Source organism: Gadus morhua, chromosome 13 (assembly GCF_902167405.1).
Source record: "Gadus morhua chromosome 13, gadMor3.0, whole genome shotgun sequence".
Lineage (NCBI taxonomy): Eukaryota > Metazoa > Chordata > Actinopteri > Gadiformes > Gadidae > Gadus > Gadus morhua.
Genome location: NC_044060.1, coordinates 22,265,979 through 22,338,067, shown reverse-complemented (window position 1 = coordinate 22,338,067; position 72,089 = coordinate 22,265,979). Strand labels below are relative to the sequence as shown.

Here is a 72,089-nt window from a genome sequence, read left to right as displayed (position 1 = left end):
AGTTCCCTGTCGAGCAATATCATGACAGATGACAAAATACTTAAGAGTGAAATTAAACTCCATAACTGTACCCTGAACAGCAGTGTCATCAACATGCAATTGCAAGCTGTTCTTGTGTTAGTTAGGCACTTATTGTTAATTTTTCTTTATTTTTCTTAGTTTCTATAACGACTGTTCTCCAGAGGTTTGTGCGAAAAACAGTCAATGGGAGCTTGCCACTGTGTTACGATCTCAACGAATTCATGCTTCTTAAACTACTGCACAATCCCAACAGAGGTCACTACTGAGTCATTTAAATTCATATAATCTGTCTGTCTGTCTGTCTGTCTGTCTGTCTGTCTAGCGTGATATATATAAATCTATCTATCGTGATATATATAAATCAATATCCATCTATCGTGATATATAAATTGATATCTATATCTATCTATCGTGATATACATAAATCGATATCAATCCATCTATATATCGTGATATATATAAATCGACACCTATCTATCTATCTATCTATCTATCTATCTATCTATCTATCTATCTATCTATCGCGATGTATGAATCAATATCTGTCTATCGTGATATATATAAATCGATATATATATATAGTTATATATATATAGTTATTTATATAGTAATATATGTTATATACATATATTGTTTTCATGTATTTAGCTATTTGTTTCTGAAAGTTTATCTTTATTGCATTTATCATCCAGAAATTACTTACAGCAGATATGTCTCCACTCTGTAGAGCTCTCTATCAATGGTCAACTGGAGTCATATCCCAGTGTTGGCTTCAAAAGGATTGTTATCCACAACCAAAACCAACGTATTGACATCAACCAGCGTCATATACGCGTGAACGATGGACAGAATGCAACAAAGATCCGATGGGAGCCGAACATTATTGATATCCAAAGGTGACCAACACACACTTCATAATCCACTGAGAGTTTGGTCTTATTTCAAAGCTTTTTTATGTCCAAATTAGATAAATATGTGTGACAGAAGGTACTTCTTTTATAGGGGAAAACTGATTCAGAGCCACAACAAGACCACCATAATGATCGAAGACTCGCTCTTGATCATAATGCGTCATGAAAAGAAGGGTAAAAGCCTTCTCTGGCCAATCTTCAGTCAGGTCTCCAACGACCCAGTCGAAGGGCTTCTAGGTAACTCGAATAAGCTCTTTCTGCTTTGAGACATGGAGTACTTGTTTAAAACATAGGTGTATTTGCTATGTCATTGTATCTTTTAAAACCAAACAGACCAATCATTTGAATGGTTTGTGGTTGCCTTTCAGCTGTCAAACCATTGGTCTACGAGAGCGTGTCTGCTCCGTCCGGGACAGTCACGGTCAGCGGCAAAACGTTCACGGTTTCAGAGTAAGATTGTTGATCTTTCTATTGGCTCTCCCACACACAAATATTACCATATGGCATTTCCCTCTCGTGATGTGATTGTGATTAGGCTTACTTACACTGAAATCCAAATAATTACCTTTTCGACAGGGGCGACATTTTCGACTACAGTGTGACATCTGCGCCGAGAATAAAGTGTTGGTTAACATCTGCAGAGAATGCCTTGGAGGGACGTCTGTTCGATTTTCTTGTCAGCGATTTATAAATGAATAAATTAGAAATGATCTGCAATGCAATTCCTTATTGCACTGTTGCGTTCCTCAGCTTCAGAGGCATTGTCATGTCAACTGTTGGATAAGTAATAAGAGCAGACAAACATTTGTTCAAGTAATTAATAAAATGAACATGAATGAACATTGTTTGAGCGTATTGTTTCACAATCTATACTGACTACATACTGTATGGGATCTTCAATTGCTCTTTGTGTTTGGATTACAAGTTGTATAGTGGACATTCATCAATGTTATCATAATGTATCCGTGTTGAATTGAGAAGGGAATCAAAAGTGCCCCTATGGAACATGACAAAATGCATATTTGGAAGAGTTAAGGTTGAAATCTCTGCTGCAAATTGCATGTGATTACTTATAGGCCTAAGTCAAACCTGTCCAACGGGTCAAACTTTAAACTTTATAAAATGACCCTGATGAGTGCCTCACATGCGGAACGCCGGGTAACCCTCACATGCATGTTGAGCAAGTATGTTGTATGGATGATGACGTGTATTCTGATGAAACGTAAATTTGATCTTCTGTGGTATGGTTGTTTCGGGTTAGGTCTGACTCTAAGATGCTTTTACACTGCAAAATATGCCCCTCTTATGCACGCCTTTTTCCCGGCATGGTTCACTTGGTTACAATGCCCGAGGTAAATTGCCAGTTTGAGCTAGAACCCCAATTTATCCTCCCGAACCCTACACACATTGGCGGTTTCATTCTGATGTAATTGAGATTAGACGGCTCGGCGGTTCCAGGGGCGGGACTTGGGTAGAGGTGTTGCTGCGTTGTCTAGACAGAGACAATGCAGCGATATCAACGTGTTATAAGTTGAGATTAGAGATGTCCGATATTATCGGCCCACCGATATTATCGGCCCGATATTAGCATAAAAATGGAATATCTGTCAATATCGGCATCGGATTTTTTTTGCCTTAAAACCGATTATTATTATTTTTTTATAGCTCAAATAAATGTTTTAAAAATTGTGCAGTACAGTGCACATTGTAATTGACTCATATTTGTGCATTTATTCAATTAAGGTTATTGAGTTTTAGTTAAAGAAACATACTGCTATGTTGCACATAGTTGTTCAGGTACAATGTTTTATCATTTGTGAAGTCAAGTTTGCCCTATTTGTTGTGGGCATTGTCAAGATTATCTCAGGGAGAGTGTAATCCAAACTGTTGTCTGAGACCATTAAAAAAATAAAAATAAACATGGCACTTTTCCCTTAAATTAAGTTGAAGTATTTTTCTTATTTTGCACAGACAATGTTAACATTTGGAAAGCCTTGTTGCATTCAAGAATGCATCCAGTGGGCATCACAATAACATTAAGCATGTTGTGTTAATTCCACAACAGGAGATATGTAATGTTACCTAAATTAGGTTTGAGGAAAAATAACCCAAATATCGACATCGGTATCGGCTGATATCGGAATCGAAAATTGAGAGTTGGACAATATCGCATATCGGATATCGGCAAAAAAGCCAATATCGGACATCCCTAGTTGAGATACAGTGAAATCCCCGAGCTAGTGATCATGTGAGAGAAGGTGATGAAGTCGCATTAAACAAGGACGGGGGAAGGTGGTGCAATATACGAGAAAGACGCAGAGGAACTTTCCTTTTGAGGCTTTTGTCGGGATAAAAAACAAGTTGTCAGCAAAATTAAGAATTGGTTGGCGTTTTTGCAATTGTAAATGTTTCATCGCGTTTGTAGCCTACACTTAGATTTATACTCATTGGCGGGATGATAAATAAGTCATGCCTACAGGGTCTGACTTAATACGGATCGACCGATACAATTTGATTTGGTGCACATAGCAGACACTAGTCAGAACTGACGTATAAAAATGTTTGCTTTAATATCGGGTGGTCTAATATGGGCATTTGCATAAATTCCAATACATACACACTGAGACACACTCGCTCAAACATACTCTGTATGCCAGTGGCGGTTTTAGGCATGGGCGAACCGGGGCCCCCTATTTGTGGGGGGCGGCAAATTACGTGGGGGACGCCTCTAGCAGTCCAAAAAAAATGACTTAACGATTTTCTATAACGTACCATAACATTCTGTACAGGATTGGCATATTGGCGCCCCCTCTGGCTGGAAACCCCCACTGAAGTCAGTAGGACCCCCCCCCCCCCCCCCCCCTTTCGGAGGAAGTGTTGCCCGGGGCGTAACTGGACGTAGAACGAGAGAGAGAGAGAGAGAGAGAGAGAGAGAGAGAGAGAGAGAGAGAGAGGGACTAATCTTTGAGTGAATAGGCTACCAACAGGTATTGTGAAACCAATCCTATTGAGAAAGTTGCCTCAGCCTGAAGAAGTGTAATCCTGTCTACGCAGAAGTAGAAGAGTAAAGTTTTGGTTCCTTTTCTGATCCACCCACATGACACTACAAACACAGTAAGTAGCCTAGCCAAGCTTATTTTAAGTTAACGTGATGAGTAATTTCAAATGCAATGAGGTGAAGGCTCGTAGACATGGTTTAAGTGATCGTTTAACTATGATTAACTGTTTGAATAGGTTTATTTAAACAAGCCACTCACGTTATAGGCTACATCGCACTTTATTTCGTTAATAGTCCCGATAGTTGCGCAAAATAGAAAAAGGTATAAATGAAGGGAGCTCACTGGCTGTGAACGGGAAGGTCAGGAGTTAAACTCTAGAAATGAAACTCGGGCGGGATAGGATCAACTGGAGAAATGCAGATTGAGATCAGTTTGAGAATATAAACACGGTTCCATTATTATAGATTCTAGTGATCAAGTTATAGATTATTATTTTAGTAGTCTTTCGGTATTTTTAGATCTATGATCACGTATTGAATGAGCATAGAACACGTATTTGCGATGATCTCGCAACTACAACCCAATGAAAACATGCCATCTCCTCCTCTGAAGGTGATCGCAGCATGAATCCCGCCCCCGGGGTTCTTGGGAGCGGTTACCGCGACGCACGGTGAGAAGACTTATGCGGTTTCACCAAAATATCGGCTTCGTGTGGACGGGGGCCTTAGAAGGCGAACACACGTTCACCAAGACGGGGAGACAGCGCCGGGTGACTTACGCCACTATCTTCCAATGGATCGTGGATGCCTGGGCTGATATATCAGTCTCAACTGTGATCCAAGCTTTCACGAAGGCAGGAATAATCACTGAACAGCAGCGACACTGACTCGGATAATGACAAGAGGGAGCCGGGCATGTTGGGTGCCGTACTCGCCCAATTGTTCAATTCGGACATTGAAGAAGAAGAATTCGAGGGATTTGTGGACGGGGAATGAACTGAAAAAGTGAGCTTCACGTGTTATACGTAACTGAAAAATGTTGAGTCATGCACTAACGTTTGAATTAGTGGTATCAGACTGTGTTTCTTTTACGTGTTTACAACTGAACAAGGCTGGGAGATATTGTTAATATGCACATTAACGTTTGAACATCGTTACCATGGGAGTGAACGGAGTTGTCAGAACGCTTAATAAGGTTTGACTTTATCTGACTGTTTTGTTGACATTCCCTTTAGCACAGCTCCATCTAGTCGATGCATAACGCAACCCCAGTCAAACGTTTGACTGCAGTATCTTCTATTCTATGCGCCTTATAATCCGGTGCGCCCTATATATGAAAACAGTTTTAAAATTGGCCATTCATTGAAGGTGCGCCTTATAATCCGGTGCGCCTTATAGTGCGGAAAATACGGTAGTCCTTGTTTCTGTTTCTTTCGAAATGGTGAACTTTTGCATGGTGCCATCTTCTATGTGAGATCCAGTACCCTCCGCCATTGTAATCAGTTTTATCAACAGCCTCTGTTAGCTTAGCTTCAGACGCCGTGCATGTTAGTTTCTGCTGGTGAAGTCCCACCCACTTGCACTGCTCTAATAGGTCTATAGCGTTGTGTTAGCTAGAGGTGTCGGAGCTGAGAACTGAGAACTGAGACCAGAGCTTTCACAGCATTCCTCTGACAGACCACAGCCATTCAGCCTTTATACAAAATAACAGGAAAATGTTAGTTAATCTTTTTTATTATTGACTAATGTTATCAATTTTATTTATGTAGAACTTATGTCGAGTCGTTTGGTTGAAGGTGAAAAGTGCTCTGTGAATGTTTTGGATATTATTACTCTTCTATTTGTAGTTTACTGTAAATTGGCTTGTTAAACATGTGCACCTACAGAAATGTTTTGGAGTTTTTAAATACTGGCAGCAGCTTCAGAAGGCCCACATCTGAAGCAGAGTATTTTTTTTAGGTCAAATACATCCTCTTCTGATGACTGTAAGATGAAGACCAGCGCTGAAAAATGAGCGGGAGAGAGAGATTCTCTGGAGAGACTTCCTGATGTCAGGGACTGATGGATCTTCTCCACAAGAGAACGGCATTTTAGCTCATTTAGACAGTGGAAGAGATTGATGCTACTCTCTGGAGAGAGATCTCCTCTCATCTTCTCCCTGATGTAACGGACTGTTCCATGATTGGTCCTTGAACTACTTCCTTTCTTCCTTTCTACAAGGAGACCTCGTAGGAGTTTCTGATTGGTCTCTAGAGAGAGGCCCAGGAGGAAGCGGAGGAATAAGTCCAGGTGTCCATTCTCACTCTGTAAGGCCTTGTCCACCAACCACAGTACTCTTGTAGAGGAGGAGTTCATCTTCCATGGAGGTTGGTTCTTCTGAGAGCAGATTGACACCAGTGTCGATGAAAGACAGAAAGACATGAAGGGCAGCCCGAAACTCCTGGATGCTCAGATGGACAAAGCAGAACACCTTGTCCTGGTACAGCCCACACTCCTCTTTAAAGATCTGGGTGAACACTCCTGAGTACACTGAGGCTGCTTTGATATCAATGCCGCACTCTGCCAGGTCTTCCTCGTAAAAGATCAGGTTGCCTATCTTCAGCTGGTTAAAAGCCAGTTTTCCCAGAGAAACAATAATCTCTCGGCTCTCTGAACTCCATTGTTGTTCTGTTTCAGTTCTGCCATGATATTTCATGTCCCCCTGAATGGACTGTACCCGCAGGAAGTGGCTGTACATCTGAGTCAGGGTCTTCGGCATCTCTTTTCCTGTGAAGTTCTTCAGAACATTTGCACCGATCCAACAGAAAATTGGGATGTGACACATGATGTGGAGGCTTCGTGATGTCTTGACATGGTCGATGATTGTGTTCGCTAGCTTCTCGTCTACTGAAAATCTCTTCCTGAAGTACTCCTCCTTCTGTGCTTTGGTGAACCCTCTTACCTCTGTCACCCTGTCAACACACTCAGCTGGGATTTGGTTGGCTGCCGCAGGGCGTGTGGTGATCCAGATGCAAGCGGAGGGAAGTAGGTCGCCCCTGATGAGGTTTGTCAGCAGGACGTCAACAGAGGCGGACTTTGTGACATCAGTCCAAGTTTGGTTGTTCTGAAAGTCCAGAGGAAGTCGACACTCATCGACAAGGGCGTCAGTTTAGAAGTGGTGGGGACAATAACCATAAGCTTGAGTGTGGTTTGAAAAGTGCTAACCTTATGTAAGCTATTCGTCCATTCAACGCTGCATTACAATATGCTCTACAGTGTATAGTCAGGTGTTGAAAATCCTATTCGAACAATAAGTTGAAAACACAGTTTGTGTTTCGGCTTGTTTTGCAATACGCCGTTGGAAACACCAGGGTATTGGCTCGGGATATGTAATACTAATACACACAGGACAAAGAACAGTGTTTGTCACAACTTCAGCAAGGCTGTAGTTTTTCATTTGTCTGTTCCCTGTTTTGCCACACTAACACATGTCATTTCAGACTCTGCCACTCCCCCCTGCTCTGCATTACCTGCTGTTCCCATTCACCTGCCTGCCACCCTGATCTCTCCTAATTAACCAACCACCGTCACCTGTGCTCCCCCTATATCAGTCCTCTCCTCCCAAACATTCCCTGCCAGATTGTCTAGTGTGTTAACCTAGCTCTCCCACGTCTTCTGATCCTGATCCTGATCCTGAACCTGCCTGTGTATCGACCTGCCCTTTTGGACTTTGGACCTTCCTTTTGCCTGCTCCTACCAGATTGACCTGCCTGCTTGGACTTTGGACCTTCCCTGTTGCGGTGCCCCTAGGAATAAACACTATTTCTTCCCCTGAACTGTTTCCTGTGTCGTGCTATTGGGTTCTCGTCTGCCATTTGGTGAAACCTGACAGTACAATCTAGCCAAAAAAGAAACCAGCCGACATGGAGTAGGTGTATCAGGAAATAACAGCTCAAGCTGCTGCTCTACACCAGCATGAGAAGCAATTCACCGCTATGGAGGTGGCTTCCCGGGAGGCTTCTGCACGCCACAACCAACATTTGGAGACTCTGAGCGGTCAGCTCCGGCAGCTCATGCAGGCCTGTCGACCGCCAGCGGTTTCGCCTCCCACTGCCCCTGGTCCGGAACCCCGCCTAAATGCTCTGGAGCGCTTTTCTGGAGCTCCAGGTACCTGCCGCTCTTTCCTGACTTTGTGCAGGTTGACTTTTGAACTTCAGCCTCTCGCATATCCCACTGAGAGGTCAAGAGTGGCTTTCATGATCACCCAGCTTACGGGGCCGGCTCGGGACCGGGGCACCGCCGAGTGGGAGAAGCAGTCGGTTTTCTGTTCTTCTGTGACGGCCTTCTCTGAGGGTATTCGGACCATGCTACCCCTGGCCGAGAGGCTGTTCGTGGACTGATAATCCTGGTTCAGGGGAGCCGGAGAGTGACTGATTATTCCATTGAGTTCCGGACAGATGCTGCAGAGTGACTGGAACGCTTCCTCTCTGACTGACGCTTTTTACAACGGCCTTTCTGATGATATCAAGGATGAACTGGCGGCTCGGGACCCTTCGACAGATTTAGATGCGCTCGTTGCCACGGCCATCCGCATCGATGGACGTCTCCAGGAAAGGGGATGAGAGAGAGCACTAACCAGTACTCCCCGGAGCTTTCCACGTCCTCCAGCGTCACCTCCCGTCGGTGCCCCTAGAGACCCGGATGAGCCCATGCAACTTGGCCGGACCAGGCTGTCAGCTGCTGAACGACAGCGGCGCCAAAGGGAGAACTGCTGCATGTACTGCGGGCAGGGAGGTCATTACGTGTCTTCCTGTCCAGTAAAAGACTGGGCTCACCAGGAATCCAGAGGGCGCTGGTGAGCCGTATTCTGAACTCTGAAACGCTCTCTCGTGCACTACTTCACGCCCAGCTCAACTGTAATGGACAATCACACACCGTCTCTGTCCTCATTGACTCCGGGGCCGACACCAACCTTTTGGATCGTGGTCTTGCCATGCAGCTGGGTATTAACCAGGAACCCTTGGTCAAGCCTATCGAAGCTAGTGCTCTGGGTGGGCGCCTCCTCTGCACAGTTACCCACTGCACTGTTCCTCTTCGTCTGGGCATTTCAGGTAACCACACTGAGTCAATTACCTTTCACCTGATAGATGCTGCTCAGCAGCCAGTCATCCTGGGGTTTCCCTGGTTAGTAAAACATAACCCACATATTGACTGGAGGACTGGTTCCATTCTACAATGGAGTGAACATTGCCATGCGGTCTGTCTGAAATCTGCTTTGTTACCTGCCTTCAACACCTCTTCCTCTAATGAGCTCTCAGATCTCTCAGGCGTACCATCCGAGTACTTGGACTTAAAGGAGGTGTTTAACAAGGTACGGGCCACCTCGCTTCCCCCACACCACCCATATGATTGTGCCATTGACCTCCTCCCTGGCTCATCACCACCAAGGGGGAGACTCTTCTCTCTGGCAGCCCCTGAAACCAAGGTCATGGACGAATACATTAACAACCCACTGGCAGCAGGCATCATCCGTCCCTCTTCATCTCCTGCGGGAGCTGGATTTTTCTTTGTGGATAAGAAGGACAAATCCCTCCGACCCTGCATCGATTACCGCGGTCTGAATGATGTCACCATTAAGGACAGGTACCCCCTCCCACTCATCTCTTCTGCATTTGAACTGCTGCAAGGGTCTTCTGTGTTTACCAAGCTTGATCTCAGGAATGCCTATCACCTTGTTCGCATACGGGAGGGGGATGAGTGGAAAACGGCGTTCAACACCCCTAGAGGCCACTATGAGTACCTGGTTATGCCTTTCGGACTTACCAATGCTCCAGCAATATTCCAAGCCTTAGTGAATGATGTGCTCCGGGATTTTCTCAACGTGTTTGTGTTCGTATATATTGATGATATCTTAATCTTCTCAAAGTCTGAACAGGAACATGTGCAGCATGTCCGTAGTGTTCTCCAGAGACTCCTTGAGAACCAACTGTTTGTGAAGGTGGAGAAGTCTGAGTTCCATGCCACTGAGGTGTCGTTCCTGGGATACATCATTTCAGTCGGACGTATTCACATGGATCCTGCCAAGGTTAAAGCAGTGGCGGATTGGCCGGTTCACACCTCTCGGAAGAAGCTTCAACAGTTCCTGGGGTTTGCCAATTTCTACCGTAGGTTTATCCGCAACTATAGATCTGTGGCAGCACCCCTGACAGCCCTCACCTCCCAGAAGGTAGCCTTCCAATGGTCCCCTGCTGCAGAAGAAAGGTTCAGTGAGTTAAAGTCACGGTTCTCTTCTGCTCCCATTCTCATCCTTCCGGATCTAGACTGCCAGTTTGTTGTGGAAGTGGATGCGTCAGACTCCGGGGTGGGGGCAGTCCTGTCTCAGCGGTCAGCAGAGGACCAAAAGTTACATCCGTGTGCCTTTTTCTCCCGCAAATTGTCCGCAGCAGAAAGAAATTACGACGTCGGAAACCGGGAGTTATTGGCTGTCAAGCTGGCTCTCGAGGAGTGGAGGCACTGGTTGGAGGGGGCAAAACATCAATTTGTTGTATGGACAGACCACAAGAACCTTGAGTACATCCAGTCGGCCAAACGGTTGAACTCCCGTCAGGCCAGATGGGCGTTGTTCTTTAATCGCTTTGACTTCACCCTGTCTTATCGCCCAGGTACAAGGAATGTCAAACCAGACTCCCTGTCCCGTCAGTTCCAGTCCGACAACAGTCCCACACAACATGAGAGGATCCTCCCCACTAAGGTGGTCATCGGCGCAGTTACCTGGGATATTGTGGACAAGGTAAAACGGTCTCAGGCCGGCCAACCGATCCCCAGTGCTTGCCCTGATAATCGCCTGTATGTGCCTGTGAGTCTCCGCTCTCAGGTCCTCCAGTGGGGACACTCTTCTCGCCTTGCCTGTCACCCGGGGGTTAGGCGCACCCTAGCTCTGCTGAAGCAACGTTTCTGGTGGACTTCCATCGAAGAGGACACCAAGGAGTTTATCGCTGCTTGCCAGATTTGCTCTCAGCACAAGACTGCTCGCCATGCCCCTTCTGGTCTTCTTCAGCCACTGCCTATTCCTCATCGTCCATGGTCCCACATTTCACTCGACTTTGTCACCGGACTTCCTCCCTCAGAGGGTAATACCACCATTCTGACGATTGTGGACAGATTTTCTAAAGTCAAAAGGCTGAGGCAAACGCGTTCACGAGGATTTGTGGCACGATGACAGCCAATCAGCGTTCAACAGCGTGGCCACTGAGTGACATGTGTAACGTAACAGTCAATCAGCGTTCAACCGTCAAACTCAGTGCAGTGCAGTCCGGGGTGAACTGCAGCATGGAGGAGAAAGTGATTGTTGCCGTTTGCGACTCTCGGAGCTCTATATATAAAAGTATATAATATAATATAATTGTATATATAATATCACGGCCAAAAGCTCTGTGCGCCTCCGGATGGCCGTAGCGCGGGGAGCTCATAGGGATTGGGCTTCTCGGGAGTCGGGGTTTGTTTACCGGCGTTGCTATGGGTTCCGGTCTTGTGTGTTCCAACGGTTTATTCAACCCAGCATCAGATACAGACTTAGGTTGAATAATCTATAGTGGACCCGGTGGTCGATGACTTGTTCCTTGGCTGTCGAAACCCTCTACTCGTTGAACCAAAGGGTTGGGGCGAGTATTATACAAAAAGGGGATATATGAATAACAAGAGAACAGACGCACTCTCAGCACTGATAAGGTATCTGGCCCTGGCTATGTCCCGGAGGACCCGGTCGGTTCAACCTTGTTGAGATATAACAATGGCAGAATGTTGGGGATAACACCTTGTATCAGTATGAGAGGCCCTTGCCTGTTCCTAGACTAGAAATGTGAACAAAAGAGACTAAAAATACACCAACATTCTACACACATACACACACACACACACACACACACACACACACACACACACACACACACACACACACACACACACACACACACACACACACACACACACACACAATGCATTTTGCTGCTAAAACAACAACTTGGGCTGCTTCTAGGACATTTTGGGTGGATTTTGAACTGTATGTGGGCAGGACGTTGAACATGTGTTTTTACAGTATAGAGTGCCTGGTGAGGGATGACGAATGTTGGCCAACCCGGAAGTGAGCGTCGTCCTGGGTTTCCCTTGACAAAAAGCCAACGGGTTTTTCCATTGGATTTTGGATTATTGCAGCATCTTTGAAGCACCTCCACAAAAACTGAAAATAAATAAATAAATAAAAATAACTGTGCTCCAAAGAACGAAATGTAAACCAATGCATTCTGAATGGGAGTGTTTCTCCGATTTTTCCATGCTACACAGAACGAAATGTAAACCCATGCAAATAAAGACTTCATGGTCATAATAATTTAAATATCATTATTCTCCTCAGTGTGTAGGGTGGTATTCTATTTTTTTCAACGGGGCTGCATCCAGTCACTTGACCGTCATGGTTGCTATGGTGGTTGCTATCGACCCCTCTAATCCTTCAACCCAGTCGCCAAGAAAAAACGTTGACGGTGTACGTTTCCATGAACACTGGATACGTAGCATTTCAACGTAAAATAGCGTGTTATACCTACAGTATCCACGCGTGCCGCTGTGGAGGCGGGTTTAGGGGTTTGGGTTTCACGGGTTTCGCGGCAAATTGTGGACACGATTGTTGAGGGGGGGGGGAGGTAGAATGTTGTTTAACCGGGGAGGGGGGGGGGGGGGAGACACGTTTGTTGAGGGGGGGGGGGGAACTTTAGTTTAGGGGGGGGGGGGGCGGAGACACGTTTGTTGAGGGGGGGGGGGGGGGGGGGGGGGGGACACATTTGCAGGGGGGGGGAACACGTTTGTCGAGGGGGGGGGACACGTTTGTTGAGGGGGGGACACGCTCGACAACGAGAGTTGTTTTTTATTGAACGCTCGACAACGAGAGTTGGTTTTTATTGAACGAGACTTCAACACGGAACACCTGCACGAAACGATGGTCACGTCACTCTCGGTGACGGTGTCGACAACAATGAACACACGAACAATGAACATGTTAAGCCTGCCACACACATAAAGATTTTATAAATCTCAACCGATTTTTTATCTGTGGAGACCCCACACATTAACATTAACATTAACAGTTTTGATCGTATTGTGTGTGGTGTCCTGCGATATTCCAAACACAGCACACCACACACATAAAGATTTGTCTTCAGACGCACTAGAATCTTGTCCCTCAAGCAAGAAATCTCGCGTGAACAAACGTGATCTGACGTAGTACTCTGACTGACCTGTGGGGGCAGTCACACCAAAAATAGTCATTGAACTAACTACAAGAAGAAGTGAAGAAGAGCGAGTGTAAACCGGTGTAAACTCATGGAGGACCAGCTGGATACCAACTGCATGATGGTGGTTTTGGGATTAATCCTAACTGAAAAATCCCAAAGCAAATATTGTACAAACACTCGTGTGTTTGCCAATGTTCGACAAGTTTATCCTCCATATCGGAGGTCCATCTAACTTTAACTTTCTTCGCCATATTGGTGGTATTCAGGGATATCGTAGCCATGGAGATAGCTCGTTATAATTCCGTGTTCAGTCAGCTCGCTCTTTATTGGTTAAATTCAATATTACGTCACGTTGGAGACTCCCGATTGTCGGCTTCCCCCCCACACAAGACGATTTGACACCACAACGTTCTCCGCCGATAATCGTAAATATTGAACATGTTTAATACTTACGATTATCGGCGCCGACTGATTTCGGAGCCGATTGTCGGCCGAATTTCACTCTTAACACACCACACACTACAAGAGAATCTTATAAAATAATCTTAAGAGCTTAAGATAATCGGGCGATGTCTGTCCGTGATCGGAAGGGGGAAAATCGGGGCAAAATCAGCCCGATTATCTTTATGTGTGTGGCAGGCTTTAATAGAACAACACACAACCACATAACATCCCGAACCCATTAAACCCACTTAATCCTAACAACAAAACAAGTTAACAAAAGCCCCTTTTGTCAACTGACAACCCCAATTCCCAGAAACCCCCGCGGCTCCGGAACACGGCGTCCACAGCCGTGGTCGCCACAATATACAGGTGCTGGTCATATTATTAGAATATCATGAAAAAGTTGATTTATTTCATTAATTCCATTTAGAAAGTCAAACCTGTAGAATGTATACATTCATTCCAAACAGACTGATACATTATAAGTGTTTTTTGCCAAAAAGAAGATGATTATAGCTGACAACCAATGAAAACCCTAAATTCAACATCTCAGAAAATTAGAATATGGTGAAAAGGTCAGATATTGAAGACACCTGGTGCCACACTCTAATTAGCTAACTAACTCAAAACACCTGGAAAAGCCTTTAAATGGTCACTCGTTTTGATTCTGTATGACACACAATCATGGGGAAGACTGCTGACTTGACAACTGTCCAAAAGATGACCATTGATACTTTAAAGAAGGAGGGCAAGACACAAAAGGTCATTGCCAAAGAGGTTGGATGTTCCCAGAGCTCTGTGTCCAAGCACATTAATAGAGAGGCGAAGGGAAGAAAAAGATGTGGTAGAAAAGAGTGTACAAGCAAGAGGGATAAACGCGCCCTGGAGAGGATTGTCAAACAAAACCGATTAAAAAATGTGGGGGAGATCCACAAAGAGTGGACTGTAGCTGGAGTCAGTGCTTCAAGAAGCACCACACACCGACGTATGCAAGATATGGGCTTCAGCTGTCGCATTCCTCGTGTAAAGCCACTCTTGAATAAGAGACAACGTCAAAAGCGTCTCGCCTGGGCTCAAGACAAAAAGGACTGGACTGCTGCTGAGTGGTCCAAAGTTATGTTTTCAGATGAAAGTAAATTTTGTATCTCCTTTGGAAATCAAGGTCCCAGAGTCTGGAGGAAGACAGGAGAGGCACAGAATCCACGTTGCCTGAAGTCCAGTGTAAAATTTCCACAGTCAGTAATGGTCTGGGGTGCCATGTCATCTGCTGCTGTTGGTCCACTGTGTTTCCTGAGGTCCAGGGTCAATGCAGCAGTCTACCAGGAAGTTTTAGAACACTTTATGCTGCCTGCCGCGGACCAACTTTATGGAGGTGACGATTTCATTTTCCAACATGACTTGAAACCTGCACACAGTGCCAAATCTACCAGTACCTGGTTTAAGGACCATGGTATCCCTCTTCTTGATTGGCCTGCAAACTCACCTGACCTTAACCCCATAGAAAACCTATGGGGTATTGTGAAGCGGAAGATGCGAGATGCCAGACCCAACAATGCTGAAGAGCTGAAGGCCACTATTAAAGCAACCTGGGCTCTCATAACACCTGAGGAGTGCAACAGACTGGTCGACTCCATGCCACGCCGTATTGCTGCAGCAATTCAGGCAAAAGGAGCTGCAACTAAGTATTGATTGCCATACATGCTGAAACTTTCCATGTTAATACTTTTCAGTTGGCCCACATTTCTAAAAAATCATTTTTTGTACTAGTCGTAACTAATATTCTAATTTTCTGAGATACTGAATTTGGGATTTTCAGTAATTGTCAGCACTAATCATCCAAATTAAAAGAAATAAACATTTCAAATATATCACTCTGTGTGTAATGAATTGATATAATATGTAAGTTTCACGTTCTGAATATAATTACTGAAATAAATCAACTTTTTCATGATATTCTAATAATATCATATTTGGGATGCTTCTAGGACATTTTGGGTGGATTTTGAACGGTATGTGGGCAGCACGTTTTTTGCAGGACCTGGCAACCCTGCGCTGTTGCCCGAGGTGCTGAAATGCTCCGGAACAGATCTGGATCCACCATCCCCCCCCCCCCCCCCCCCCCCCTAAATAAATACTATGGCAGAATAAAGAATAAATTCATGCATTATCATTAAACTTGAACATTTGTTTTTACAGTACAGTGGTGGAGGGATGACGCATGTTGGCCAACCCGGAAGTTAGCGTCGCCCTGGGTTCCCTTGACAAAAAGCCTACGGGTTTTTTCATTGGATTTTGGATTATTGCAGAAAAATTAGCATATTTGAAGCACCTCCTCAAAAACTGAAAATAAAAAAATTAATAAAAAGAACCGTGCTCCAAATAACGAAATGTAAACCAATGCATTCTGAATGGGAGTGTTTCTCCGATTTTTCCATGCTACACAGAACGAAATGTAAACCCATGCAAATAAAGACTTCATGGTCATAATAATTTAAATATCATTAATCTCCTGAGTGGTGGTATTCTATTTCTTTCAACGGGGCTGCATCCAGTCACTTGACCGTCATGGTTGCTATGGTGGTTGCTATCGACCGCCCCCTCTAATCCTTACATGGCTCTAAAAACCACGCGGCAAAGGAGCTGCCGTATATTGTGTTGTTTTTGTCGTAAACTGGGGTCCGACGGGTAAAAAATAGACAGATATTCCGAGGTATCCTTAAAAGGCAGCTTGGATGTTTTTATTTTCTGCAGTTTAGACTTCTTCTATAACCTATTTTTGAAAGCAAAACACCAAGCTCATTGATTTAACGAGGCAGGGTTATTTGAAACAATTTAATAAATAAATATTTGTGAGAGGTCCTTCCTTCTCCTGAGTTTGCTTCCTATTTATGTCTAGTGTACAACCCTACTGTCCACAAGCATCACCCCCTCCCCCCCTCCCTATATGGATTTGGAGAATTGTTGCCACGTCCCAGTGGTGGAGGTATCATATATATGAAAGAGGATATTCAATTATACTACAATGATCAATTAGGAGGCCGAAACCCTAAAGGAAGTGATGCAATAGGAGTCGACAACATTTAAGTAAGCTGGGGTCTCTTATATATCAAAGGGGGTCTCAAAGTGCCGGCTCCTTTTGACCCCAGACTTCAAAAACGTGGCCACAGGCCAGCTGTGTCTACACACCTTAAGCCACAAATGTACACCTCCATCCCACAAAAAATGGGGACTAGAAACTAACCTCTGTCTTATGTACATTTACTGTACTGTTGGAGGTCACGCCCCTTTTCCGGCCTTTTCGAGATAGCTAGGGAGGCTAAAATGTTTACACACATTTCCCGGGGCCCCGAGAACGACATATCCGAGATTTGGAGTTCTAGCCCTTAGAGAAAAAAAGTTTTCCCAAATGGACTGTCATTTGGACAAAGCCCCTCAGAAGTGTTACCTGCAAGACCTAATGCTTCAGAATGTGGTGGAAAAACTTTTTTGAGATAGGAACGTCCTACCGCCCTGAAATTTGAATACCTTATTCTAAGGCCTAACTGGGACCCCCGCACCGAAATTTGGCCCAGTCGGACCCCGAGGGCAGGAAGGGGGGGCCTGGACTTTCATAATCCTCGCTCGGTGACTGTAAAGGATGTTTGGTCGGATGTTATGACGAAGAATCATAATGTGAATGGGAATATTCTATAAATGTCTTGATATCATCTTTCGTCTGACCACTTCTGCTGCAGCCGCTTAAAGCCTCACTCCGAGAACCTTAAAATATGAATCAATCCATTAGAAGTATGAAAATATCTTCCCGGTGGCGTAACGGGGCAAACAAGGTGTCCTTTGACATCTACGTTTCGAGGCGATTGCAACAGTGCCACACATGATCATATAGAGCTGTCGATTTTGGAGGCCTTTATCAATAATGACCAGCTATAGATTTGCTTCCCAATGGAGATTTTTGACAAATTACATGTTATTTAGCATCTACACGTTAAGCTGAGTCCAATGAGATCAAGCTCGCCCTCTTGCTACACCGAGATCATGTCCTAGACCTAGGTGTACCATGTAAAATACATGTTACCATTTGCTAAAGTGTCATGCTGGATGTCATTGGACTCAGCTCAACGTGTAGATGATAAATAACATGTCATTTGTCGCAAATTTCTATCGGGAAGCAAATCAATAGCTGCTCATTATTGATTAAGGCCTCCAATTTCGACAGCTAATTACTACCATTAAACATGTTCGAATATGCTCATCTGTGGCACCGTTGCAATCGCCTGGAAGCGTAGATGTTGAAGGACACCTTGTTCGCCCTCTTACGCCACCGGGAAGATATTTACATGCTTCTGATTGACTAATGAATTGATTCAGCTATTCCCCCAGAAGTCTGGGGTCAAAAGGTCAAAAGGAGCCGGCACCACGCCGCTTATGAGACAAAAGTTAATGTGTATTTCTCTCATAACTTTTTGTCATTATTAATGAGAGGCTTGATTCTCAGATATGCATGTTGGATGGCTAGGGTGTAGGTCTGGGAAGAACTTCAGGCCAAAATCTTGCAAGCGAGCTGCTGGGTGCAGGTGCAACGAGATGGAGCACTTGCTGAGTCATTTCCTGTAGGGCTGGAGCCCCAGGTTGAAGCGTATGCGTCCTTTGAGACCCCCTTTGATATATAAGAGACCTCAAAGTACAGCTTACTTAAATGTTGTCGACCCAGTCACCTACTGCATCACTTCCTTTAGGGCTTCGGCCTCCTAATTGATCATTGTAGTATAATTGAATGCCCTCTTTCATATATATGATACCTCCACCACTGGGACGTGGCAACAATTCTCCAAATCCATATGGGGAGGGGGGGGTGATGCTTGTGGACAGTAGGGTTGTACACTAGACATAAATAGGAAGCAAACTCAGGAGAAGGAATGACCTCCCATAAATATTTATTTAATAAATTGTTTCAAATAACCCTGCCTCGTTAAATCAATGAGCTTGGTGTTTTGCTTTCAAAAATAGGTTATAGAAGAAGTCTAAACTGCAGAAAATAAAAACATCCAAGCTGCCTTTTAAGGATACCTTGGAATATCTGTCTATTTTTTAACCATCGGACCCTAGTTTACGACAAAAACAACACAATTGACGGCAGCTCCTTTGCCGCGTGGTTTTTAGAGCCATGTAAGGATTAGAGGGGCTGGTCGATAGCAACCACCAAAGCAACCATGACGGTCAAGTGACTGGATGCAGCCCCGTTGAAAAAAAATAGAATACCACCCTACACAGTCTTTATTTGCAGAAAATAAAAACATCCAAGCTGCCTTTTAAGGATACCTCGGAATATCTGTCTATTTTTTCAAGTCGGACCCCAGTTTACGACAAAAACAACACAATATACGGCAGCTCCTTTGCAACCAACATAGCAACCATGACGGTCAAGTGACTGGATGCAGCCCCGTTGAAAAAAATAGAATACCACCCTACACAGTCTTTATTTGCATGGGTTTACATTTCGTTCTGTGTAGCATGGAAAAATCGGAGAAACACTCTCATTCAGAATGCATTGATTTACATTTCGTTCTTTGGAGCACAGTTATTTTTATTTATTTATTTATTTTCAGTTTTTGTGGAGGTGCTTCAAAGATGCTGGATAATTGCAAAGATGCAATAATCCAAAATCCAATGGAAAAACCCGTTGGCTTTTTGTCAAGGGAAACCCAGGGCGACGCACACTTCCGGGTTGGCCAACATACGCACGTTCAAGTTTAATGATAATGCATGAATCTATTCATGCTATTCATGACAATTATTTTGGCCATGGTGGATCCAGATCTGTTCCGGAGCATTTCTGCACCTCGGGCAACAGCGCAGGGTTGCCAGCTCCTGCCTGCAAAAAACGTCCTGCCCACATACCGTTCAAAATCCATCCAAAATGTCCTAGAAGCAGCCCAAGTTGTTGTTTTAGCAGCAAATTGCATTGTGTGTGTGTGTGTGTGTGTGTGTGTGTGTGTGTTTGTCTGTGTGTGTGTGTGTGTGTGTGTGTGTGTGTGTGTGTGTGTGTGTCTGTGTGTCTGTGTGTGTGTGTGTGTGTGTGTGTGTGTGCGTGCGTGCGTGCGTGTATGTGTGCTTAACACGCTATTTTATGTTGAAATGCAACGTAATCCAGTGTTCACGAAAACTTACACTGTCAACGTATGCTTTTGGCGACTGGGTCAGCTCTCAGATAAACGTGTTTCTAACAAGATGATATTGTAGCAGCGTCACAGGGTTTGGGAGGAAGTGGCGGGCCTTCTGAGAGGGGGTTCCGGGGGTTTCCTTCCGCGCGGGAGTTCTTGGTTGTTGTAGTTTTCCGGTGGAGCTGTGCCTGCCTGTCCGATTGTGGAATCCAATAAACCTGCTATCAAGCTTACTTCGCTCAATACCTCGCCTGTGGTTATTACAATATCATTAAAAGTTACATAAAGTAACGGTTTAATAACACAAACGCAGGAAACACGTGAGCTGCTAGTTTAGCGAAAGCAGCGTCCCTAGCAACCTGACGTTGTTGAAACATGCGAGCGAGCCGATTAAATCTTCCTAATAACTATAAAACTAAAGATCAGACACAATCACTGACTGAAGATTATGCAAGTAAAAAGTATATTTCTCGCTAGAAATGTTATTAGAAACACGTTTAACGGTGAATCGGTCCTAAAATATTGCATTTCCCATTCAGATAATAAAGATGAATAAAGATCATACACATTCACTGACTGAAGATTATGCAAGGAAAATGTACATTTCTCGCTAGAAATGTCATTAGAAACACGTTTAATGGTGTATCTGTCCTAAAATATTGCATTTCCCATTCAGATAATAACGATTAATATGGCTACGTAACAATTTCACCAAATGCTAGGAGAACGTATCGCCCCCTGTTGGTGCTATTCCCCCATTCATTTCGAATGGAGAAGGACGCGTGTTCAGGGTGACGCTTTGGTCAGGCAAAGCGTGATCCTGAACACGCCTTGCGATGTGGACAGACGTATCTATTTTACGCCTTGGCGTGATACCGGGTTGGTTTATTAGGTAGGTCTATCTAATAAATGATGTCTTTGTGCGCGCCTATCGCATGATTTTAGACTTGACGATTTCGGTTGAGTATGTGGGGATTTTTTCAGTCGCAATTGGTTTGCACATTTTTAAAAGTGGTGGGGACAAAATTCGTATTTCAAATAGTGGGGGGGACATGTCCCCTCCGTCCCCCTCGTAATCTACGCCTATGCTCATCGAGACCATCCAAGATGAAGACAACTTGGTACTGGTCGTATCTGCAGTTACCTGCTTCTTTGGTTTCAATGTGCGAAATCAAGCCGGTAAATTACATCGGTGAGTGTAAACGCGCGGACCATGCCGAGAAAAAGGCGGATATAAGACAGGCATGTTTGGTAAAAACGACTGAATAAGTCCCAACTTTAGAGAAAAAAGGGCCTTAAATCACGTGTTTTTGCCATTCTTGTCACACTATGTGAACGTTCTACTCTGCTGCAAACACAGGTGGCGTTATATTAATAACAAGGTACACAGACGTCACGACTAAGTGTCACGACAGAGCCGTGACCCACCCTACTCTGCCTCTCATTGGCTAGTACTCAGTGAGGATTGGAATGACCCCCCCCCCCCCCCCCCCCCCCCAAGACATATTATTTTGCAGATCTTCAGAATTCACGGGAATGTCTTATTTGTGGTAAAAAAAACTATGAATTTCCCCAAATGGTAATGAGTTTGCACCCCTGTAATATGCTCTGAAATGTTTGAAGCACAGGACACGCAACATGTCAAATGATGCACAGGAGAGGGTTGAGGTGGACAATAACAGGTTTCATGAATATTTGCTGATGTTCAATTCAGGCCCGGTATAGCGAGGAGGAGATAGGACAGCGAGAGCTCAAAGATGCTTCAGCAATAGCAGCCGCTGCGGCAGCCCTAGCTGCGGCAGCGTCTGGCTCCTACTAGTGGTGTGTATGTAGCTGTTGTTTGTCAATGGAGATCAAGATTGTAAACTATGTTGCCACGATCTCCGCAGCGCCCGGTTTATTTCCGATGCAGAAAAAATCTAAATACCTTACTGTTATATTACACAATGGTTCGATTTCTTCCTTGATAATGTGGCGAGTTTTCCCTTCCCTATTGGAGGGCTAAGAGGGTGTGACATATAATGTGGCATGTGAACCTTTTCAGATTGCGCACATGATTAAAGGGCTATGCAAACCAAATCGACTGGAATATCAAATTGCTTTTTTTCGTTCAGGGCTGCTGTTGTTGTTGGGGTAGGGGGTTTCCTTACCCGGTAGGTCATGGTTGATTGCTTGGGCAGGGAGGGTCATACCATCAAATACAAATGTGTTCCCTAGTGGCTACTAACACATTTTAAATTCAACAAAAGTGAAGGGATGAACCCTAAATATCTGCATTAAAAAGTGTCCATCCAAAATAAAAAAAATAAAAATTCACTTTTTTTTGTTTTTTATAAAATTATCTTACAGACATTTTAAAACAAGAGTCTCTTACCACTCCTCAGTGTGTCAGCCAGTTCCTCCTGGTTCATCTCCATCAGGCAGTGCTTTGTGATGTCTACCACTCCCTCTATGGCGCGCCTCCTCTGCTCCTTGTTCTTACCATCCACCTCCTCCTCCTCCCACTGACTGTCTGAGTATTGTGGGTAATCTGGTAAGAGAACCCTCCAGAGCTTCTTCAGCTCCTTTTCCAGGAAAGCGTGTGCGTTCTCCTCAGCCCTCTAGAACAGAATAAACATCAACGAGAACTTTACTCTGAACTAACTGAGGACATCAAAAGCATTTGTCAAGGATTCATGTCTTGCTGGTCTAACGAAGGAAGCTTAGAGACTATAAGCACCACAAGAAATGCTTTTTGATGTTAATGTATGGCTTAAGTCAAATCTATTGCTTACATTAAAGCTGAATTTACAGTTCTGTGTACAGCATTTCTCAGATGATCCAGATTTGAAATGAAGACATATCTCTCACAACCTGGATCTTTGCAGAGCTGCCTGCATTTATATGTCCAGGTAAGGTTTACACATGTGGGCAGTGTAGTGTCCCAAATGTCCTTGAACCGAAAATGAAGTCAGTAAACTGAACAGACTACCACCAGGCCGAGTCTGCTCCATTGAAAATGGGTTGAAGCAACAATATGTCCATGGGAAAAAGACAAAATCATTCCGATGTACGGTTATTGTACTGTTGAAAAGGGAATTCAACCAGGGTTGGGTTAACGCGGTACAGTAAAACATTATTTAAAGAGTACTGGAGTAATCCAAAACGTTTGTTATAGCGCTCAAACTGCAAGTCCACACCGATATAAGGGGCCAAATGGTAACTATAAGGGCGGCCGTGGGTGGACTGTCCACACATTTCTCAAATGGTGCACCATAGAGGCTAATGCCCTCAGCGCTGGGCCGAATGTGTCCGCCTGCTTACCATCATCAGATTTTGTAAGTTAAATTATAACCACTTTGGCTATGTTTACCACCTTAATATATTTAACCCCTCATTGTAAAGATACTAACATTGACTACCTAATGGTGAAGTAACTAGAGCTCCTCTCACAGTAAAATCGGCAGAGTCAATATAACACTTAAAAGAGTTAATTTTAACACTACCTCAGTGAACATATGGTCCCTATCTACAGAGTGTTAAATGTACACTGAACACAGAGTAACATTTTCAGAGTTAATTTTACTCTGGTAGGAGTTAATATTTTACACTACACTACACTGAGAAGTGTTAATCAAGTTTTACACTATGTAAGAAGTAACACCCGTAGTGTTCACATTTAACATTAAAGAGTGAAAGAGTGAAATTACTCCAAAGAGTGTTGATTTTTAACCAACTCCTACCAGTGTTACATATCTACTCTCCCAGTGATACAACACAAAACTTTATCTACAGGGGGGAAAAAACACACACACAATTGTATCCATACCTTAATACATATTTATTCCAAGTAAACATGAACAAATCTCATGTAAAATCATGGAAATGTAAAATCACACACACATCACAGTCTACATTATACTTTTCTTTTTAGTTGAACTGCATAATATTGTATTGACATTTCTCACAGCCGTGAAAATGTCTTTGTAGTGCATTTATAACGCTACACACTGAATAATTTTTGAACATCAAGAGCAAACTTTGCCATCACCTGGAAACAATCAACCAAGTCCAACCAAAATCTTTCAAATAGGTCACTGAATGAGATATGTGAGTATAGTGTATGTGTACAGTTTTTGTTTTTCACAACAAATACAGACAAATGGAGGTCTGCAAAACACTCCTTTACAAAAACCTTCACTGTTAGTGGCAAAGATCTTGGTTGGAATCTATCAGTATGGTGACAGAAATGTATCTAATGTTGAATAACAATAAATAACTTTTGCTTTAATAAAACAACCCACCCTCAGGAAACAATGACAAGTCAATGAGTGAGAGGAAATACAAAGTCAAAACCAAAAACTCTGGTTAAGGCTGCATCATATGGCAATATGGTACTACAAACAGGGAAACATCTGTTGAACCATATGCCATTTGAACATCCATTGGTTTAAAATAGAGCAACTCTTGAACATTGAACACCTTAGGTGCCTGGGATGGCTTGTACAAGACCTTAAACGCATGGAAATGTTCGTCAAAACAAATAGTTTCCACACTGGAGCCAATAAGTACAACTTGCTCATCTTTCACTACAATAGTGCTGATCTTAGAAAATACTGGCAACTCCTCATTAATCTCAAGACACACTACTAAACCAGGGCGATATGAACCATAGTGCTTTACCCTTTTCACCAAAAGAACATTGGCACATGTGTCTACATTTAGTTTGGCAGCAATTTCAGGACCTTCTTGCAAATCTGAAATCTGTAACATCTTTCCTGGACCAATAGTTACTCTGCTGAGGCTGAAAGATTCCCAGTGCAAGGCCATGTATTTCTGGTGTTTTCTGGCCAAAGTCTTGGTGATATTTTTGAAACTTTTGAGTTGAGTTTTGAAAAAGTTATGCTTTGCCTCATAACGCACCACATGTGCAGGAGTGGTCCTATATTTCTTATACATCGAGGGTAATGAATCATGAAATGATGTTTCGGCAAGAGATTTCTAGTAGGAAACAGGTGTTTAAAAAGCTGATGATGGTCAATAATGATGTGCTTCAGAAAGATGGTCATACCAGTTGTAAGGATGGGAGAAAACACAATATTCACTATCTGCAGCAACAACATTAACAGATGCCAGTACTCATTGTCTCTCTGCACTAGATCACCAAATATCAACGGCATGTTTCGCAGTAAACACCAGGTCTGAATGGCGTTCAGGCCCAAATCGTTGCTGCCATCAAGTAACTTGACTGCAGGGGGGCGATTTCTCCTTTCAGTGTACCCATAGTTGACTGTATTCTACTGGCCAGTTCTTTGGCAGTTACAAAGTTTTCCTTTAAATACACCAATACGAGTTTCACTTCTAACTGTGCAACACCCTCTAAAATGTCATGCATGATGTCTACGGAAAAATTATCAGCTGTGTTGAAATACTGCAGAGTGTTTAACAAACATGAACGCTTCACACCATATACATGAGGTAGCTGTGGATTTGTTTGTGCAGTATGACAATGTTCGGCAAGCATGTCTTTAGTCCGTAATATCACTCTTTGGTCATCTTCACAGAACACACTTTGAATGTCACTCTTCTCAATGATACAAAAACGACAGCAATTTCGGGCACTGAACGATTCCACAAACCCAAACAGTCCATGAATACCAAGATTATCGCCGGTAACCTGCACAATACTACCATGAACTGCATCTTCAAGCAAGGGAACTTTGATCCCATCAGTTTCAAGCACTTTCAAGTCATTTATGATTGGCTGAAGGATGGTGTCAAAACCATAGGTCTTAATGTCCTGGGCATGAAAAAGTGCACACAAATGTATGTTGATTAAGCATGAATTTAACTTAGGCGGAAAATTTCTTAGTGTAAAATATATACCCCCCAATTTATGTATACCCTTTTTGGACCCTAATGGATTAGCAGTCTCAAACTCATCAAAAAATAACTGAATTTGCAATGCATTCTTTTTTTGAGAAAAAAGAGGATGTCTCTTCACACGGAACCCATCATTTATGTCAAAATACACACCGTCCTTGGAAGTGTGGCCTGACATAAACATATCACTGAGGTTTGGATTTCTGAGAATAGATTGCAATGTTTCTAGAATTGGAACATAGGCAAATTTGGCAGTTACAACTACTTGATCATAAGTTCCGGTGCTTCTGTTTCTTCTATTTTCAAATCTGACACCAAGTACTTTTTCAACAGGTTCAACAGTTTTCCATTTCTGTTCAAAATATGCACTACGTTTTGATTCAGTGTTTAATGCAGTAAAAGGGTTTTCAAGTGTTTTAAAAGTTTGTTGAATTTTAGCTTTCACATCTGTATCCTGAGAAGATAAACTATTCAAAACTGCATCTTTAGTTTGACTCTGTACCTCCATTATGACCTCTTCCATGGATAATACAAAATTGTTTAAAGTGGACTGGCCTACACCAGCAACTTGAAGCTGCGCAATAGCAGATGCACACGTATCACGAGTACTGATGTTGGTGTGGTAGAAATTAGTGAGTATATTCTATGGTAAACCATGATTATTGATAGGTTTTATATTTTTAATTGTGGAAACCACAAGATGCTTGCAGAGTCTGTTCAGAGCAGATGGTAAACAGAAATGTCCTGGGAACTGCGGGGTCAAGTCATGTTGACCTCAGCCTGTCAGCCCTGGGTCATTTTGGCTAACGAGGTCAATCCATGCTGACCTCAGACCAGGGCGCGGTTGATAACATGCTGAGACGAAGATTGACTGGGCGGAAACCCCATTGGAACAATGTGTATGTGTGTATGTGCATAAAGAGGAGCTGGAGTCTATGTTCGCCAGTGACTCTGCAAACCCACTCAGGCTGTTGTCGTTGTTGTTTTTCTTCACGATAAAGTCTTTTTCAATTCTTGCTCCGGACCCCTCGATTTCTTTTACTCTCTCTCTTAAATTAGTCTAAGTGCTTTAAATCTCGATTAATCTACGACATTGGGTGCTGGCAGGACATTAGAGCTACTGGCCGCTCCTTGAAAATGTTGTGACTGAGTATCATCTGCAGCATCATAATTGTCTATTATGTTATCAGTTTCAGATTCACTCTCAATGTTTTCAGCATGTTTAGAGTTTAAGTGTTTCCTGAAACCTGAAAAGGTACTCAGAACATGACAGCATCCTCTCTGTGCACATTTTAGGCAAAGTGATTTACCTGGATAGAAACCATGAATCAACCGTAGATGCCTCAAAAGATCATTGGTTCCCACAAAACGAGAGTGGCAAACAAAACAAATCAGGCCCATGATATCAATTAAGACTGAGTGAGATGGGAAAATAACTCAAAATACAATACAATACAAAATACAAGAGCTTTTAGTGAAAAGTGACAAATATGTTGCCCACCCTGAATTATTTAACAACTAGTGCAGTAGCCTGGCCCTAACCTCAGCAACACGTGGGCTCTCGTGGACTTGACCAATATCTATGTTGTAAATGGTTGTCTGAATAAAGGTGTACATGTTGTGGAGCATCTGGTTGTACATGGTACTGCAATGTACTTATTGGAAAGAGGGGTCGAATCCAAAGGAATAGCTTTAACGAGACTTTATTTGTATAAAGTATTTTCGGTATGGTAAACTGATGCTCTGAAGTAAAGAGAGATTGGAGATGTGCCTTAGCACGTGCGAGAGTGTTCTCCTAGCTGATCCTAACCACAAACCCACGTATGGTAATCGCTGCCGGGAGAGTTCTAAAGTTTGTGGCCAGGTGGTCTTCTTTATGGACTCAGCGAGGACCGGAAGACTTGGAGAGGAACCGGTGTGACGTAATCCTCGGTTTTCCTCGCCTGGTCTGTGATGCTGCCCTCTGTGGCTAAAGTATCTATTGCAGCCTTCAGTAATGTCCTGCTTTCCCTTGTGGCTATGTGTAGTATTTACGGCTTATATATTTGGTCCTACCCCCTATTGGTTAAGTGAGGGAAATACAGCTTGTGTTCCTAAAATACGTAACAGTCCCTCCTTGGTCATCTTAGATGACCATACAATAATATTTTAGATCATAAACACCATTTACCACACCGAAAACATAGTCAAAGTAGAATCTATCATCAACACCATCAACCGTCGCGGAAAGACCTCTTGAAGAGAGGGGAAAAACCACTACGCGTCCCCATAATACTGAGACGGCATTCACGTTGTGGGTCTTGTTGAAAATACAGGTCATTATTTAACAATACAACAATGAACATGAATCTTGTTATCATACAATCACATGGCCAAACAGCACACAAACAAAACTATCAATAGAAATCCTGAGGTAATACTTTTGGTCATGTGCTACAAGGTCATAAAATATTCAACAGGTGCAAAAGTAACGTAAAAATTGGTGGTCATAATACAATTTTTAAAATTTCAAAAGGATTGATAAGCTAACATGGATTTGGGGGGTTCAGGTGATCTTCGTGTATTGGTGTGCCGGTTCCTGTGGGTGGTTTTGGGCGATGTTATTACTGTAGTCATTGTTTTTTCTGTCGCCGTCGGGTCTGTAATTCATGAACCCAAGACTCGTCCCTCCTTGTCAAGGGCTCATCTCAGAGAGGTTACTCCTACACTATGGGAACCTCCTCACAGGTTCTCCGTCGTCGTGTCAGCAACAGGTGGCCTGTAAAACAATCGTCTCAAGGAAGATCAACAGTACCATTATCAATGCAGCGATTCAGAAATAACGGGTTGCATTCGCAACACTATACAATAACAAACAGCCTGGTATGGTTGTTGGAAATGTGTTATTCAAGTAAATCCGGGATATTGATTATCTTATATACAGGCGCTTCTACTAGAATAGTATAGGTGTTGACTATTCTACATATTACAGCTGGATATGGTCGGGCCCCTCAGGTGATGTATCATTCACTTTCATCGGATCATATCTGATCCCCATGTAAGCCTGAATGGTACTTGGCGCTTCTGTAGCGCCCACTGCTGTGGGGATCAGCAGATGCAGTAGCCCTCGTGCGCAGGGAATACAACGGCAGCCGGTAACAATTAACACGGTCTCTGCATTTATTCCCGCGACGGGCACTTACTGGATCATGCTTTTCCACCTCCCAAACATATTCTCCATCCAACCTGTGAAAGGGTCATTAATGCCGGAGTTCTCTGCCAATTCTAACCTGAGGGATTGTAATTATGCCAGCAACCCATCCAGAGCTGTGTTATTGGGGATAAAGTTGGCCTACAACACGTTGTGCCTATCGCATTTATCCCTCCTTGCTCTGTCAATAACATTTCCATATATATACATATTCCTTTTAACTTTATCTGTTAAACTGAACGAAGTGTTGCTGATTATGATACATGTAATTTATCTAAACAATATATATATATACATCATTTTTATATGGTGGACAAGCAAAACAGAACCAATTCAACTCCTGCCGTTATTTGATCTCCTCATGTGACTGCTCCTTGCTCGGCGGAGGCAGTTTATCGGCTCCGGGTGTGTCTGCATCTGGTTCTGGAACTTTTGTTTCTATTGTAGAAATACAAACTCATGTACAGCAGTTAGTTGTTCAAAAACATTTCCTATAATTCTATTTTTAATTGTTCTAATGGAAGTCCATTATGGGACCCTAGAAATGTAAGTGTAAGCATGAATCTAACCGTAAGCATTAGGTGCAAAGTTAGCTGTGTCAGAGTGATACACTGTACTCACCTTGCTTCTGGAAACATAGGACCTGAAAATTGTATGCGTTTCAAACATGTTTGTATTATAATTGATCTATTTAGTGCTTGTGCGGATTTTAAATTTTTGTTTTGAGGGTCCCATTCCTTATTCTGAGCTGATTTCAACCTTCAACCTTGATTTAATATTCACACTACATCCCTCCTTGCGCATTGCTTCAGCCATGCGCATTAGAATTAACCAATCCTAACAACGGTGTAGTGCAATCAAGTTGAAGTTCCTTTCCTTAATCATCTGTACCTAAACCAATCCATTATGAAGATATATGAAGACCAGTACATACAAAACCAAAGGTCGATAGTTGTGGGTCTATGCAGCCGTCTTGAGACCACGCTGTAGTTAAATGCAGTAAACCGTAAATGTTTCATGAGTCAGATGCGCCGTAACTTATCAGAATAAAAATAAATATCAGACTATGAGAAGCTGACGTATCAAAGCGTTACAGCAGTAGCAGTGGCATTTGAAAGGTTAACCCTCTACTGCTGAATCTAAATTGAGCCTATGTTGTCCCTGGCGAGCAGATGTATTGCTAATCCCTTTCCTATCTTATAAACCTAAAAAGATGAAAAAAGGGAAATTAGAAAGTTAAAATTTGTATGTTCAATATCACTTCTTTGTAACCGTATCTGGTTTCAACAGCTACCTTTATTATACTACCCGATTGTCCTACACTATATGCACATCTGGGCATTAAATATAGGGTGATATTCTAAAACAAAACAAAACCTGAACCTAAAATAAAAATTCAGAAGTTATTGGATAAAGCAAAGTTATTGAAAATTAATTATAACGAACCATTTTCTAATTATCTTAGTTTTATATGTGGTATGCTTTCAATATCCCCTCGTGTATGTAACAGTCGAGTAACCTCCATTATTTTGGTGGCTCTGGCACACACAAGAGGACATTTACACATGGTATATGAATCCACCATTTGTTTTCATTCTATATTTTTATTTTCATTTTATTTTTATCTCTATATACACATTCGTAAGAAAAGCACGAACGAAGATGCATCATAACATGCATCAACAGACCTAAAAATAAGCATATTATTCAACAATTTGAGACCTCAGATGGGATTTCTTCCTGCGGAGCCCTTCTTTTTCTAAAGGGTCCGCAGAGAGGTCTGCTGAGTGGCCAGGAGTTCTTACACATTCAGAAGTGTTGCTGAGGACAGCTGCCTCACCACAAACCAAAAGCCTTTGTTAACCATATGGTCACCTAAGTCATCATTCCTTAAGATGTCATAAATATGGGGTTGGCCGTTCCTTATCACTTGCGTCTCTGCGCTTCTCTGGGGATCAAGGATAACGGGCCCAAACCAACACAGGACAACAAAGGAACAGAGTGAGAACTGATTTCCACTAACCTCAAAGGATTTTGAACGACCCTGCAGAATAACAGGGTGACAAGACCACATGGGAAAATACAAACATACAAAACTTAAATTTGAACATTATCAAAAATATCTTAATATTAAAAATCGGCATTTCAATATTAGGCATTCTGTTGTTACCGTAACGTTTTTTATAGTTTGTAATGAAATATATTTTTTAATCGTTCTTATTTTGGTATTTTTGGACCTCGTCAGGTTTGTTGAACTATGCATTTCTACCGCTTGTCCTCAGGATCCTCTATTGGGGGGGACTCTTCTGCTCTCCTATGAGGCAGGTTATCCCAAAACTCTTCTAATAAGAATTCCCAGGCCTGGTTAATCCCCGGACTTCTGTGGACGAGCGGTATGCATGCTATGGACAACTTTAAAGGCTAACCGTTCATGATGCGGAGTTTAGATAATTATTCCTATCTTAAGATCACCGTGTAACTGTCGTATAGGGATCTGGTTTGATGCAAGACCCCTGGGTTGGTGTCCTTTTGTAGGACTTCTTTCGGTTCTGGAATCCGGCATTCCTAATTGTTGAATACAAGATATTGCATGCATATTGGTGGTATGATATTATATCTATTGCAATCGCTCCAATGGAAGCAATAGTTGACCTTTGAACACCTCACGCAGTGTTATTCAGTCTATTCGTATGTAGTAGCTGATTATAGTAGAATTTAACCCATGTACCTTTAATATTCGCAAAAAACGTATTGTAATTGTGTCTACCGCAGTTGAGCTAACTCCCTCCTTGGGCACCGTTTAAAACCATGTGCACCATTTATTAATTAGACATATTATTCTAGCAGTTGAACCCCGTGTCTATTTGAACCAGCCTGGTTCTCTACCTGTCTTGCTACACAAAACGCATGTTGAATAGACAGAAGCGCTCAGCAACCTGAAAAAAAATAATAATTACTGTCCGTGTGTTTGGCATTCGTTCTTATACTGCCATTTCCTGGAGAGAGAAAGAATTAAGATCAATGCAGAGAAGTAAAAAGATGAGTGTTTGGCAACTATAATGCTTGTGTTGCCACCTTGTGTTGCTTGTGTTGCCACCTCCTAAAGAGAAATGAGAATTAATATTTTATGCACAGAAGTAAAATGATGATCGTGGGCAACTGATCGTTGTGTTGCCACTCCCTGATTAGAAAAGAGAATATATGTAGTAATGTTAACGATTAAAAATGATGAATGTCGGGCATCCATTACTGCTCGGGTTGCCAAGGCCTGACGAGAAAAGAGAACAAATTTAGTACGAATGCAAGAGATCGGCTACTTGGAAAGCTGGGGGTCGTCTAGTTGGGACTCATAATAGTTATATATTTGTGGTACATTTGGAGATGTTGAGATGTAATTGGGAATAATCTCGTGTTAACGAGTAGGGGGCACTACCAAGAACTACAAATATGGCTGTGGTGCCTACTACATACGTATCAGCCGACTACAGAAACTTCTTTGAGTTCTATCTGTCCGGCTGAAAATTGTGGTACCTTATAACATAAGGCTACCACTTAACCGCAATTTGTGTTCTCAATACACTATGGCTCTGCGCTGTGTGTACATTTATATGTAAACAAGTTATCGTTGTTAAAAATAGCGACAGAGAGAGAGAGATGTGTCGTGGGAGAGGCTGGGGGGTGGTCTTTATGATGAGGGTTTAGAGGGAGGAAGATTGGTGGTGGGGATGGGGTTCATTAAGACATTGGAGGAGGAGACGCGGAGAAAGACGGGGTTGGAGTGAGAGAGAGATGGAAGGCCAGTGAGGGGACAGGGTGTTAGACTGGGCCTGGAGGGGGGGTGGTGGGGACTTTTACGAGTGTAAAGGGTTAGGAGGGACTCGTAGATTAATAATTCATCGTTTTTAATAACAAAATATCAACAGACTTGAATATAAAAGTAATCATGCAGTCTTGGATGTTATTAGCGGATCATCAGATAGGTGGTATTTACTCTGACCGTCCGCAATGGAGCTATTGCTTAGGAACACAGACCGTGCCGGCCTCAGGAAAGTTCAGAAGAATGGGAGAAGTTAAAGATAATAATGATTGGAACTCTCGTTAATGTTCTTTTGTGGCTCGATCTTCACAGAGACCGACAGTGGAGGACCTTACCTCGCACCCATAACCATGAACAATCGTTAACGACAAGTACTCAAAACGACGCCAGTGGGGCATTTAAGACAAAGCTATTCTGTGGGGAAGGGGGGGGGGGGGGGGGGTGGGAGACAGGGAAAAAGGGTGGGGAGGGAATTTACGAGAGGGGGTTTAGGCGGGAGGAAGAGACGAGGAGATCTACGAAGGGGGGGATTTGGGGGGGTTGGACTCACTACCAAGAACTACAAATATGGCTGCGGTGCAAACTACATGCGTATCAGCTGACTACAGAAACTTCTCAGAGTTCTATCTGTCCGGCTGAAAACGGTGCTACCTTATGGCATAAGGCTACCACTTAACCGCAATTTGTGTTCTTAATACACTCCGTTTCTGCGCTTTGTGTAAATTTATATGTACACAGATAGCCCTATGAGATCCTTGGATGATAAGGGGAACTACAAATAGAAGTCATTGTTGTTAAAAATAGCGACATAGAGAGAGAGATAGAGAGAGGTGATGTGGGAAGGGTGGGGGTTCGTTCTATTCTCTGGGGAAGGGGGGGGGGTCTTTATGAGGGGGGGGGGGGGGTTGGAGATAGGGACTAAAGGATGGGGAAGGAATTTAAGGGGTGAGGGAGGGCCTATCTTTAGACAGGCAGGCAGACAGAGAGAAAGAGCGAGGAATTGGGAGTTACAAGATTGTACAACGTTAATTACTTTTCAATATTCCATATTGAAACTGTGGAACAACCTTCCTGGTTGCCCAAAAGCAATATGTCTGTACAAACAAAGTGGATTTACAGATTTATCACATGTATACATAAATATTGTTCTCCCATAGATGTTGAATTCTATTAGTTACAAAACTATAGCCAAAATATTATGCGTCAGAAACTATTGCTTTACCGATGGTTTTCAACTTAATGCTATGGATTTATTGATTCGTAGAGGATGAGGGCACTTAATGAGCGTGCGGAATACCTCAAATATTGGAATGAAATATACAATATAATACTTCCAGCTATTGACTAGTGAAATGTGACAATTATATACAATTGGCTGAATAAGTAACTGCCAAAACATTGTTATCATTTGAAACAGATGGATTTTTTAAGGGAATATTTTTATGGAGAGAGAACATATTTCTAGAGACAGACAGAGCACACCGGGGGTCCCTTTGTGCAGGCTACCATTGCCTTATCAAAACACCCAGGTCAAAAATGACACTTGTTGTCTTCAATAAGTGTGTGCTGAGAGAGAGAGAGAGAGAAAGAGAGAGAGAGAGAGAGAGAGAGAGAGAGAGAGAGAGAGAGAGAGAGAGAGAGAGAGAGAGAGAGAGAGAGAGAGAGAGAGAGAGAGAGAGAGAGAGAGAGAGAGAGAGAGAGAGAGAGAGAGAGAGAGAGAGAGGATGTAACACTTAAGTCGAGGCCCCCTGTTGCTCTTGAGCAATGGCGTTTGTTTCAGAAAGGGCTCCGACTACAAAGACTGTGGAGGTACGAACAAAGGAAACGCACGTTTCCAAGACGCGTTGTCCCTTTAAATCGTACACCACGTGGTACATCCAAAATGCTGCAGAAACAAACTAGTTTTGGATCTCTATAAGAAGTATGAGATTCCAGCAAGTTTGTCACCACGGCGGGTTAGCGAGGGACTTGATAGCAGATGGGTTGTACTGCGTAAGTGCTACCTCTACGGCTGCGTTTTATACTAACCAAAATTGCACATTAGATGTTACATGAACCGGGCTGTGAGGAATCAATTAGATTAACTCCTTGGCTAACGCCGGCCAAGCCTCCGGTTCAATATGCAACTAAGATAGATTAACGTTAAAAACCTGACCTTTCCTCGCCCCGCCGTAAGAGTTCGGAAGTTTATGGTCGGTAATAAATATACCTTATGGTGGCCCGGCTGAACTCGAAGCTTATCACCAAATAAATAACACTTAACCACAGGTAATACGTCTCCCACGTTGGTACAAACATTTAGATCTAATCAGGATTGGATACAGTCTATCTACAAACCCATATAAAACACACTCCCAGCCCTTTACTTCGTGAGCTCGTTATTCAATTTCAATCTGTTAGCGTATCCTAGGCCGTTCGTCTAACCGGCTGTATGAATTTAAACCAGTCCGAGATTACACGTCCCCGCAACCAGTCGAAGGCAGTACAAGCTATTCACCTAATGTTACTAATCTAACTATACAGAGTTTAGTCATTGACAACAGGTTCTGTTTACCTTTCTTGTGGCGCCTGTAAGTAGCTTGTACTGCTCCCGACGGCCCCGCGGTCGCAAGTCTCGGTCCGGAACTTTCCAATCACGTCAGGGCGTCACCAAATTGCAATGTTTTTCTTGGAAAGAGGGGTCGAATCCAAAGGAATAGCTTTAACGAGACTTTATTTGTATAAAGTATTTTCGGTATGGTAAACTGATGCTCTGAAGTAAAGAGAGATTGGAGATGTGCCTTAGCACGTGCGAGAGTGTTCTCCTAGCTGATCCTAACCACAAACCCACGTATGGTAATCGCTGCCGGGAGAGTTCTAAAGTTTGTGGCCAGGTGGTCTTCTTTATGGACTCAGCGAGGACCGGAAGACTTGGAGAGGAACCGGTGTGACGTAATCCTCGGTTTTCCTCGCCTGGTCTGTGATGCTGCCCTCTGTGGCTAAAGTATCTATTGCAGCCTTCAGTAATGTCCTGCTTTCCCTTGTGGCTATGTGTAGTATTTACGGCTTATATATTTGGTCCTACCCCCTATTGGTTAAGTGAGGGAAATACAGCTTGTGTTCCTAAAATACGTAACAGTACCAAATACAAAGTGTGCTTTAAAGAGTTTGTCAAAAGCTCCTAGGGTACTGGTTGACTTGCACGGTATGACCTGCTTGTCCAGAATAATGAAGAACTCATGGATGGTGCTCCTCTTCATCCCAACAGCAACAAGATACGGTTGAGTTATGCATTTGATTGCATCAATATGTTCTTGAAGACCGGTTCCACTCTGAGGATAAAGAAGAAGTCAAAATTAAAAGTTGAAAATCACAGTCCCAAAAACAGTCCCATTCTCTTATTGCCATCTGTTTGGATAATCCTCATAAGCAATTAACACAAACCTTCTTGAACACGACAAGCTGTTTCTCAGCTTGGGCTGCGGATACCTTGCCTGGTCTTCTCCGGCCTTGGGCTGAAGGAGGTATCAGGTGGAGGAGGAGGATAATGGATGCAAGATCGCTGTCCCAGCCTGTATTTAGAAACAACAGCAAAATGCACTGTGTTATAATTTAAAAACATGATTATTTTTAATTACAGCTGTAACACAAAAGGTGAGGGAATTAAAAAGGAAAATAAATAAACCCCCAAAAAAACACACTACCAAGGGCAAGAGTGTCATCAATGTCCTCATCATCCGGTGTAGCTTCAGCACAATGGATAAGCTCTTCAAGGTCACTTGTAGAAGGGAGAGCCTTACACTGATGAATGACCTTTTTCTTGAATGTTGTCGGCCACCTAGATAGAGAAAAAAGTTATTTATGATCAAGAAATTAAAAAAGAAAAAACTGAGTAGAAATTCAAACACCCATAGATGTTTCTTTTTGTATTATTCTAGTAAATTAATATTGATCTTCTCTGTTTCTCACTGAGTGCCACAAATATTGGCATATTAACATGGCAATGCCAAATCCCAGAATTTCCCACTGTAAGGTAAGTGCAGGTAACACAGAATGAAAACAATGGCCATTTGGAAGACCTCCTCATAAACCCTCAACTGAAACCATTACTGTTGTGACTAACCTTTCCATAAATCTTGCAGCTACACCTTCTCCAAACTGCAGGACGAAGTCTTGCTCAATCTGCAACTGAAAAATGAAATACCAAAAGCTTTTTTAATTGAGACTGACTGGAAAGATATTACGTCTGCAGTTGAGCAGATACAGTATACACCTAATTGTATGGATGTGCAAACAGTTTGAATGTATTTCAATTCAATTCAATTCAAGAGATTGAGAGAAAAATGTTGCTGCTAACAGTAATTCATACTGAAAGGACAATTACATGTTTTACTGCAAAAAAAAAAAATCAATTACCAGGCCTTTGAAGTCTTTGAAGCGGGGAAATTCAGTCAAGACATCTGAGGATTTCTCTCCATCGAGGACCATACTGCGACGATGTTTAAATGTCATCATCATCTTCTGCTTGATAGTAGCCTCGTCAGTACAGTATCTCATTAAGGCCATGGCCTCCTGGCATTGCTCTTCACTTAAGGTCATCTCAGGACTAAAGGAAGCTTCTCTTCTGGCTACTGGTCCTCCATTCAGCTGACGTGATGACCCTCTGCTCTCTGATGAAGCACTTCTCCTCTGCACAGTTTTAAGCCGCCATGCCAGATAGCCACTGCCACTTTCACCATCATAGTAATGTTCCTTCGAAAATACAAAATGTATATTAGTTCCAACAGCAGTAAGATAGTTGAAATTAGGAAGTTATATTTATGAATGTAAAACTGGATGTTGGTGTTGAAATATAAATGCACTATTTTAATTTTTAAAATCAGTTCTCTAAACTATTTTATTAGCACATGCACATTATAATTTGCTCTTTTTTTGCAAACCCTTTAAAATACTTACATATCCATTTTTAGAGTAGGGATCCATCAAGTACGGGAAGAGCTGAACTATGCCTCGAGCGTACATCTCTCTCACATTCCGTGGCGGGGCCGTCCTGACAAGAGTAAACTCATTTCTGTTAAATGACATACTTCCAATGATTTCGCACAAAGCTAATAGCAAGAACAACATACGGTAATAAATGTTTTTAGCACAAACACAGAAAAAAAGTTATCAGAGACAACCAAATTACCCATGCGTTTCTGTCATACCAGCCACAAGTATGTTGACCATGTGTCGGCGTGAGGAGTCGGTCAGACTTTTAGTGCGGTGGTACTCTTTGATGATACGGTCGCCCCCAGGTTTCCTTGTTAGCACCAATTCAACCACCTGTGAAGTAAACAAGCTTTTCACAACTGACAATACATGCACTTAAAAATCTAACAAAACATGGTAACTCCCAGAGTAATGAATTGCAAAAAAATTCCATACACCAACTTACACGTTTGGCCTCTCCATCTTCCCTCTGTCGCTTTCTGGATGGACTGCCACTCTCCTCCAGTATGACTGTGTCATCTGAGGCGCAGGACAAGATTTCGAGGATGACAGTGTCATTACTAGCAGACAGTGCACTGGAATTTGCATCTTGGGAACTGCTGGACAAAGTTTCCTTCAAATCTGTAGTTCAGGAGAAAGAGACAGGACAGAATAATACCAATCTGTTTTATTTCGTAACTATAAAAAAGTTGAGTTCATCATTATCATGGATTATAGTGAGCAACTATACCGTCATCAAACGTGATGGTTAGTATGCCAGTGTTGGGAAGCTGCGCTATGTCAGCGAAGACCTCTGCATCCACCTCAGTTCCTGTTTCATCAAAAACCTTGACACCTTCATTGACTGGCGGAACTGAGAACTTCAAGAAAGCTATCACCAAAAAACAAAACAAGATTTAATTCGAAACAAAATGCTCAAGCTAAGGCCATTCTCCAAAAACACACTGATGCATTAGTAGCATGGTCTGATGCAGGCATTGAATCTTTCAATCGTGTACAACTTGCCACCTAAACCACCCACAAAACTCAGATCTTAATTGCTGACACCTTAACATGCCCATGGGATAGCTTGCCAAAAGATTAAGACAAGTTATTTTCAATTGAAAAAAAAAAAAAAAAAAAACTCTGAGGACACCAACACACTTAGTTCCTTTAGTTTTACCAACGGTGTGTAATTGACAGTGTCATACTGGGTACACCTTACCAGAAGTTAAGAATTCCTCAAGGCTTGGCTCTTTTATCTTGACATATTTCTGTGTATTGTAGATTCTGGTTTTGATCAACATGATGGTATCTGCAAAGAGAGCAAACTGAAATCTGAAACCAGAGCACCACAGTACATTACAGTACATTAGAGAAATGTGTCCTTTTACGAACCGAGTGCTGAGCACCGTGCGAAAGCAGCTTAAACCAGCCTTGTAGTTCTGCTGCTCTGGCTAACAGCTAACGGCTGTGTGAGCTTGAAAGCCTACATTGCTGAGAGGCGGGAATAAAAAAAGATTGAGGACTGCGGTGCCACTAAGAACTAGTCTATTTTAAGTGAATAAAGGTTATATACGCAACATTTTATACGTCTAATCCACGTTTGTTGTTTATATGCTACATGAATGGTGTCAGGGCAAACCGAATATTGTAGATCTTACTTGAAGCTCTCGACAAATACTGTTAGCTTGTCGCTAACACTTCAACAGTCTATTGACACCTAGTAGCTAGCTAGCTAACCGCTAATAAGTTACAAATAACATTTCCCTCAGAACCGCGAGCCAAAGCAGGACCTGGCCGTCCCAGAAACGTGGTGTCGTGACTTAACTGGCTGATATATATGAATTAGATGAAGTAAAACAAAATAAACGAATCCGACACAACCGCAACATCTATCATTATTTTCATGAGTTCACAAGCTAATCTGCTATATTAGCGCTGCACTGCAACTTAACTTTCTACTTGAACTTTACAATTTTTTCGTCGTCATTTTTCTGAAACTAATGTGCAAGTATGACATATAACACATAACATATATCATATAACACACCACAAATGCCCATCCTCGCTGACTATTAACGTTAGACCGTGTCGTTTTTGTTCAGTTTGGTGTTGCGTGGTCAGCCAAGTGGCTGGTACATTTAAGCTAACTACCACCGACGTTAACTTAGCCTTTTGAAATTCGGTATTTTAAGACACGTACCAACATTGACTAGTGTGGTAAATGACGAAGTCCCTTAATTCTTACACAGATTCTACTTCAATGAAGAAAAAAAACAACGGCGATAGTTTAGTTAGAAACACTTACCACGGTATTTCGATGCGAGGAAGATGGCGGTGCCAGAGTCCACGTTCTCCAACGGTTTGACCGGGGAAGTTGATGGGAGGGGCTTTTCACAGTATTTTTTTTTTAACACTGGAAGGTATCTTGCTCTAATCGGTGTTGATTTAACTCTGAGAGAGTCAATGACCACTGTCAACTCCGATTATTTTCACCAATACTGGAAGTTTTCTTGTTCAATTTTACTCTGACGATTGTTGGAAGAACTCCGAAAGAGTTATAATACTTTGACAATGCATTTTTGACACTGTCAAATTTACTGTGAGTTACATTAAAAAGGCTAATGTAGACCATAGGTCTCAGTGGTGTTATAAGTGTAGTTCAGGATATTCTACCATATTCTACTCATCTGCAACAATAATAACATGTAATAATGTATTTTGAAATTAAATATCTCCATTTGGGGGCTTTTCCAATTTCTATATTGCGATTAATCACTGTTCATTCACATCATGTGATCAATCCGATATGTTGGTTCGACAGCCCTAGTTAAAAGCATAAAAGTCTATCATTTCCTACAGACCAACCAACCTCATAAACAACATTGTGACAGCAATGAAGAAAATACAAAGAGCTTAACGCTCACTTCATGGTGACATAACTCCTCCTCTGAAAGCTAACTTCGTCGTGATATAACTCCTCTCACCGTTAACTTCATGGTGATTTAACTCCTCTCATCGCTAACTCCATGGTGATATAACTCCTCTCACCGCTAACTCCATGGTGATATAACTCCTCTCACCGTTAACTCCAGGGTGATATAACTCCTCTCACCGCTAACTCCATGGTGATCAGACTCATCTCACCGTTAACTCCATGGTGATATAACTCCTCTCACCGTTAACTCCATGATGATATAACTAATCTCACCGTTAACTTCATGGTGATATAACTCCTCCCACCGTTAACTCCATGGTGATATAACTCCTCCCACTGTTAACTTCATGGTGATATAACTCCTCCCACCGTTAACTTCAACCTCGACACACCTCGACATGGGGATTTAATTAGAAACTTTCGGTTGATAAATCCCCCAGCTCAACCTCCTGAGCTAACCCGACCTTGATTATATACTTAAACTTATATACTTATACACACCTTGATAAGCTCTATTTGAGCCCTGGTAACCTTTGACCTCTCCTGGGGTTTTCTGTGGAAAACACACACACACACACACACACACACACACACACACACACACACACACACACACACACACACACACACACACACACACACACACACACACACACACACACACACACACAAAACAAACACACTCAAAAAGGATCTATGGAGTTTGTCCCGTCTTCTAAACATCAGCACTAGGGAGTACGATAACAATCTTCAGGTGTGTTTAGTCAAACTCTCACCTCTCCTCTCCTATCTTATCTTTAAATTGGTCAGGAGGGTCCATAGACCAGTCACTCTTCATGGAGACCCAGTTGGGTCCCGGAGAGTCCGTATCCTCATGCTTGACCTTCCTAGAACAACCAACCCATCTTGAAGTTATGGTTTGTGGATGTTGCTGTTTAATATGATAATATATTGGTTAAAACCCCACCTTTTCTTAACCGGTTGGGGATTTCCATCATTGAGATTAAAAGGATAATCCATAGAGCAGTCCCGCTCCATGGGGACGCTGGGTCCAGGGGAGTCTGCTCTCTCGTGCTGGACTCTTCTAGAAGATAAAGAAATACGATTTATTGACGTTTGATAGATTCTGTATTGTTATAATCTCTGGTAAATCCTCACCTCTTCTCAGTAGACTGATTTCCATCTTTAAATTTAAGAGGTGGATCCATAGACTGGTCACTTTTCCCTGAGACACAGCTGGGTCCAGGGGAGTCTGCTCTCACATGCTGGACTCTTCTAGACGATCAAGGTATAGGATTTATGGACGTTTGATAGATTCTGTATTGTTACAATCTCTGATAAATTCTCACCTTTTCTCAGTAGACTGATTTCAATCGTCAAATTTAAGAAGTGGATCCATAGACTGGTCTCTCTTCACTGAGGCACAGCTGGGTCCAGGGGAGTCTGCTCTCTCCTGATGGTGTCTTCTATAAAAACAAGAATCTCGATTTATGCATGTTCAATAGAGGCTGCATTTGTAAATTAAGCATGTCAGACTCGTTATTGGAAAATAATGCACGACCAGGCTGGTGATGTGGCCAAGGAGAAACCGAGTTTGCTTACCAAAGGATTACATTTGAAAGTCCTACCTTTCCTTTCTGCAGGGGTGGCCATCTTTAAACATGACAGGTGGATCCATAGACCAGTCGCTCTTCATGGAGACACAGCTGGGTTCAGGGGAGTCTGCTCTGTCCTGCTGCTCGGGGCTTCAATACGAAACACACGCAACTTTGACTCAGTTTCAGTCATGAAACTAATAGTTTCATGGTAAATCAGTGTTGACCTCTGAGATGGACATAAACCCAGACAGTGAGAGATCCTCTTACCTTTCAGCTTCGCTCTGGGGGCCATGTTCCCTAGACATGGTGCTTTTAGAAGTAGGACCCCCCTCCTCCATCTCCTCTTTCAAGGTAGACGGGAGACCTGGACACAAACACAACTAAATATCTTGTGGATTCCATTTTAAGACTTCATATGCTCCTCCACAAATGATTTACACAACTCTCTCTCTCTCCGACCCAGAGAAAATAACTGAAAGGGCCGGGACACGGATCTGGTCCGGGTTCTGAAGGTTCTAGACAGCTAGGTTAAAGGGGAGCATGCAGATCTGTATTCCATCTGGATACTTTCACCGGGGGCGTGTTAGAATGGTTTAGTAAAGTACTCATAATAATGGTTGGTAGTTTAATAAACCTGAATAGAACAGATTTGCAGTGATACTTAGCCCACAACAGTGCTGGTTTTGATTTCTCTTATAGTGAATGCTGCTAGTCCTGCTGTGCAAATTCATAAAAAACTCAAGCCAATTGGGCAACTTTTGATCATGTTAGGCCGAAATTTGCATTGGGCGGTTACCTACAATTTGGGCTGGTTTTGGAAGAAAATGGCGGATCATCGTTTTCCTTCTTTTCAAACATCAATCAATAAGGTGAGTTTGAGTGGGCGTTTCGATTTGACCAAATCTCGTTAGTATTTAGGGGTGGTAAATGGGCACCTGTCGAATAGTAATAAGGGGCGAGGGAGGGCCGGCAGACTTCTCACTCAAACCTCTGCGTTGATGGGGAGATTTTATTCATCGAGCTGGCATTGACTGTACATAGTACACCAGTTGATAGTCTTTAAGTTCTTGAAAGATGTTGTCCTACATAAAGTATGAAAGGACATAAGTATATAAAGTTGATATTTTATTGTCTATTTCAAGGGTTGTTTTACTTCAGCTCACAAACCAAACATACATTTTCTCTTGCTGTGTCCATGTGTGTGTGTGTGTGTGTCATGGTCTGTCTGTTTCCTTGTCTTGTTTTGATGTGTTTCCGGTCTTACTTTGGTATCTCTGTCTTGTTTCTCCCCTTGTCCGGTCAGGTTTCCCTCCTGTGTGATTACTGCTCCCTCCCCTAATGTGTTTCAGCTGTTACTCGTTGCGTGCCCTGTGTGTGTTTGGTATTTAAGCCCTTGTCTTTCCTTTGATCCTTGTCGGATCATTGTAGTTCGTGGTGAGTTGTGTCCTGTGTTCCCGGTTTTCCCTGTGTTAACCGCATCACCTGTGTCCTCGGTGTTCCTTGCCTTTTGCGTTAATAAATTGTCCTTTACCCGAACTGTCTGCAATTGGGTCCGTTCTGGGAACCTTTGGCAACTTGGTTTCCAGCCAATTGCTTCATTCCAAACTAGGGCTGGCCCGAATGCCATTTTTCAGGCTTCGAATACTTGTTGGTTTTTCCGAGCGAATATTCGAATACTCGTTCCAGAAAATAACACCATCAAAAACAACATTAATAATCCCTATATACTCCCTATAACCGATTTTGACAGTATCTGCATATTTTGTTGAAGATTTAATAGCTTTTGAACGTTAATTAGAAGGCCTAAGTAGGTTGAAGTTCCTTAGTTTTTCCCCGTTGAAGCAAACAGCTGTTGCTCCGTTCCAAATCAGCTGTCCTCTGCCATCTCAGCCCTTATGGGAGCTTTTCAATTCATCCTGGAACGTGCATCTTTTCAGGGAATTTGTACAATAAATCCATAAAAAATACCGAATATTGATTGTCTTATGTGTCCATATTATATCCATTATATTGACCGGGTATTCCCAAGACGCTCACGCTCTGCAGCAAGCCAGTCACAGTTGATTGGCGCAGCGCTGTAAAGCGAACGTAAACAAACAACTAAGCTAAGGTTTAAAGTATTACTTTTCCTCCAGAGATCCCGCTAATGTTGTGTTATAAAGTAAAGGGAAACAAGATATCTATTCTTCCTCCACCTCTCTCGCTTCTCTGCTTGGTGTCGCTGACGCTTATAGTTTGCCTCCCTCGCTCTGTCACGTACGTGAAAAAAAAACAAAAAACGAAGCTCCGAATACTGATTTAAGCTTCGAATACTAATTTTCCGAACGAAAAATTAAATTGCATTACTCAATCCTCTTGGCAAATAAACAGCACTGTTCTGTCTAAACACTTGTTAAACACTAACCCAGTCTGGCTTTGGCTGGACAGCAATTAAGATCCTCATATGGATGAACTGACTGATGAACTGGAAAACCCTCCCAACAGGGCTGATTGGTATTATCACTCTAGTCATTTTTTGGGAGATGCTTTCATCGGGCTTGAAGCCAGACTGATCTACACTGGGAAATAGAAAGTGAACTTGCAAGATCAGTATGGTCTCCCAAGGCAACTGTTTACCACTAACCACAATTATGGCAGTTAAAATCATAATAATGTTAGAACTAATCTAGTGAAACCGGGAATCATCGGATTAAGCATATAAACGTACTGAATCAGTACGTTTACATGTACAGCTTAATCAGATTAAAGCCATAGTTTGTCTATGCTCCTCAATCGGACAACTGCAATTGTCCGATTATTCATTGTGGTGAGAAAATCAATTCATTAGCCCAAGCATGTCACGATAGGTGGCGCTGTGCCCATTTCAACTAATAGAGCCACCGTCGGCATTCAAGAAAGATGGGGCCTCTACAAATAGTCAAATTTCCTAACCTTTATGCCTCCTTTCCTTTACCTTTGTGGAAAACGTCATCTGGTCAAGGAGGATTGAAAAGGTGCTTCCTTTCATCATCATCATCTCATCTCATCGTCATCCGCTTATCCGGGGTCGGGTCGCGGGGGGAGCAGCTCAAGCAGGGGGCCCCAGACTTCCCTTTCCCGGGCCACATTGACCAGCTCTGACGGGGGGATCCCGAGGCGTTCCCAGGCCAGTGTTGAGATATAATCTCTCCACCTAGTCCTGGGTCTTCCCCGAGGTCTCCTCCCCACTGGACGTGCCTGAAACACCTCCCAAGGGAGGCGCCCAGTGGGCATCCTTGCCAGATGTAGATCTGGCAAGGTAGATCGAGAGCTTTGCCTTGCGGCTCAGCTCTCTTTTCGTAACAACGGTGCGGTAAAGCAAACGCAATACCGCCCCCGCTGCTCCGATTCTCCGGCCAATCTCACGCTCCATAGTACCCTCACTCGCGAACAAGACCCCGAGGTACTTGAACTCCTTCACTTGGGCTAAGGACTCATTTCCTACCCGGAGTAAGCAATCCACCGGTTTCCTGCTAAGAGTCATGGCCTCAGATTTAGCGGTCCTGATCCTCATCCCAGCCGCTTCACACTCGGCCGCCAGCCGATCCAGTGAGGGCTGAAGGTCACAGGCCGATGATCCAATGAGGACCACATCATCTGCAAAAAGCAGTGACGAGATCCTCAGACCACCGAACTGCAACCCCTCCCCACCACGACTACGCCTCGATATCCTGTCCATGTATATCACAAACAGGATTCGTGACAAGGTGCAGCCCTGGCGGAGACCAGCACCCACTGAGAACGAAACTGGCCGAGGACTTAAACACAGCTCTCGCTTTGGGAGTACAGAGATTGGATGGCTTACCCCATACTCCCGCAGCACCTCCCACAGTTTCTCCCGGGGGACCCGGTCATACGCCTTCTCCAGATACACAAAACACATGTAGACCGGATGGGCATACTCCCAGGCCCCCTCCAGGATCCTTGCGAGAGTGAAGAGCTGGTCCGTAGTTCCACGTCCGGGGCGAAAACTGCATTGTTCGACGATCGGCCGAACCCTCCTTTCCAGCACCTTGGAGTAGACTTTACCAGGGAGGCTGAGAAGTGTGATACCCCGGTAATTGGCACACACTCTCTGGTCCCCCTTTTTGAACAGGGGAACCACCACCCCGGTTTGCCACTCCTTTGGCACTGTACCCGACTGCCACGCGATGTTGAATAGGCGTGTCAACCATGACAGCCCCTCAACACCCAGAGCCTTTAGCATTTCTGGCCGGATCTCATCAATCCCTGGGGCTTTGCCACTGCGGAGATGTTTGACTACCTCAGTGACCTCCACCATGGAAATTGACGACGAAACACCATCAACCTCGAGCTCTGCCTCCAACATAGAGGGCGTGTTATTCGGATTCAGGAGTTCCTCAAAGTTTTCCTTCCAACGTCCGACAACCTCCTCAGTTGAGGTCAACAGAGTCCCATCCTTACTGTACACAGCTTGGATGGTTCCCTGTTTCCCCCTCCTGAGGTGCCGGAGAGTCTTCCAGAAACACTTTGGTGCCGACCGAAAGTCCTTCTCCATGGCCTCTCTTCTCCCACACCCGCTGCTTAGCCTCCGATACGGCAGCAGCTGCAGCCCTTCGAGCCTGTCGGTACCCTGCAACCGAGTCAGGAGACCCCCAGGATATCATATCCCGGAAGGCCTCCTTCTTCAATCGGACGGCTTCCCTGACCACCGGTGTCCACCACGTTGTCCGAGGGTTACCGCCCCTTGAGGAGCCTAAGACCCTGAGGCCACAGCTAGCCACCGCAGCTTCAGCAATGGAGGCTTTGAACACCGCCCACTCCGGCTCAATGCCCCCAACCTCCACAGGAATGCCAGAAAAACTCCGCCGGAGGTGTGAGTTGAAGATACCTAGGACGGGGGCCTCCTCCAGACGTTCCCAATTCACCTGCACTACTCGTTTGGGCTTACCAGGTCTATCCGGAAATTTCCCCCATTCCCTGATCCAACTCACCACCAGATGGTGGTCGGTTGACAGTTCCGCCCCTCTCTTAACCCGAGTGTCCAAAACATGCGGCCTCAGATCAGATGACACGATCACGAAATCGATCATCGATCTTCGGCCTAGGGTACTCTGGTACCAGGTACACTTATGAGCACCCTTATGTTCGAACATGGTGTTCGTTATGGATAATCCATGACTAGCACAGAAGTCCAATAACAAACGACCGCTCGGGTTTAGATCAGGGAGGCCGTTCCTCCTCACCACGCCTCTCCAGGTGTCTCCATCGTTGCCGACGTGGGCGTTGAAGTCTCCCAGCAGAACTACGGAGTCCCCTACTGGAGCCCCATACAGGACTCCATTCAGGGTCTCCAAGAAGGCAGAGTATTCTGAACTGCTGTTTGGTGCATACGCACAAACAACAGTCAGAGTTTTCCCCCCTACAACCCTTAGGCGCAGGGAGGCGACCCTCTCGTCTACCGGGGTAAACTCCAACACCGCGGCGCTCAGCCGGGGATTTATGAGTATCCCCACACCCGCCCGGCGCCTCACGCCCTCGGCAACTCCGGAGAAGAATAGAGTCCAACCCTTATCCAGGAGTACGGTACCAGAGCTGAGACTGTGCGTGGAGCTAAGCCCCACCAGATCCAACTGATAGCGCTCCACCTCCCTCACAAGCTCCAGTTCCTTTCCTCACAGCGAGGTGACGTTCCACGTCACCAGAGCCAGCTTCTGCCGCCCGGGTCTGGTCCGTCGAGACCCCTGACCTTCGCTGCCACCCATGTGGCTGCGCACCCGACCCCAACGGGTCTTCCCACAGGTGGTGGGCCCATGGGATGAAGAGAGGGGGGGTGCCATGTAGTTTGTTCAGGCTGTGCCCGACCGGGTTCCGTGGCAAACCCGGCCACCAGGCGCTCGCCATCGAGCCCTCCGTCTAGGCCAGGCTCCAGACGGGGGCCCCGGGCTTCCTCCGGGCCGGGTCACATCTCCTCTTTTTCCGTTATTCATTGGAGTTTTTGAACCATTCTTAGTCTGGCCCCTCACCTGAGACCACTCTGCCATGAGAGACCCTACCAGGAGCACAAGGCTCCAGACAACACAGCCCTCAGGTTCACAGGGACACGCAAACCTCTCCACCACGATAAGGTGACGGTTCCTTTCAAACATAGGAAAAGACAGCACTGTTTAAAATGTATTCGGGAATATTTTTGGCCACTTGAATCCCAATTCACATGTGGAAAAAAAGAGGCTCAATTTACGTTGATGTTGAAATTAACTGCCCCCTAGCCTGGGTATACCCATGCTGCCTTGCGCACGATTTCAATTGGCGCTGCCAGGCAGCCTGGATTCCATGGATTCCATGGATTCGATTTTCGCCTGAGATAGGGAACCAATCACAGAACGGGGAGGGACGGCAAGACGATTACAGCAACCCACCGAAGCTATCGTAAACTAAGCCTGGTCGTAACTGCTAAGTAGGTCTTAGTTAAGAGCTGGCGTTAGAATGGAACTAACACCGGTTGCACCAACAGGACTTACGCCTGGTCTTAACTACGCCCGGTCTTACATTTGAGAGTCCTACCTCTCCTTTCTACAGGGGCGGCCATCTTTAAACGTGACAGGTGGATCCATAGACAATAAGCATGTGATACATGCTCTGACAAATACTTACCTTTTTTCAATAGACTGATTTCCATCTTTAAACGTGACAGGGGGATCCATAGACCAGTCACAGCTGGGTTCAGGGGAGTCTGCTCTGTCCTGCTGCTCGGGGCTTCAATACGAAACACACGCAACTTTTACTCAGTTTCAGTCATGAAACTAATAGTTTTGTGATAAATCAGTGTTGACCTCTGAGATGGACATAAACCCAGACAGTGAGAGATCCTCTTACCTTTCAGCTTCGCCCTGGGGGCCAAGTTCCCTAGACATGGTGCTTTTAGAAGTAGGACCCCCCTCCTCCATCTCCTCTTTAAAGGTAGACGGGAGACTTGGACACAAACACAACTACATATCTTGTGGATTACATTTTAAGACTTCATATGCTCTTCCACAAATCATTTACACAACTCTCTCTCTCTCCGACCAAGAGAAAATAACTGAAAGGGCCGGGACACGGATCCGGTCCGGGTTCTGAAGGTTCTAGACAGCTAGGTTAAAGGGGAGCATGCAGATATGTATTCCATCTGGATACTTTCACCGGGGGCGGTGTGTTAGAATGGTTTAGTAGTGCCCAATAAACGGCTCCGGGCAATCGTAAACCACGCCTCAAATACGAGAGAATGAATGTGTGGTTCCCAGACCTCATCTCAATGTAGATGAGATGAGGTCTGGCGTTAGCCAGGCTAACTGCCCCCAGTAGTCTTTCTTAAATGTGAAGTTGGCCTTTTATTTTCTTACGGTTAATACTGTGTGCTTAATAACCAGCAATAAATGAATTAATTTAGATTCAAATAATGTTTCTGGAATTGGTATCCATTATTATCATTTGGATGGCCATGGAGGCCCTGGGCCTCTATGACAACAGTGCGAGTATCGTCGCCTTATACTTCCGGCTCACGGCCCCGGGAAAAGATCTCGATCATGCGCAGAACACAAAATCAGATTCCAATCAAATTAAATGTATGCTATACATGCACGCTTAATGCCACTATCAATCGAATAATCTAGCTGTCTTAATCCGACTATGAGTAACCTGATTCGAGTCGACTTTAGTCCAACTAAGGTGTGTACATGCATCTTAATAATCCAATCATGGTCGGACTAAGCCAATAATTTGATTTTCTTGAGTCACGTAAACGCACTGAATGAGTGCGTTTATATTGGCACATTGCTTTGTTGAATGATATGTGTTTTCCATACCTGTTCAGGAGGACTGGGACATCTGCAAATACCATATCAACTCCACAGTGACCGACGGCTATGCCATCACTATCATCACCAGCCGCGTGGTCAATCGCAGGGATCAGCCAACGGAAATAGAATTCCACGTCAAGATTCCAAAGAACGCCTTCATTAGTCAATTCAAAATGTGACTGGCTATCAAATTCACCTTGAATCGTGTAATTCAAATTTCCTTCAGACTTTGTGCAGTTCAAACAATGTTGGTGTTCTCCAGGTCGATCGAGGGTCAGATGTACGACGGAGTGGTAAAGGCCAAGGAAGAGGCTCAGCAGCAGTACAGTGAGGCAATGTCCCGTGGTCAGAGCGCTGGGCTCGTCAGGTAGGTCTACATTGTATATCAGGTGTCTACAGACATTATTGATCTACATACATTATATAACATCAGGTTAGTGCAAATTGAGGTTTGTCAAAATTAGGTCGGCATTAGGGATCTGCTATGCCAACATTATAAATCAGGAAGATCACCATAATAGATTTGGTAGTTCTACATTATAGATCAGGTAGTCCTGCAGTACATTATATATCAATGTCTACAGACATTATAGAACAAGTAGGTCTACGTGATAGATCAAGTAGGCCCACATCATAGATCAGCTCTATTGTTAGTAATGCAGAATATACATGGTAAAAGTTTTTTTTTATTGCATGAAAAAGGATTAACCAATTGCTAGGTATATAGTGTATAGTAAGCCTTGTTATACCATGGAAACAAACAAGGCTTCCCTTTACAGTGCAGTGTTTCAGCTTTCGTTCACTAAATTCACTAAAATTGTGAATTGTACAAACATCTGCAAGAATGTTCCCAGTATTTAAGAAGGTTTACCATGACACTAGAAGCAGAATGGTACTGTGGAGGTTGTTACCAGGATAGTATTGATCTAATTTCTTACTTAAAGGTTGGGTATGGGATTTGCGAAACGCCAGCAGATTTTGAAAATGCACAACTCAAATGGTCATACCCCCTCTCCTTCAATGCTGACTCTGACTCCACCCATTCCAAGTACCTGGACGCGCAATCATGCACGAGCGCGAACACAGATGCGCGACAGCGAGCCAGGCTAGCGTAGGTTTTCGTTAAACAACATGGCAACATTAAAAAAACAACATGGGGATGGTGGCGTCTTGTCTGCCATGGAAATTGTCTTCTACTGCTAGGTCCAAATGTGGATTAACTAGTTCCAGTAGCTACCGCAGGATAACAACAAACAGGAGCTTGCTCTGGGTCACAAGCTCTGGGTCACGAGTACTGCCCGAAGGGGTCGCGCGCGGGGGAGGGGGAGTGCAGTACGACCGTTTGATTGACGTACTTACTGTCCAATGCAACTCGGTGGCTCTGGAAATCATTGGCTGGAGTTTTTCGAGCCCTGCCCGATCCACAGATGATTGACTTGTTTAATTTTCATGTCAGTACTTCTAACTCAGTGGCTGTAAGTGGGTTATGATAAGGATTTCAAGTAATTCTGCAAAAATGGCCAAAAAAGCGAATTCCATACCCAACCTTTAAGTAAAAACAGTTTAATTGTTTCTAAGGAACGTCTAATGAACAATGACTATTTCAGAAAAATAATTAATCGTAATCTTAATTTCTGTATAATTAAACTTGGGCTGTTTCCAACATTATCATTTGATAACTATATTGTAACATGAATGGATGTGTAATAGAGGAGGTGCTTCTAAGAATTGTTTGCCTAATTTCCTAGGAAGTATGCAATTATATCTTAGTTATTACCAACCTAAAACAATTGCAATTACATAGTATTTTGTTGAGTTGATGGATGATAGTGGACGTTTTTCTTTCAGTTGTGGTTTCTCTGTATTTACCTCTGATGTACTGGTCGTAATTGCCCTATAAAATAATATAATTTGCCATATATTTAGCAGGCAAGTACTTAGAAATGAAGGGACTGAAAAGGGAAGGGTTACCATTATGGTTAAATGTATTATCTAACCATGGACAACACAATTGAAAAATTTTGTGAGAAACGTTGTCTTGTGATATGACTGTCGATATTTCACAAAATGTATTTTGTCATTGTTTTCCCACATTTTTCTGCAGAAAACCTTTAGGGGAACCCCCCTTTAAAACAATGATTATCAGTTGTTCTCTACTATGTTTCCATAATGAATAATCTTGCCTGCAGTTCTGTTGGGAGATCCCTCGAGGAGTTTACGACCTCTGTCACTGTGGCTGCTCACCAAAAAGTGACCTTCGAGCTCACCCATGAGGAGCTGCTGAAGAGGAGGCTTGGGCAGTATGAGCTCCAGATCTACGCTCGGCCCATGCAGCCGGTCAATGATTTCAAGGTACGCTGTCATGGTTTTTTATACAAATTAGTATTACAGGTTGGAATACGTATTACAAATGCAGCACTGTCAAATTGCTTTTATGTGGCCTTGACATGGACAAGTGTCTGTATCTCTTTGTCTCTGGAAGATTGATGTTAGCATCTATGAACAACCAGACATAGTGTTCTCAGTGGTTAAAGGAGGATTAAATCACCCTAATCTTGCTACCATCGGTGCCGCAGAAAGTCAAAATCAGGTACAAAATAACCTGCACCGAATACAAACACAAAATGAATACCTTATTTCAGATGAACATTGCAGAAGAATACTCTTGACGATCTCAGTCCCCTCATCAGATCTGTGCTGACCTTTCTGTTTCAGTTGGATGTCCATTTCCACCCAACAGTGGAGCAGCAGACCCTTTGCGGGGCCTGTGGAGATGACGGTTTGAACGGAGATTTGGTGATTGTATATGATGTCTTCAGGGATGACACCCTGGGACACCTCAAGGTACAGTCCCAGTGAAGAGCGCACCATTCACCAACTATTGTATCTGAAAATCCCATCTAAGAATCCTTCATCCACCTTCTAATGACCACACCTTCTTCCCACCGCCTCCAAGGAATCGGACGGGTTTTTTGTCCATCACTTTGCTCCAACTGGATTGGCCCGCATTTCAAAGAACGTCATCTTCGTTATCGATCAAAGTGGCTCAATGCATGGCAGGAAGATGCGCCAGGTAAGGCTACCGCGATGAGGTACTGCTATTTAGCAATGCTAACATTGGATTTGTCGAAAGAAAAATGTTAAATATCCAGTTTATTATTCCCATATTGACATATTGAGAATGATTAAATGTTGTGTGAACCTGTTAGTTATGGAAACCACAGATGGCTGTCATCCAGTTTCTAAGGACCACATTATGTGCAATCCATAGGCCACACATTGGCAAAAGGTTAAAACATCTCAAACTATTACTTGTGTGTCTGTGTGAGAGTATGATTAAATTCAATAGTTTGAAATAGCTTTAAAGTGAAGGTTTTTGATGGTGTCGTAAGCACCTTGCAGATTTTCACATGACTGCTGTACTGTCCTCCTTTAACCTTTGTTCAGACTCGTGCTGCATTAGTTCATATCCTTGCAGACCTGGCGACGGATGACTATTTTGGTTTGATCACTTTCAACCACGCCGTCCATCCATGGAAGAGGGAACTTGTCCAGGCTAACGAACACAATGTTGGTATTGCAAAAGAGTTTGCACGAACAATCGAAGATAGCGGATGTGAGTGTATTAACATGAAACCTATCTATCTATCTATCTATAGATATTAGTGCTGTCAAGCGATTAAAATAATTAATCGTGATTAATCGCATTAATGTCATAGTTAACTCACAATTCATCATGGGGAATGGCGATTAATCACAAATGTTTTTTCTATGCTAATATCCCTTGATTTCTTTGTCCCATTAATTTTTCTAATTTTAATGCTCTTATCAACATGGAGAAGTGCATCGGCTTGCCTTGTGCAAATGTTTTTTTATTGATAACAACATTGGCATATACTGATCAAAACAGGACGATACAAAAAAAAGCCTACAGTGCAATTAAACGATGAACATACAAACATACTGCCTTGAACATAGCAGTCAGGCTACTGCTTCTTTGTTTGAAGATTTTTTTACTTTTTTTTATAAAATAATTGCGTTAATCTCGTGATAAAAAAATTAACGCCGTTAAAATTGGTTTGCGTTAACGCCGTTAATAAGGCGTTTAACTGACAGCACTAATATATATATAGATATGTATATATATATACACACACACACACAGGGTTATATGCACATTATTTATGTACAGTAAATATCTATCTACGGATACATATATGCACACGCACATACATATGCAGTGTTTGGTAATGTTACACTTAGAACAGGGGTTCTCAAAGTTTTGACAGCTGAGTGCCAATTTAGGAACCCAGAATTTGACTGAGGGCTGGCAAAGGAAAAAATTTGGCCGGAAACGCTGTCATCATCCCAGTGGTGAAAAAAAACATTGCACCGTGGACCTCTGGGAGTGAGGTCAAGTGAGGTCTGATCACGAAACTGAGGTTCATCCTTTCAAAATAATGTACAGTCGGATTAAAACTAACAAGTGTAACAGGATTTTATTGAAAGCTAGAGAGAGTCAACTTTTCTCTTTATATATATTCTGCGGGCCGCCACTGGCCCGTGGGCCGCACTTTGAGAACCAATGACTTAGAAGTAACATTAATGAGTTACCCACTGTAAAAAAGAAAAACTTCACTTTTTGTTACCAATAATAAAAATCCTTCTGTGATTTCTTTCCCATTGGTTAAAACAGCGTTCACTACTCACTAATATGGCTGCGTTTATCGCTGAGTATAAGCTAAATTCAGTCCAGGAGGGTAAACTGAGCTTGCTGCAAAGAGATATTTCAAATCACATTTTGCAGGATTTTTGCATGCGGCTCCTTTCAACATTCCTCTTCCTGCAAAAAACACAGTAATCTTGTTGAAATATTAGGCAGCAGACAGTGCGCTATGTGTCTACACTACTGTATCGTAAATAGCATCGTTCTCGCTGAGCTTTACATGCACATTTCACAGGTACCCTCGAACAGTAGGAAAGAAACGGAAACAGTGGCAATGCATCTGTTATTTTAAAGTAAAAGATGCTTTTCTGAAAATGTAACAAACTAACGGATTGCTTGAATTGCAAAACTAATGCATTCCTTAATCTTAGTTATGTGATTGTCCCTTTGTAGCACAATGCCTCCAACACGATATCTATATGAAGACTATAGAACATGACATATCATCCTATTCTACTGTTAATGGTCACTCTTTTTGTCATTGTAGTGACGGACATTAATTCCGCCTTGTTGGAAGGTGCAAAAATGCTAAATCAGAACCCCCGAGATGGTTCAGCATCTATTCTTATTCTGCTCACCGATGGAGACCCTACCACCGGTAAGACACAGTTAGACCTAACAACTAGTAAGACCCTACCACTGGTGAGACACAGTTACGTAGACCTAACAACTAGTAAGACCCTACCACTGGTGAGACACAGTTAGACCTAACAATTAGTAAGACCTTACGAGTAAGACCAAACCATTACAAAGACAGTACCACTGGTAAGACACAGTTAGACCTAACAACTATTAAGAACTTACGAGTAAGACCAAACCATTAGAAAGACCCTACCACTGGTAAGACACAGTAAGAACCAACAACAAGCAGGACCTTATGAGTAAGACCAAACCCGTGGTACGACCCAACCACTAGTAAGACTTAACCATTAGTAAGACCGAATCACTAGTATAGACCCAACCCCTTGTAAGACTTAACTACTAGCAAGAACTAATCACTAGTATAATACCCAGCCCCTAGTAAGACTTAACCAATATTAAGAACTAATCATTAGGATAAGACCCAGCCCTAAGACTTAAACAATAGTGAGAACTAATCCCAAGTATAAGACCCAGCCCTAAGATTTAACCAATAGTTAGAGCTAATCACTGGTATAAATCCCAAATGCTAGAAAGAACTGAGCACCAGTAAGAACTAATCACTAGTATAAGACTCAACCACTAGTAAAACCCAACCACTGTTTTTTCATTGCAGGGGAAACAAATCCTGTAAAAATACAGAAGAATGTGATGCGGGCCATCAATAAGAAGTTTCCATTGTACTGTCTTGGTTTTGGTCATGATGTCAATTTTGAATTCCTGGAGAAAATGTCCCTAGAAAACAGCGGAGTAGCGCGACGCATCTACGATGACGCTGATGCCGATCTTCAGCTGAAGGTGAAACAGAAATAACTCATGTCATTATACACTCTACACAATTATTATAATCCATCTGCATGTAATCATGAAGTTATCATCAATCAAATACAATTATGAATAATCATCCATCTGAAAACAATTATGAAGATATCCTAATTCTAAATACAATAATGAGGTTATCATCCATCTGAATACAATTACTATCATCAATCTAAATAAAATTATGAAGTTATCATCAATCGAATGGACAAAAAAACTTTCACAAATGTCTTCCTCCTCAACTCTTGTTTGCGTGTCCACACCTCTTATAAAGTCCTATTACCTCCACAGGGTTTCTATGCAGAGGTGGCTACTCCTCTGTTAACCAACGTGATGTTGATCTATGAAGGCGGGGCTAATCTCACACAGACTAATTTCAGCCACTATTACAACGGCTCTGAGATTGTTGTCGCTGGCCAGATCACCGACAACAATATTGAAACCTTCTCTCCACGGGTTGTAGCCATCTCGGTAAGAGTGTCAACAGTGTGTGTCATATTTTGCTAGTTTGGTTTACATATAAAATAAACAAGATGTTTTTTTATTTTACTTATCAAAATGTGTTCCATCTGTCACCCAGGGAAACAAACATGTGGAATTTTCTGAAACAAATTCCAGTACTGTAATGACAGCATCTATGTCAGAGAGCAACACCAGAAGGCTTTGGGCCTACCTGACAGTAAAGCAGCTCCTGGATAAAGAGTATTTATGTCAAGTGTCTCATAGAATCAATTTTCAAACTGAAACATTGAGTGATCTCAAACAGCTTTTAATAAGAACATGTTTGTATAAAGAGATATTTCACGCTGTGTCTAACATTATGAATCCAGGTTACAGCTAGATGGTGAGGAAAAGGAACGGGCCAAACAGGAGGTGCTTGAACTGTCTCTGAAGTACCGATTTGTGACTCCACACACCTCCATGGTGGTGACAAAACCTCCCGGAGAGAACGCACAAGTGCTCCATAAACCCAAGGAAGGAGAAAAGCATCCATCGCCTCAAGGGGGATCTTTTGGAATTGTTCAGTCCTCAGCGGATTACGATGGTAAGCTTTACTTTAACACATGTGCATTGTTTATTGTTTTAAAGGGAAACCTCACCCATTTGCATTAAGCTTTGTATCGTTAGAAACCCAGTCATATTTTTGAATGGTCGTGCCTCCTTCCATAATTTTCCCCTAAACGGGAGAATCCGTATCTACTTCTAACAATTTCTGCTTTAAATGACGCAAAATTTCGTCTTTTAAAGCAGGTAGTGTAAAGGCAGATTCATACCTCCGGATCCGGACGAAACTCGTCCGTCCATACCAAACGTTGTCTCCGAGACTACCTTTCATACCTCCATCCAGTTTGTCTCTGAGACTACCCTTCATACCTCCGTCCAGTTTCAGCTTTGTTATGGATGTGACGCAATACATCCTCTAGAGGGCAGTGACTCTCGTGTCCTAAATTTCCGGCATCGACAATCGCAAACATGGCATCTGTAGAGGAGTTGATTTTACTTTGTGTCATCCGAAATCGGCAAAAAAAAAGGTGCAAAAAGTGTACCTTTTCTGTCTAAAATCCTGGAACGTGTAAACAACTCATCACCTACCTTCACACCAACGACCTCTTTGAACTCTTCCAATCCGGTTTCCGCTCCAAACACAGTACAGAAACTGCCCTCCTCAAAGTGACCAATGACCTTCTGCTATCCTCTGACACTGGCTCCCTCAATATCCTCATCCTCCTTGACCTCAGTGCTGCCTTTGACATGATCAATCACTCCATTCTCCGTCTCCAATCCACCCTTGGCATCACTGGCACCGCCCTCTCCTGGCTCGGATCCTATCTCTCCGACAGACATCAATTCATCGTCATCAACAACTGTGCTTCAACCACTACTCCTCATCCACGGTGTCCCCCAGGGTTCTGTGCTTGGTCCACTCCTCTTCATTCTGTACATGCTTCCTCTTGGTCAGATCCTCCGTCACCATGGACTCCGGTTCCACTGTTACGCCGATGACACACAGCTTTACCTCCCCTCCAAAACCATCAGTCCTTCCACCCTCTCAACCCTCTCCAACTGTTTGACTGACATCGAGACCTGGATGCAAAACAGCTTTCTCAAACTCAACTCCAACAAATCCGAAATTCTCATCAATGGTCCTGACACCCTCACTCACTCCACTCAGAACTTCACCCTTAACATTGATGGCTCCACCATCACCCCCACCACCAAAATCCGTAACCTTGGAGTTATCCTGGACCCCACTCTCTCCTTCCTCCCCCTTGTTAACCATATTACCAAAACTGCCTTTTTCCACCTCCGAAACACCGCCTGCCTCCGCCCCCAACCTGTCTACCACTGCTGCGACACTCATCCATGCTTTAATTTCATCCAGGCTTGACTACTGCAATGGTCTTCTCTACGGCACCACCAACAAAGTCCTCAGAAAAATTCAATAAGTCCAGAACTCAGCTGCACGTCTCCTCACTGGTACCTGCTCCAGAGAACACATCACACCTGTCCTCCGTGAACTCCATTGGCTTCCACTTAAACACAGAATCAACTCCAAAATCTTACTCATCACCTACAAGGCCCTCAACAGCCTAGTCCCCCCCTACCTTGCCGACCTCCTCCATCACCACGCCCCCTCCCGATTCCTCAGGTCGATCTCTGCCAACCTGCTACAAGTTCCATGGACTGAGCGCGGGACTTGGGGTGATCGGGCCTTTTCAGTTGCTGCCCCCACCCTTTGGAATTCACTCCCCTCCCACATCAAAGTCTCTCCAACCCTCTCTTCTTTTAAATCTGCACTCAAAACATACCTTTTTACACTAGCCTTCCCCACCTAACTCCCACCTTATTCTTCATGTTTAACCTCTGTTTTTCTTTTTTTTTCCTAGTCTGTCTTGCATAGTTTTGATAGGGCAATATGTTAAGGGTCTTAGTGTACCATATTAAGCGCTATATAAATTTAATTTATTATTATTATTATTATTAGGCCTAAGTGTGGCATGTGACCACCCTCACCAACACACAGATTCTCTCCCCAAAATGTTGCGCCATTTTTAAAAAAAACAGTTGCAACTCATTGCCAAAGCAGATGAACAATAAAATAAAAAGGTCAGGTATATAGTATAATACAAGTATAAAACTTTAACAATACAATATATATATATACATATCAGATATACTAGTCTCTCTATTTTCGCGAATCCTTGGACTTCTGACTCTATAATTCTGCCTCGATCTCCGTTTGTATTGCTCCGTCTCCCGGAGCACTCCGGATTCGTAAGCTCAGAGGCGACAGACCCACTGACGGACAAAACGAATGCTGGTTACAAATAAATTATAAAAATACACACCATGAAGTAATTTTTTCGTGCAGGCAAGTATTCATGTAGTAAGCGGGATAATGTATAGAACGTCGCCGACGCCAGCACTCCCAAAATAACCCCCACTACAAGTCTTTACTTGTTCTGGAAGTACCAAGGACGTCCATTAACCCGACACAATCTTTAATTCATAATATCATCCGGAGGCACACACTGCTTTTGTTTGTATCGTGAACCTACGGACTTCAGTGGGGGTTTCACTCCGTCTGCGCACGGCACCTTCTCAACGAGCAGGTGTGCGCCTGCAGCCAGAGGGGGCGCCAAAATACCTATTCCCAACACAATGTTATGCAGTACTTCATTGATATCCGCTACGCAGCGCGATTTTTTTTTTAATGCTCGTGGCGCCCCCCATGTGACTTGGCGCCCCCCCACAAATATGCCGCCCCGGGCGGCTGCCTGGTTCGCCCGTACCTAAAACCGCCACTGGTCCCGGGAGTTCGCAAACGGCAACATCACTTCTCCTGCATGCTGCTGTTCACGCTGTACTGCAAGGAGTGAACGCTGATTGGCTGTTATGCTACGTCCATCAGGGAGTGAATGCTGATTGGCTGTTATGCTACGTCCCTCAGGGAGTGAATGCTGATTGGCTGTTATGCTACGTCCCTCAGGGAGTGAACGCTGATTGGCATTGTGGGAGTTGTAGCCTTTAATCCGCAAGCGCCAAAAATACACTGTGCCTTTTCTCGGTCAAGAAGGCACAAAATTTGAAATTGATGTTGCTATTCAACTAAATATATGACCCACTTTCAATACAGACTCATGTCTCCACCGCTGAAATTCTCCTTTAAGATTTTTGCGCCGTTACTGTATCTCTTGTTCATTCAAATCTCTTCTCTCCCAGATCCCTCTGCCACAGCTGGAAGATTACATGGTATGATGCCTTGCTTCTTAATATTGGCAGGCCAGCAAAATATGTATATGAACTTTCGGAGCATTATGTCATCCATGTCATTGTATTATCATTCCGTTCCAGGAGGGGGGCATTTTCTTCATCACTACATTATGCGTAAGTCTGTTTATTATGTATACAATGCTAACTTAACTTTACTAATGCTTCAAAGTTGCTGTGATTCAATATGCTGCCATTTTGAAGAATTAAATTGTCACTGTATTGTGACCAATTGTTTCTGCTAGAATGTGAACACAGTGACAATGTGTTTTGGGCCAAGAGTTCCAACACGCAACACATGATGTGCATGCAACACATCCAGATGTGCAACACATCTGTGCACACAAATAATTATGAGCACTTTCATGTCACTGGTATGCTGTATTTCTCTGCCCACATGAGTTATTATATAGCCTGAAAGGGAGAAATCCTTAATTGAGCGCCCAAATAAACAATGCAGCACGCAACTGACCTCCCTGTGGTGTTTACGTGTTGTAGCGACCCGGCCCCAGGAATGTCTCTCTCACGTCAGAAATACCACACTCCAAGACGCGTTCAAAGCCCGGTGGGGCATTTATTCATTAATAATAAAAGTAAACTGCGGGGTCGGTACCCAATGCAGGAAAAACAAAAATCATACAAGCGACTCCGTGAGCCACGCTGGCGTCCAGGGAATTGTCTCTCCGGTCCGGGCCGGTCTCGCCCCAGGCAAGGGAGGTCGCTCACCTGGCGTGCGCCGTTTGGGAAGTCCGTTAAATCCAGGCGTCTGCTTAGCCGTATCGGGTCCTGGGGTTACTCTCCTCCGCTCGGTCTCCCGGTTCCCCTCTCTGGGAAAACAAACAGCTTTTTAAAGGGTGCCTCACCCTCTGTCGCAGGTGTCCTCCGTTTCGTTGATTGGAGTTACGCAATGGATGCTCTTTGGCTCCGGCTGGTGGATATCGGCGGTATACGCCCTCCACCACCTCTCCATTGGGCCGCCTCTCCTGAGGGTTTGGGGCCGGGTTGCCACAGTGTAAACCCAGCATTATTAACGGATCGAGGTATGACGAGGTCAGCATCATCACCAATGTCAAAATCCATTACTGGTCTTATTTTGCAAACCCACACCCGCGAATTACCTTCCTTACCCAACTAGACCTGCTATAAATTGATACCGACGCCCGACCCGCACCCGAAGGAAATTAGACATATAAGACTGAACGCCGGGGAATTACACTATTTGGTGGTTTAGATTGGTGCTTTAGATTGCAGTGCAAGAAAAGCAAATCATCCACTTTGGCCAGTTTTAGTTGACTCCTCTGCTCCTGAATAACATCTCCAGCACCGGAGAAGTCTCGCTCGCAATCGCAAAACCTGCGACCGACCCGCGCTGTTCAGGCGTCTGACCCGACCAGCACCCGTGTTCGACACAGTACATTCTTTCCCCCGTTTCATCAAAATTGTGTGGGTCACCCGTCGGGTACCCGAACCCGTGCAGGACTCTGGCCGAAATAACCCCCACTACCAGTCTTTACTAGTTCTGGAAGTACCAGAGACGTCCGAGAACCCGACGCAGTCTTCAATTCATAATATCATCCGGAGGCACACACAGCTTTTGGCCGTGAAATAACATATTATATTATATTATATTATATAGCTATAGATATTATGTTATATTATATTACTTACATAGAGTCCCGGGCTTTTGCAAACAGCGACAATAACTTCTCCTGCATGCTGCTGTTCACGCTGTACTTCAGGCAGTGAACGCTGATTGGCTGTTATGCTACGTCCCTCAGGGAGTGAATGCTGATTGGCTGTTATGCTACGTCCATCAGGGAATGAACGCTGATTGGCATTGTGGGAGTTGTCGCCTTCAATCCGCAAGCGCCAAAAAGACACTTTGCCTTTTCTCGGTCAAGAAGGCACAAAATTTGAAATTGATGTTACTATTCAACTAAATATATGACACACTTTCAATACAGATTCATGTCTCCACTGGTGAAATACTCCTTTAAGATTTTGCACTGTGTCTGTATCTCTTGTTCATCCAAATCTCTTCTCCCCCAGATTCGTCTTCCAGAGGTGCAGGTATGATACCTTGCTTCTGAATATTGGCAGGCCAGCAATATAATTTTATGAACTTTCGAAAGCATTATGTCATTCATGTCATTGTATTATAATTCCGTTCCAGGATGGGGGCATGTTCATGATCAAGACAGTATGGATAGCGGTAAGTCTGTTTATCATGTATAAAATGCCTGATATTTTCTGAATCTACTTTTTTAAAACTTAACTTTATTAATGCTTCAAAGTTGCTGTGATTCAATATCCTGCCATTTTGAAGAATTAAATTGTTACTGTATTGTGACCAATTGTTTCTACTAGAATGTGAACACAATGACAATGTGTTTTGGGCCAAGAGTTCCAACAAGCAACACATGATGATCATGCAACACATCCAGATGTGCAACACTTCTGTGCACACAAATAATTATGAACACTTTATGAACACTTTCATAGCACTGCTGTGCTGTATTTCTCTGCCCACATGAGTTATTATAGCATGAGAGGGAACAAACCTTATTTGAGCGCCAAAATAAACAAGGTAGCACGCAACTGACCTCCCTGTGGTGTTTATGAGTAAATCCGGATCAAGATATGGCGATGTCAGCATCATCACCAGTGTCAGATTCCTTTACAGTCGTCAGAATACCCTCTGTGTTTACCCCCACTCGTGGTAAGGTTTCATGTTTTCTTTTTTTTCTTTTTCTTCTACCATACATTTTTCTTTACAGTCCTTTTTTACAGCCATTTCAGCAACACACACACACACACACACACACACACACACACACACACACACACACACACACACACACACACACACACACACACACACACACACACACACACACACACACACACACATTATATGTATGTGTACACACACACAGATATGTTTCCATGTTAATCACTTAACTTCATTTTTGTGATATTATAGTGTGGGAGTGTGTGTGGTGATGCTGGTTTAACCTGTGCGCACTGATGACTATGTGCAGTGCAACAGTTCCATCATCCCCACACACTCCACGTATAGCTTTATTGGAATTTCATGGATACCCAAAATGAGAGTGATTGTGTTTGAATCTAAATTCTGTCTCAATTTTTTATTTTACCCTAAAGTTTTGTAAGTGTGCTCTGAGTTTGCGGAACTGAAAAAATGTATTTTTAATTGTGCTTCAGATTTGAGAATACCAATATAGGTTGGTCATTCTAGAAAATTCTAGAAAATATGTCTAAATCGGGGAATAAGTTTGCAAATTCTCACATTTGTAAATTAATTGAAGAATACATACACAAACCACCACAAAAACTGTCAACAAATACATCAATATACAATTATACTTTTGGACCAAATTGCCTGTCGAGCAATAACATGACAGATGACAAAATACTTAAGAGTGAAATTAAACTCCATAACTGTACCCTGAAAAGCAGTGTCATCAACATGCAATTGCAAGCTGTTCTTGTGTTAGTCAGGCACTTATTGTTAATTTTTCTTTCTTTTTCTTAGTTTCTATAACGACTGTTCTCCAGATGTTTGTGCGAAAAACAGTCAATGGGAGCTTGCCACTGTGTTACGATCTCAACGAATTAAGGCCTCTTAAACTACTGCACAATCCCAACAGAGGTCACTACTGAGTCATTTAAATTCATATAATCCGATTTATCTGTCTGTCTGTCTGTCTGTCTGTCTGTCTGTCTGTCTGTCTGTCTGTCTGTCTGTCTGTCTGTCTGTCTGTCTGTCTGTCTAGCGTGATACATATAAATCTATCTATCGTGATTTATATAAATCAATATCCATCTATTGTGATATATAGATTGATATCTATATCTATCTATCGTGATATATATAAATCGATATCAATTTATCTATCTATCGTGATACATGAATTGATATCTATCTATCGTGATATATGAATCGATATCTATCTATCTCGATATAAATGAATCGATATCTATCTATCGTGATATATGAATCGATATCTATCTATCGTGATATATGAATCGATATCTATCTATCGTGATATATGAATCGATATCTATATAGTTAAATATATAGTTATTTATATAGTTATATATATAGTTATTATATAGTTATATATATATAGTTATTTCTTGATATAGTTATTTATATAGTTATATATGTTATATACATATATTGTTTTCATGTATTTAGCTATTTGTTTCTGAAAGCTTATCTTTATTGCATTTATCATCCAGAAATTCATTACTGCAGATATGTCCCCACTCTGTAGAGCTCTCTATCAATGGTCAACTGGAGTCATTTCCCAACGTTGGCTTCAAAAGGCTTGTTATCCACAACCAAAACCAACGTATTGACATCAACCAGCGTCATATATGCGTGAACGATGGACAGAATGCAACAAAGATCCGATGGGAGCCGAACATTATTGATATCCAAAGGTGACCAACACACACTTCATAATCCACTGAGAGTTTGGTCTTATTTCGAAGCTTTTTTATGTCCAAATTAGATAAATATGTGTGACAGAAGGTACTTCTTTTATAGGGGAAAACTGATTCAGAGCCACAACAAGACCACCATAATGATCGAAGACTCGCTCTTGATCATAATGCGTCATGAAGAGAAGGGTAAAAGCCTTCTCTGGCCAATCTTCAGTCAGGTCTCCAACGACCCAGTCGAAGGGCTTCTAGGTAACTCGAATTCGCTCTTTCTGCTGTGAGACATGGAGTAATTGTTTAACACATAGGTGTATTTGCTATGTCATTGTATCTTTTAAAACCAAACAGACCAATCATTTGAATGGTTTGTGGTTGCCTTTCAGCTGTCAAACCGTTGGTCTACGAGAGCGTGTCTGCTCCGTCCGGGACAGTAACGGTCAGCGGCAAAACGTTCACGGTTTCAGAGTAAGATTGTTGATCTTTCTATTGGCTCTCCCACACACAAATATTACCATATGGCATTTCCCTCTCGTGATTGTGATTGCGATTAGGCTTACTTACGCTGAAATCAAGATAATTACCTTTTCGACAGGATCGACATTTTCGACTACAGTGTGACATCTGCGCCGAGAGTAAAGTGTTGGTTAACATCTGCAGAGAATGCCTTGGAGGGACGTCAGTTCGATTTTCTTGTCACAAGTTTATAAATGAATAAATTAGAAATGATCTGCAATGCCATTCCTTATTGCACTGTTGCGTTCCTCAGCTTCAGAGGCATTGTCATGTCAACTGTTGGATAAGAAATAAGAGTAGACAAACATTTAAGACACATTTAGACAAAGTAAATAATAAAATGAATGAACATTGTTTGAGCGTATTGTTTCACAATCTATACTGACTACATACTGTATGGGATCTTCTATTGCTCTTGGTGTTTGGATTACAAGTTGTATAGTGGACATTCATCAATGTTATTATAATGTATCCGTGTTGGATTGCCCCTATGGAACATGACAAAATGCATATTTGGAAGAGTTAAGGTTGAAATCTCTGCTGCAAATGGCATGTGATTACTTATAAGTCAAACCGGTCCAACGGGTCAAACTTTAAACTTTATAAAATGACCCTGATGAGTCCCTCACATTCTAATCCCATGTTGAGCAAGTATGTTGTATGGATGATGAAGTGCATTCTGATGAAACGTAAATTTGATCTTCTGTGGTATGGTTGTTTCGGGTGATGCAGTCGCATTAAACAAGGACGGGGGAAGGTGGTGCTATCTACGAGAAAGACGCAGAGGAACTTTCCTTTCGAGGCTTTTGACGGGATAAAAAACAAGTGGTCAGCAAAATTAAGAATTGGTTGGCGTTTTTGCAATTGTAAATGTTTCATGGCGTTTGTAGCCTATAGATTTATACTCATTGGCGGGATGATAAATAAGTCATGCCTACAGGGTCTGACTTAATACGGATGGACCGATACAATTTGATATGGTGCACATAGAAGCAGATAGTCAGAACTGATGTATACAAATGTTTGCTTTAAAATCGGTTGGTCTAATATGGGCATATACATAAATTCCAATACATACACACAGGGCCGTCGGACTGTGGGGACAAAGGGGACAGTTGTGTGGGGGCCCAAGGCAGAGGGGGGGCCCATGACCAAAAAAAAAAAAAAAAAAAAAAAACTTTTTACCTTCCGGCCAGTCCCCGTATTGTTTGAGCGTATTGTTTCACAATCTATACTGACTACATACTGTATGGGATCTTCTATTGCTCTTGGTGTTTGGATTACAAGTTGTATAGTGGACATTCATCAATGTTATTATAATGTATCCGTGTTGGATTGCCCCTATGGAACATGACAAAATGCATATTTGGAAGAGTTAAGGTTGAAATCTCTGCTGCAAATGGCATGTGATTACTTATAAGTCAAACCGGTCCAACGGGTCAAACTTTAAACTTTATAAAATGACCCTGATGAGTCCCTCACATTCTAATCCCATGTTGAGCAAGTATGTTGTATGGATGATGAAGTGCATTCTGATGAAACGTAAATTTGATCTTCTGTGGTATGGTTGTTTCGGGTGATGCAGTCGCATTAAACAAGGACGGGGGAAGGTGGTGCTATCTACGAGAAAGACGCAGAGGAACTTTCCTTTCGAGGCTTTTGACGGGATAAAAAACAAGTGGTCAGCAAAATTAAGAATTGGTTGGCGTTTTTGCAATTGTAAATGTTTCATGGCGTTTGTAGCCTATAGATTTATACTCATTGGCGGGATGATAAATAAGTCATGCCTACAGGGTCTGACTTAATACGGATGGACCGATACAATTTGATATGGTGCACATAGAAGCAGATAGTCAGAACTGATGTATACAAATGTTTGCTTTAAAATCGGTTGGTCTAATATGGGCATATACATAAATTCCAATACATACACACAGGGCCGTCGGACTGTGGGGACAAAGGGGACAGTTGTGTGGGGGCCCAAGGCAGAGGGGGGGCCCATGACCAAAAAAAAAAAAAAAAAAAAAAACTTTTTACCTTCCGGCCAGTCCCCGTATTGTTTGAGCGTATTGTTTCACAATCTATACTGACTACATACTGTATGGGATCTTCTATTGCTCTTGGTGTTTGGATTACAAGTTGTATAGTGGACATTCATCAATGTTATTATAATGTATCCGTGTTGGATTGCCCCTATGGAACATGACAAAATGCATATTTGGAAGAGTTAAGGTTGAAATCTCTGCTGCAAATGGCATGTGATTACTTATAAGTCAAACCGGTCCAACGGGTCAAACTTTAAACTTTATAAAATGACCCTGATGAGTCCCTCACATTCTAATCCCATGTTGAGCAAGTATGTTGTATGGATGATGAAGTGCATTCTGATGAAACGTAAATTTGATCTTCTGTGGTATGGTTGTTTCGGGTGATGCAGTCGCATTAAACAAGGACGGGGGAAGGTGGTGCTATCTACGAGAAAGACGCGGAGGAACTTTCCTTTCGAGGCTTTTGACGGGATAAAAAACAAGTGGTCAGCAAAATTAAGAATTGGTTGGCGTTTTTGCAATTGTAAATGTTTCATGGCGTTTGTAGCCTATAGATTTATACTCATTGGCGGGATGATAAATAAGTCATGCCTACAGGGTCTGACTTAATACGGATGGACCGATACAATTTGATATGGTGCACATAGAAGCAGATAGTCAGAACTGATGTATACAAATGTTTGCTTTAAAATCGGTTGGTCTAATATGGGCATATACATAAATTCCAATACATACACACAGGGCCGTCGGACTGCGGGGACAAAGGGGACAGTTGTGTGGGGGCCCAAGGCAGAGGGGGGGCCCATGCCCAAAAAAAAAAAAAAAAAAAACTTTTTACCTTCCGGCCAGTCCCCCCCCCCCCCACCCCGTCAACAATCGCTCCGGACCCCCCCCCGTCAACAACCTGGTGCAGGGGGGCCCATCAGTACCTATAGGGGCCCAGGATTTGGTGCTACGGCCCTGCATACACACTGACACACTCACTCAAACATACTCTGTATGCCAGTGGCGAGAGAGAGAGAGAGAGAGAGAGAGAGAGAGAGAGAGAGAGAGAGAGAGAGAGAGAGAGAGAGAGAGAGAGAGAGAGAGAGAGAGAGGAGGAGGGACTAATCTTTCAGCGAATAGGCTACCAACAGGTAATGTGAAACCAATCCGATTGAGAAAGTTGCCTCAGCCTGAAGAAGTGTATTCCTGTCTACGCAGAAGTAGAAGAGTAAAGTTTTGGTTCCTTTTCTGATCCACCCACATGACAATACAAACAAAGTAAGTAGCCTAGCCAAGCTTATTTTAAGTTAACGTGATGAGTAATTTCAAATGCAATGAGGTGAAGGCTCGTAGACATGGTTTAAGTGATCGTTTAACTATGATTAACTGTTTGAATAGGTTTATTTAAACAAGCCACTCACGTTATATGCTACATCGCACTCTATTTCGTTAATAGTCCCGATAGTTGCGCAAAATAAAAAAATGTATAAATGAAGGGATCTCACTGGCTGTGAACGGGAAGGTCAGGAGTTGTGAAATTAAACTCGGGCGGTTTAGGATCAACTGGAGACATGCAGATTGAGATCAGTTTGAGAATATAAACACGGTTCAATTAGGCCTATTATAGATTCTAGTGATCAAGTTATAGATTATTATTTTAGTAGTCTTTCGGTATTTTTAGATCTATGATCACGTATTGAATGAGCATAGAACACGTATTTGCGATGATCTCGCAACTACAACTCTATGAAACATGCCATCTCCTCCTCTGAAGGTGATCGCAGCATGAATCCCGCCCCCGGGGTTCTTGGGAGCGGTTACCGCGACGCACGGTGAGAAGCACGTGAGACAACATGTCGGGATTACCTGTGGGGTGTTTGTTGTTGCTGGTGTGTGTGACGGCTGTTGCTCTTGAGATCCGTGGAAATGACGCACGAGTCCGCTGCTCCCAGGTAAGCCAAGACTTATGTTTGCCTTTTAACATTTGCAGTTCCCGTGTTCCTGAGATCAGAAAATACTAAATTTCCTGTTGCCAGCGAAATTGCAATAGTTTTAATTTCCTGTCAATGTAATAACAATTTTCAAATATTTGTTCACCAAAGGAAAAAAACAATAATCTGCCCTTCCGGCACCACCTCAGCCATTCTGCAAAGATCAAACTACAGATTTAGTTGCTATGAAGAACTCATTGTTACACATGTGTGCTTTCCGTGTCCGTGGTTTTCAATTTCATCCTGTGGCTCTTTGAAGGGTCTCTCCGACTGCCGAGTGAGTGATTGGCCGATGGACGCTTGGTTTGAACCTGTGGAGGGTAAGGTGGTTGTGCAGGGGGTGCAGGCGCGGGCTCAGCTGTGCTGTAGAAACAGACGGCAGTGTACCCTGTGTCTGGCTGTAGAGCTGCAGATCCACATCCCCCCTCAACCAGACACGAGTGAGGACCACGGGGGAGGAGGAAGACCCACCAACGGTCAGAGACGTGAACTGAGTCCATATCTTTGAATTGGGATAGAGATTAACCAGTTGAGTACAACCTGTACGATTAAGCAGACGGTACAGAGATAACTACGGGTTTTACATGTGTGGGCAGGGGCAGTGTTCATACTTGAATATGCCAATGGGATGAGACTTAACAGTTTGGCCTGTACAATAAGTCCATAGTTAAAAATAAACACCCCAAAGAGCTGCCCCCCCCCCCCCCCCCCCCACGTTTCCCCCCATGTGTTTCGAAAGGGATACTGGGTTTTGCAAGGCCTACTACTACTAGTGATGAATTCAATGATTATTTTACTTGATTCAGTTTGCGTCGGTCAGTTCGCCAAGAAGAGTCGTTCAGAATAGTTTGTTCGTTCAGTCGAGTTTCCGGTAGCGGTGAATTGAATCATGGAATGCACGGTTCTCAGCTGGGTCAGTCAGACTCAGCTCCTCTCTCGTTCTCATTCTCAAATGATCGTGGACTCGGTCCTCAATCAACACAACATTACAACTTTAACCAAACGCAGCGGGATGGGGGGTGTAGTTTATTATTGGATGTTTAACATATCAGCAAGATAATAAACTTGATTAACAATGATGGTGGGGGTCCCGGGTGGAGAACGAACCATGATAGAATGAGAGAAATTGACGAGACATTAAAATATTTGATTAATCTGGCATGACACAGACAGTACAAAGACGGCATGCTTTTACCATTTCACTGATATTGAATCGTATTGTCGTACGCTCGCTCACTAAGCATCTTCCTTCTTCTCCACTCACAGTCAGTGAAAGAACAGCGAGTCAGCGACTGTTGGGTCTAGGAGGAGTCGAGTCTGAGAAGGAACGAGACAAACGATACGAACGAGAGATAAGAATCAGTTCGGTTCGGTTGCATGTTGCTTTAAATATTGCCGCCGTAAAGGATTATGGGATACCACTATCTCCTTTCCTTTCGCAAAGGAATCTCAGGAGTAACCTATGATAAAGGAGGTTTAAAGGAAGCATCGCGGCTCCTTTCCGAAGCATTTTTAGGGTTCAAACCACCTTTCCTCCAACTACTTCCGGGTCATCTCGTCAGGCAAGGAAATTTCCTATGCAAAAGAGAATTCGTAGAGGCCCTACCTCTCCGTAGCCATCCAATATTTTTAACCCTCCGTCGACGCAACGGAGACAGCAAGCGCTAGTGATTGGTCCTCTAACAAAATCATTTCTGGAATCAACCGGTTTGACTTTGCACCTTATTTACTTTGTACATTGTTTACTTTGCACATTAAAGACCAAAACACCAAATAGGATTTGAAAAGCTTTGAAAGTTCATTTACAACACTATTTACATGGTTTGTTGTCGATCGGGCGGCGATTTGCATTGCATATCCGACATCCCGACAGAGAACTTTGAATACTCGAGGGGTCTCCGTAGTTACAGAGTCGGATTACGGATTAAGGAGTACGAGTAGTATACTTTGACATTTTAATACAGTTCAGCAAGAAAGGCGACAAAGAAGAAGAAGGGGGCGTTCCATTCTGTGTAAACGATATTTGCCCCGATCTGGCTTCTGTTATCCTGCTGCTGGGATTTAGGCCCTTCAGTGTCGCCTTTGATTTGAGCAACATGTACCGTACGGTTCTCCAACCCTGTTCCCTGGTAGTGTTGATGCTGCAGTGTCCGGGTTGTACTATTGTCTGAGAGTGTCCGGGCCATTACTGGCAACATAAGACTTTAGGACCTTCCAAGCTGAGTTGGAGTTGGATATAGTTAGTATTTGCGCTCTATAACAAAGTAGTCTGAAGTGGTCTAGCTTAAGGAAAAACAGTTAATACTGCTTAATAACACTAGATCAACAATGATGACTTTCATCTTTCTGCTAAGGATTCACACTCTCTCTCTCTCCTGTGTTGGGCAGGATCCGTCAGAGTGTGCTGTGAAACCCAAACCACCCAGGGTGTGTGTCACAGAGTCCGCTTCACCCTTCACCCTGATGCCCTCCCTCTGTCAAGTACCACGCAGGTACAATGGTTACTTCTTATCCCATTAATACCATCATTGTGTGTGTGTTTGTGTGTGTGGGTGTGTGTGTGCGTGTGTGTGTGTTTCTGTGGAAGTGGGTAGTACTTTTGACTACAGTTAGGAAAAAGAAAGTTCCCTATCATAGTCCTGAAGCATCAAAT

At 43.1% G+C, this 72,089-nt stretch overlaps 4 protein-coding genes and 1 long non-coding RNA gene across 40 annotated transcripts in view; 3 read left to right on the top strand and 2 right to left on the bottom strand.

The window, feature by feature from the left end:
- Positions 1–1,777, top strand: part of LOC115556991 (inter-alpha-trypsin inhibitor heavy chain H3) — a 26,824-nt gene extending 25,047 nt beyond the window's left edge. For 34 of the 35 annotated variants that reach the window (XM_030374509.1, XM_030374505.1, XM_030374504.1 and 31 more), the window contains 5 exons: positions 160–276; positions 749–917; positions 1,024–1,169; positions 1,301–1,382; positions 1,509–1,764. In XM_030374509.1, the coding sequence (XP_030230369.1) occupies positions 160–276; positions 749–917; positions 1,024–1,169; positions 1,301–1,382; positions 1,509–1,623 (629 nt within the window). In that variant the 3' untranslated portion in view covers positions 1,624–1,764. Of the gene's footprint in view, positions 1–159; positions 277–748; positions 918–1,023; positions 1,170–1,300; positions 1,383–1,508 lie in introns of all 35 variants that reach the window. The other variant, XM_030374475.1, reaches the window with a different exon arrangement.
- A 3,629-nt stretch (positions 1,778–5,406) lies between these two features.
- LOC115556990 (NLR family CARD domain-containing protein 3-like) lies at positions 5,407–7,083 on the bottom strand. The gene has a single exon (XM_030374474.1). It carries the CDS (start codon positions 6,752–6,754, stop codon positions 6,230–6,232), a length of 525 nt encoding a protein of 174 aa, XP_030230334.1. The 5' UTR covers positions 6,755–7,083; the 3' UTR covers positions 5,407–6,229.
- Positions 7,084–21,304: 14,221 nt separating this feature from the next.
- LOC115556989 (uncharacterized) lies at positions 21,305–43,742 on the bottom strand. The gene is made up of 6 exons (XR_003979151.1): positions 42,424–43,742; positions 41,908–42,303; positions 41,717–41,833; positions 41,526–41,642; positions 41,060–41,445; positions 21,305–22,398 (listed from the first exon to the last, which is right to left on the bottom strand). It is a non-coding gene; the product is annotated as an uncharacterized LOC115556989 (long non-coding RNA).
- Positions 43,743–49,615: 5,873 nt separating this feature from the next.
- On the top strand, positions 49,616–65,732 carry LOC115557173 (inter-alpha-trypsin inhibitor heavy chain H3-like). Its single transcript, XM_030374786.1, has 22 exons — positions 49,616–49,649; positions 49,971–50,148; positions 50,236–50,340; positions 52,163–52,325; positions 52,456–52,563; positions 52,689–52,817; positions 52,930–53,046; positions 53,421–53,589; positions 55,187–55,297; positions 55,955–56,136; positions 56,449–56,628; positions 56,738–56,859; positions 56,988–57,202; positions 60,382–60,411; positions 60,514–60,546; positions 62,479–62,499; positions 62,603–62,641; positions 63,986–64,102; positions 64,731–64,899; positions 65,006–65,151; positions 65,283–65,364; positions 65,492–65,732. Exons 1-22 carry the CDS (start codon positions 49,616–49,618, stop codon positions 65,604–65,606), a joined length of 2,565 nt encoding a protein of 854 aa, XP_030230646.1. The 3' UTR covers positions 65,607–65,732.
- Positions 65,733–68,577: 2,845 nt separating this feature from the next.
- LOC115557631 (uncharacterized) overlaps positions 68,578–72,089 on the top strand; it is an 11,060-nt gene continuing 7,548 nt past the window's right edge. The window contains exons 1-5 of one of the 2 annotated variants that reach the window (XM_030375593.1): positions 68,578–68,723; positions 69,220–69,397; positions 69,696–69,756; positions 69,841–69,912; positions 71,825–71,928. In XM_030375593.1, coding sequence (XP_030231453.1) covers positions 69,299–69,397; positions 69,696–69,756; positions 69,841–69,912; positions 71,825–71,928 — 336 coding nt within the window. In that variant the 5' untranslated portion in view covers positions 68,578–68,723; positions 69,220–69,298. Of the gene's footprint in view, positions 68,724–69,219; positions 69,398–69,695; positions 69,913–71,824; positions 71,929–72,089 lie in introns of both variants that reach the window. The other variant, XM_030375592.1, reaches the window with a different exon arrangement.

Excerpts from the sequence above, each read along its gene's own strand:
- LOC115556990 (XM_030374474.1), bottom strand. The coding sequence starts at position 6,754 with ATGTGTCACATCCCAATTTTCTGTTGGATCGGTGCAAATGTTCTGAAG.
- LOC115557173 (XM_030374786.1), top strand. The coding sequence starts at position 49,616 with ATGGAGGCCCTGGGCCTCTATGACAACAGTGCGA. Across the intron at positions 56,629-56,737 it reads CACGGGTTGTAGCCATCTCG|GGAAACAAACATGTGGAATT; the intron begins GTAAGAGTGTCA and ends TCTGTCACCCAG. Across the intron at positions 65,365-65,491 it reads AAAACGTTCACGGTTTCAGA|GATCGACATTTTCGACTACA; the intron begins GTAAGATTGTTG and ends CCTTTTCGACAG.